Genomic DNA, 72,089 nt, shown 5'->3' on the forward strand with positions numbered 1-72,089 from the left:
CAAGTCTTTGACTAGTGTAGACAGAGTCCAATATGGAAAATAAAATCCCTATAGTCTTTCAGGATGGCCTTTTAAAATTGATACTAACTTTACTAAATCTTGTAACTAGAGAAGAAATTTTAAAACCATCAGTTAAAAACCATTTTGGTGAGCAGCCATTATATCTACAATGAAACAGATAGTATACACTAAATTTAAGAAGATCTGATATATGTATTACAAAAAGTCTCCTTTCTCCAGATATACTTAATTTTCTGCAGACATTTTAATCTTGTTCCAATAATGAAAATTAGGGTTTGACGTTACTTAACCAACTTATATTTAATTCCTTTCAAATAAAATATTTGGGGGCTAATAATGCAGAAAGTTTGCTCAAAATCCCATGTCCCTTAGCTATCTGTCTTGGTTTATTTTTAGATAATAATTCCTAAAAGCATGTGATGTAAGAGGTAAGAAAGACACAAAGAGAAATTGAGGAATTGTTCTTCCTGAAATGGGATGTAAGAAATTAATAACAGGTGCTCTGGCACATGAACAAATGGCCCCTGAAGGCCCAGTGTGAAGCAGCCTTTGAACAAAAGGATTCACTTGCCTGTTATTGAATTCCTCCTAGGGAGTTAACAAATTTTCACTCCATGGGTTTTCTCTCGTTCATGTTGCTGTTATTTTCTTATGTATTTTTAATTTATTTTCTTATGATAAAATGGAGAGGGCTGAGGGTCCCTTTGCTCATTAGTCGTTCTTGTGTTGAAGAGAAAAGCTTTCTGTAGTCCTAAATATCAAACACTCTCTTGCCATGATGCTGTTTATTAATAAATAAAATTTTGTACATTATCTTTCTAGCACAACATGGAGAGCCACTACTTATTCAGATTCTATGACCATATAAAGTATCATTTTTTAAACTAAAACGTGGAAGTGTATGTTAACATTCTCAAGGCTTTTTGTAAGCCATCAGCTTCATAACCCTATTTATATCTTGCAAGCATATTTACCAGAAGTTATTTATAAACTTATCTGTTATTAAACTTTTTGAGAAATTATAAAGTAGGAGAAATAACTGTTGAAATACATTATTATCATTCCTGTGAAATGTTTGGGGTACATACATTGAGGTTTTGTCAGTGGAGAAATTAATGATATTTATTTCAATGACTTAACTGCTGCTGCTAGTGATGGTGCCGGCATACTGGAGGAAAATGAATATAACATTTGGAAATTATTATTAAGGTGTTAATATTAGTAAATGTCAAAATGCACTTTATATGCTATTAATTGAAATGCCAATAATTACCATGAGTTCTGGATTTTCTTTACAAATAAACAGGAGCAACACCTGCTACAAAATTTCTTCTAAAAATCCAAAGTCATACCTCAAGCACAATGGCCAAATCCAAATAGATTCAATATCAAGATTTCGCCAAGATCTTAAGTGTTGACATACCAAATTGATTTCTGTGACTAAGCTAGTTAGTTATTAGCACTTTGATTTTAGGAACTCTGGCACATTCAAAAACATAATAATAGAGAAAGAGAGAGAGTTTGGTTTACTGATTCTGTATCATAGATGGGAATTTTTGTCTTATTTTAACCATTTCAGTGTTTGTTCATCTTGTTATGTTTTCTCTATGTAAATAAAATGTATAAAAATAAAAATGACTTTCAGCAATTGAAGACAATTAATTTGAAGAATTGTTTTCACAATATTATTTTGATAAAATATGAACAATTCTTCATTTTAAATTACATGTCCATTTGGCATAGAGGCTTCAAGGTGGAAAGATTTATTCTAATAGGAAATAGTAAAGCTGTCAAGACTACTTTCTACAGTGAACTTTACAATTTACTCCTTCATTTGATATTTTTGTCTGTGTGTTTTCTATGTTAGAAAATATATAAAATAATATGTCTTCTTGAATAGTGTTATTCAAACCGACCCCAAAGCAGATTTGTTCTACACATTTTTTTTTAATTTATAACAATATTTGTACAAAACTTAAAATTAAATACTTAGAAATGATCATAGAAATTTGACAGAATAATTATGTCTGTTGAATCTACAAAAATAAACTTGTGTTTTATATGTCTTATTATTTTTTAGCAATTTATTTTGTTGTATTTTACGAAAGTATTAGTCCATGTTGGATTGATGAGTCTTTTATCATAAATATTTTAAGAAACACTTTTCTGGGATATCCTCGACATTTGAGCCAATATAGAGATAAGATAAATCTCTATTTATTTCCCTCCGCTTGCTCTTTTATAAGGAAATACTTTAATATACAAGTTCTTAGAAAGGTAACATGAGGCACGTGTTCTTTACCTTCACACAGGTTATAATCAAAGCAAGATCAAGAAGCCCAGGTCCAAATGACCATGAGCAACTTCCAGATTCTGTGGTTCACTCAGGCAACAACACAGACTGAATTTCCTTATTGCTGATAGCTGTCTGTGGAGGGGTGGTCAAAGAGACTCTGCCTGGAAAACTCTTACAGAAAAACATAATTGAATACCCTCTTAGTTTCAGAGTTTCCAGTCTCATTTCTCCTTAAATCCATTCACCAAAACACCACCAGTTTCCCCTACCACAAACACACACATAAGTACACACCCACCTATTCTCACCTTCTCTTCCACTTCCACCTTTGTGTTGAACCTGATTAAACTCTGATACTTTCAACTCCAAAATATACTATACCCTTATTAACAACTGGATCTTTGTAGTTTGCAAACGTTTATTTCTCGTTTATACACAGTTCATTGTATATAGTAGGTGGATGTTCTGCTCCATACCAACTAAAGTCCAAGATCTAGACTTGAAAAACAGCTTTTCTCTAGAACATTGTGTGTTCCATGCAAGACAGGAAAAATGAAATTACACAGTGGCTTATATAATTTTTGCTTGTCACTTTCATCCACATTTCATTGCAAAAGCAAGTCAGATAGCCAAAATTATTGGGTTTAGGAGGGATCTCTGAAAATGGCCAGTAGGGGAGACAAGGGATATTTGTGAACAATATTGCAATCTATCATATACATCATTCTTCAGGGTTTAATACAATAACACTGCCTGCTTGGCTCTATCATATCCTATGACTCTGTAATGGAAACATCTGTGTCTGTTTTTTTTCCTATTAGTCAAAAGGTGATTATAAATTAGTAGTGTCTATTCCAATAACTGGCATATATTTAGCATTCAAAATATTTGTGCATAGAAAAAGAGAGGTAGGAAGGAAGGAGGGAGGGAGGGAGGGAAAGGAAAGGAGGCAAAAAGGAAAGAAGGGAGGGAGGGAACAGGAAGAGATGTAATGTACTTTTAATGTAGCATTGAATCCACTTAAGGAAAAAGTCAATCTTGTGCAGTCAATAGTTTACTTACCATTATTCAAGGGTAAGACATATAATTATCTGAAAATATGTATTTTGCTTAAACAGAAGAGAATTGTGTTTTATTATGTAGTTTACAAGAGGCTCTATTCTTTTTAAGGACTAATAGAGTCTTTTTTTTTTTCTTTCTCTTCCCCTCCTCCCCTTTTTTAATGGGTGGTATGACATACTATTTAAAAGTATTGACTTTGGAATCAAATGCCTCCGATTTTACAACAAATTATGTCTGTGAATGCCTTCATCAGCTTTTTGAATCTTTCCAACTTCCCCAGATTATCAGCATTCTTCTGCCTCTCCATATGACTTGGACCTGGTTGGTATCAGTTTTATAATTAATTGATCCTTTATCACATTATCAAAAACAGCCTTTCCAGTATTTCTCCACTACATGTAGCCCTCTATCTCTCTCTAACATTAATACAGTTGGCAGATAATTCTGCATCCTAAGTACTGTAGTGATTCCATTGGGTTTCCTCAGTTTTTTTTTTTTTTGTTTGTTTGTTTTGTTTTTGTTTTGTTTTTTGTTTTTGTTTTTTTAATCTTCTCTACACTGGAAACTGCCTATTGTGCCAAAGACACATTCTTTTGCTTTGAAAAGATAACTCCTTCACTTGATCAATAGAATCAACAATTTTTTCCTTCAGCTTCCCAGTTCAACTAAGTATTCTATTTCCTACCTTTCATTTTCTAGTGTCTGTTCTCTGATCTACAGACAGACAGAGACACACACACACACACACACACACACACACACACACACGCACACACACATTTCTCCACTTAAATAACAAGGAAACCATGCATTCTCAAACTTTGCATCTTTTACCACTAAACCTCTCTCTTACCCTCTATATTGTGAAAGCAAACTATGTTCACCTTCTCCATTTCTGAAATACCCACTTATGTACTCAGTTCTCTCACCAACTAGGTAAGTTTTTTTTTCTAGTTGTCAAAGATAGTAAACAAATAATGAAATTTAATAATAATTAAATTACTGTATGGCAATCTCTGACCTTTTTCAACTCTAGAGTAGGACATTAATTTTCTTATCTTCCATATGTAAAATCTCATATACCGTAAATAATTTTAAAATTATCTTTTAAAACCTTGGATAATCTTCTAAAAATTGTTAGTGTCTCATTTATGTTTCAGTAGAGCCTCTACATTAACAGCTCTTCTTGTCCAACAAGAATATATAATAGTAATACTATAACCTCAATACATGCCTATAGAGCAATTTATAATTTAAACATTTTTCATCATTTGGTATTCTATAGTAATTCATTAAACATGAGTTTTTCCTATCTTTATTTTTCAAGTATCAACAATGAGAAATATAAGCAAAAATGTCAATAAACAAACGAATAAAATGTAGTTATATTTAAGTATTTCCCACCTCAGATTTCATTATTTTATTAGAAATGGGCGATAACATAGTAATAACATAGAATTTGGTAATAACATAGTCCTTAATAGGTTGAATAATTTTAAGTCATTTGCTTTGCTTGTGATTTTCCAAATTTCTTGTTTTCTATCTTTACACTACTTACGTAGAAAGCATGCTGCATGTGTACAAAGACAAAGGGAGAGACAGATTGACAGAGATTATGGATAGAGGGAAAAATTGAATTTATAAATGAATGAATAAAAGGATATATATGTGTGTATATATGTGTATATGTTTATATATGTGTGTGTGTGTGTGTATACACAAACTTGTTGATGCATATCCATGTCCCAAAACATTGTGTTTACAACAGTACCTTGATTTTACTTTGGAGAAGCAAGCCACACACTGTCTCTTTCAGACAGCTATTTGGATTTTGACCCTCTCAAGCACCAAAGGAAGGCCTGATTGGGTTAAGCTAATCATTGTAATTCTGTTATTGCTGTTGCTCTTGGTGTTTGTCAAGGTGATTGTTCCAAAGTAGGCAATGATCTAAAAGTAAGCCAGATTAACAGATGATATTCTCCTATTCCCCAGTGATAGGTTCTGGGAAGCCATGGAAATCCAGTTTGAGAGAATCTCAACATTTCTCTTAGATAATTTCAGGCTTAATGCAATGCTCTTCTCTTAGAAGTTAAAAAAAAAAATGTAGATCAAGAAACTGCAGACAACCATTTATCCACCAAGAGAACTGACAGGCTAAGGCAGAAACAACACAACAAGGAAGATACTGTTTAAGAATCAGAAACAAATGCATATGTGCCTTGAAAGCATTGTGAATCTCTGGATCAAGCAAAGTACCCACTAGCTGTAGAATTTTCAGCTTGTGAGCCAATAAAGTCCTTTTATTATTTAATTGATTTTAATTTTAATCTTACATTACTTTTCTCTGAAGAAAGTCAAATTCTAAGTGATGTAGATGAATGCATAGGTAGATAGGTAGATAGATGATTTGTAGATACATAGAAAGGGAGATACACAGATTCATAAAAATAAGAATATAGCACAAACATACCAATAAAGAAAGAAGATGATTCATTTGTACTTATCATAAAAATTGGTAGCTTACTGAAATTAATATTTATCTCTGTGATATATAAAAATTTTATTGGTTTTACTAGTTGCTAGAACACTTTAGTTTTCTAAATGATGGAAACAACCAAGCTTTAATATATGATCATCTTCATCATCAAATCAGTTCATGTGGATGACCATTGATGATCAATCTTCCAATGTAATATCCAAAGAAATACAATGACCATATGTTAGTTGATCTAATAATTAATAACTAGATCACACAAATATGCATTCAAGTATCATACAAATGATTGCATTTACCAGAAATTTTAATATGTGTAAGGTAAAATGATTTTTAATAAACTATAACCTCTAAAGAACAGCAAAAAGAATCTTCAGTTCTTAGAGTATGAGCTAAAAGAAGTCTCTTAATTTAGTCTGAAGCTAGCAAACTTTCATTTGATTTCTTATAATCCCCAACAGTCCATGACTAAGTGAAGGTAAGGACCATAATGGCTTATTCACACTGCATTATCATCACCTCGAGTAATTTGCCTAGAACATCTACCAGAGATTCAACACTTGGTGAAACGATGAAACTTTATGATTTTAATAAATTTAGTTGTCTAAACCTTCCTGGAGAAAATGTTGTGTGTTAGCCAAATAATATCAAACAATTTTCTCTTCACATTGGTTGAATTAAAGCACACACTCAATGAATTCCTTATAGCACAGAAGAAATACTGTGACTGAGTCTTACCAAGGCCAACCCCTGTATATGACCTGGCTTCTAACACCTATTTGTTTGGTTTCCAAAACAAAGTTGTGTCTTACAGCAAACCTTAAGGGGAGGAAAGAACTGAGTTGGGCCTGATTCCTGAACTCCAAATCACAGCAAAGCAGAAATTTTTTTGAGGGGCACAAGTGAAAGAAATCTTTCCTGACAATTCCTCTGAGCTTGTAGTTCTGAACCATGGTGCTATTTTATTTAAGACTTCTCACTAGGCAGTCTGTTTTGTTATGAAATGTGAGAGAAAAATGGAATCTCAGAACCCCATATTCACTATGCCAGAGGGAAGTTAAGCCTGGGAACTGAGTCACACAAAAAATGGCCTTCCTTTTGTTCCCAAACAGATAGGGAACTCAGAAGTTATGTTATAAGTGAATAACATAACTTCACATGCTTACTTTATGTTACATAAAATGTAGAGTTAAAGAACATGAAACAAATGCATAACTGACCTTTTCCTCTATACCCTTCTTTTCACATGTAAAATGTAGAGCCTCACAAGAGTGTAACCATTTGCCTCATTGCCTACCCACCCTCCTATTGTTTTTTTCTTCCCCTCCTGCTTATAGTTTTCCCTTTAAATATTGAAGTTCCTGAAACCATCTTTGGAAAAAGCACAGGTCACAGATCCTACTGTGACCTGTGTTTATTTTTCCTGGGCCTGTCATAAATCTTGGTAAAATAGACCTCTGATTCAGGGGTGTCCAATCTGTTGGCTTCCCAGGGCCACACTGGAAGAAGAAGAATTGTCTTGAGCCACACATAAGATACATTACCACTAACACTAGCTGACGAGAAAAAAAAATCAGAAAAAAAACTCATAATATTTTAAGAAAGATTACGAATTTGTGTTGGGCCGCCTTCATAGCCATCTTGGGACACACGAGACCCCTGGGCCGTGGGTTGGGCAAGCTCTAATCAATTGAGACCTGCTTCAGTCACTTTTTGGTTTACAAAAAATATGTTACAGAAAGTCATTAAAACTTTATTGTTGTTTATTATAACTTTGTTAAAGTAAAATATTAATTCAAATTAAAAATACTTCAGATTGATATATAATTTTTAGAATATGTATTTGGAATATATCCAAGATCTGAGAAAGTTAATAGGGACATTTTATTAAAATAGTTACCACTTGTGACTATGTAAAGAAAAGTATTGACAATTCCATTCCAGTAGACTTTTTTAAGAATTCAAAAATGTATAAATAAATAAAAGCTCTGTACCAGTTTGTATAGCATTGCTCTAGAGCGGAGAATGATCTTGTCTTAGGTAGGAGGACATTATTATTACCAGGACTGAAATGTTTGTTGGAGTTTAAGGAGATCAATTAAACATCGCTGATTTTCTTCACCAAAGTTTGGAACAACTTAAGATACACAAGCTAATAGTGAAGCACTTAATTCACATCTGCTGCTGATAGGCAGTGCTGTCCAATGGCAGAGGATTCCTTTTTCCATATGTGAATGGCTCCTTTAAAGCTCGTACAGTTGAAGAAGAAAGTACACCTCCTTTACTGAACAGGAGTGATGTGAACACATGGAGAGGCACCACACTTTAGTTGAGTTGAGATTTCGCCACATGGAATAAAACATCGAGAAAAGGAGAAGAAGAAGGAAAAAAAAATACCCTTCCCATATGCAAAGAACATAAAATATTTTGGGGAGAAAAATTAAACTACTTAAAACTGGAAAGCTAATTTAAATGTGTGGAGAGTTTTTTTCTAGTTGCTATAAATTTGTTTTAGAATTGTTTTTTAATTATTGAAAAATTTGCTCATTGAAGTGTGTTAAACGAGACTCCATCTCAACAACAACAAAAAGGTGGATACATGTCAAAAGGGCACAGGAGCCACTTGAAGGATTTATACTTGCTAAATCTGTGTCAATTATCAAAATAAACTGGTAGCAACATTAAAAAAAAAAAAAAGAACAAAAGAAAAACTTAAGCCAAATTAAATTTCAAAGAGTTTAACTGAGCAAAGAACTATTGCAAATTGAGCGAACTCCTGAGCTAGAAGCTCAGAGACTCCAGTGCAATGGCATTGTGGAAGAGCATTTATGGACAGAAAAAGGAAAGTGATGTATAAAAAAATGAAAGTCAGGTACAGAACGAGCTCAATTGTTTATAGCTTGGCATTTGTCTTATTTGAACACAGCTTCAACAATTGGCCACATTTGATTGGCCAAAACCCAGTGATTGGCACAAGAGTAGACTGCCATCTGTTTACAATTCGATTTAGGGTATAGTTCACGATGTATAGAGAAACACTTAGGCTGAACTAGGGGGAGTGTATTTAGTTCAACCATTGTAGGGGACAGTGTGGAGATTCCTCAAGGATCTAGAACCAGAAATACCATTTGACCCAGCGATCACATTTCTAGATATATACTCAAAAGGTTTTAAATCATTATACTATAAAGATACATGCACATGTATATTTATTGCAGCACTATTTACAATAGCAAAGACTTGGAACCAACCCAAATGCCCACCAATGATAAACTGGATAAAGAAAATGTGGCACATATACACCATGAATACTAGGAAGACACAAGAAAGAATGAGTTCATGTCCTTTGGACATGGATGAAGCTGGAAACCATCATTCTCAGCAAATTAACACAGGAACAGAAAACCAAACACTGAATGTTCTTACTCATAAGTGAGAGTTAAACAATGAGAATACATGGACACGGGGAGGGGAACATCACACTCTGGGGCCTGTTAGGGGGTGGGGGCAAGGGGAAGGAGACCATTAGGGCAAATACCTAACACGTGCAGAGCTTAAAACCTAGATGATGGGTTGATAGGTGCAGCAAACTACCATGGCACATGGATACCTATGTAGCAACCTTGCATATGCACATGTATTCCAGAACTTAAAGCAGCATACAAAAAAAAAAAAAAAAAAAAGAAAGAAATATGGAAGGAGGTAGCTTTAGGCTAAACTTGATTTAACAAGTATAACTACCTTGACTTTAAAAAATAAGTATTTACTCCTTGTCTATATAAAATTGCATCACTTCTATAAGTGATGCTTCAGGAGACTGATTCATTTTTAACACAGAAATGAAAAAACCTGAATGGCATAACAGTGGAATATACCATCAAATAGTTAAAAATTTTCCTTTTTATCAAGAGACCAGGATGAGGATCAATGTACCAAGGTAATATGAATGCAGATTCCAGGTCCAGATAAATATAAATATACCGTACTGTGGTCTCTGGGAGTCTGTGACACTAAATTCAATGTTCTAGAGTCAAAGCCATCCCATATGAGGGCTGTGGAAGCCCAAGTATTAATACACCAACATGTGTCTGTCATTGATTGAGTGCTCTTGGGGTAATAAATTCTCTGGCTCTAGTGCCCTGCCTTGAGCAAAATCATAGCTCTTTCCTCCAGAGAAATCCCTCAGACAGTTTGAAGTCAGGCACGTGTGTGAACAGTGACAAAAGGGAAGGGAAATGTGTACGGCACTGTGAGGTTACCTGTAAACATAAGAATGGGATCCCAAGCCAGGCGTGGTGATGCACATCTGTAGTTCCACCTACTCAGTGGGCTGAGGCAGGAGGTTCACTTGAGCCCAAGAGTTTGAAGCTATAGGGAGCTATGATTACACCACTGCATTCTAGCCTGGATGATCAAGTGAGACCCTGGCTCTAAGAAAAATAAAAGTGAAAGAATGAGACCCCAAGAAATGCAAGAAAATAAATAAACATTTTACAGCAGAGATTGTGAAGTCTGACGAATATAAAAATTAGAAATATTTTATCCAAGGTTACATAAAATTTAGTAGGCTTGAATAAGTGAGAAAAAAATTATGCCCAAAATTGATTTTTGTTTTAGTCGTACTCCAAACCTTGTGAATTAATTCTGAATGATGGCACACCAATCGTTTTGCATACCAGGATATTGAAGAAGTATCTTCTTTTCCCATTTGCCTTCATAAAGTAGATGCCATAGATAGAAGACAGACAGACAGACAGATAGATGATTGATAGATAGATAGATAGATAGATAGATATAGTAAACAGACTATATATAATATATATATATATATAATACACATCTTTTAAAACTGAAACACATCTTTGAAGACTTAAAAAGGAATAAATGAAAAGATTTCATTTTCAAATATATTGATTAGGTATTGAAATGATATATCTATACATATGTATGTACAGATATATATCATCTGTTTACAATTCCATTTAGGCTATAATTCACAATGTGTGTGTATATATATATAGAGAGAGAGAGTATATAACACACAAAAATACAATGCTCCTCCCATCCTATTATTTCTTCTTCTCTTCTCCAGGTGGTGGAGCCTATACAGTATAGTGTCTTATAGTAACATATCTCATGAAAAGGAAGGCGAGGGTTTTTAGTTTTTCTTTTTTTTAAATCTGCTTTGCTACAGGCTATGGAAGACTAACTCTGCTCAATATAACACTTAGCTCAGTGAAATTATCATTATACTCTGACAACAGAAGGTAACTCTGTGGCTAGCCTTGCTAAAAGAGTCTTAAAACACATATATCCTTCAAATGGTATGCATTTAGAGTAACTGCGATGGTATTGCTTCAGGCAAGTTACTTACAGACTTAAGACCAGACTAATTGGTCTTAGAATGGGCTGAACAAATTAACTTATATTTTAAATTAAAGTAACTTTAATTTCAATTGATCGTAAGGCATGAAACATGAAGTTAAAAAAAGCTGAAGGGTATATGGCAGAAAAAATTTTTTACTGTTTCAGATTTGCTAGTAATTAAGACAGCTGTGTAGATAATGAAACATGCAGAAGTCAATTTTGCCTGCCACCAGATATATTTAGGAAATTTTGGCCTGAATTTATAAAAAGTCATAATTTCACAAGACGAAATTTGAATGCTTTTTTAATTTAAAGAAAATATCAAAATTTCCTGATTATACAATATTTTTTCATTGTCCAGAAGTTGAATGATATAGTAAGTTTTAAGAAAATAAAGTTGCTTAATATCTACCAAACCCAACAATTCCTATCTTGAATTTGGGATTTTATTCTGTACAAATATATTCAAAATTATATCTTTTTTTATACAAATGCATTCAAATTAAAAGGGAATCAATGATATATGTACTATTTTATAACTGTTTAAACTGCAAACACTGCCTGAGTATTTCTGTATTTTAAAGAAGTCTCAGAGCATGAATTTAAAGTTTGTATAATATTCCATATTATAGTCCAATTTAAATTGTTATTAATGTTTTATTATTTAAACCGATGTTCTATGTTTAGAACATCTTTATTCATAAATATATGATTATTATTTTTAATGCATGATTATACATATATACACCTAAAGTCATATATATAATGTGTATCATTCTATGTGTACATAATATATACGGTAAGTATTCACTTAACATTGTCTACAGGTTCTTGGAAATTGTGATTTTAAGTGAATAACATAATAAAAACCGATTTTCTCTTTCTCATCAACATTATAACGAAAAGACTTTGAAGGAAACAACACTATTTGAAAACCTGCTATTTGGCATTTTGCTTAAAGTTACTGTTTCTGGCTGCATAGTATTCCATGGTGTATATGTGCCACATTTTCTTAATCCAGTCTGTCACAGATGGACATTTGGGTTGATTCCAAGTCTTTGCTATTGTGAATAGTGCCGCAATAAACATACGTGTACATGTGTCTTTGTAGTAGACTAATTTATAATCCTTTGGGTATATACCCAGTAGTGGGATGGCTGGGTCATATGGTACATCTAGTTCTAGATCCTTGAGGAATTGCCATACTGTTTTCCATAATGGTTGAACTAGTTTACAATCCCACCAACAGTGTAAAAGTGTTCCTATTTCTCCACATCCTCTCCAACACCTGTTGTTTCCTGACTTCTTAATGATTGCCATTCTAACTGGTGTGAGATGGTATCTCATTGTGGTTTTGATTTGCATTTCTCTGATGGCCAGTGATGATGAGCATTTTTTCATGTGTCTGTTGGCTGTATGAATATCTTCTTTTGAGAAATGTCTGTTCATATCCTTTCCCCACTTTTTGATGGGGTTGTTTGTTTTTTTCTCGTATATTTGTTTGAGTTCTTTGTAGATTCTGGATATTAGCCCTTTGTCAGATGAGTAGGTTGCAAAAATTTTCTCCCATTCTGTAGGTTGCCTGTTCACTCTGATGGTAGTTTCTTTTGCTGTGCAAAAGCTCTTTAGTTTAATTAGATCCCATTTGTCAATTATGGCTTTTGCTGCCGTTGCTTTTGGTGTTTTAGACATGAAGTCCTTGCCCATGCCTATGTCCTGAATGGTACTACCTAGATTTTCTTCTAGGGTTTTTATGGTATTAGGTCTAACATTTAAGTCTCTAATCCATCTTGAATTAATCTTCGTATAAGGGGTAAGGAAAGGATCCAGTTTCAGCTTTCTACTTATGGCTAGCCAATATGCAGCCATAAAAAAGGATGAGTTTGCGTCCTTTGTAGGGACATGGATGCAGCTGGAAACCATCATTCTTAGCAAACTATCACAAGAAGAGAAAACCAAACACCGCATGTTCTCACTCATAGGTGGGAACTGAACAATGAGATCACTTGGACTCGGGAAGGGGAACATCACGCACTGGGGTCTATCATGGGGAGGGGGGAGGGGGGAGGAGGGAGGGATTGCATTGGGGAGTTATACATGATATAAATGATGAATTGATGGGTGCTGACGAGTTGATGGGTGCAGCACACCAACATGGCATAAGTATACATATGTAACAAACCTGCACGTTATGCACATGTACCCTAGAACTTAAAGTATAATAAAAAAAAAAAAAAAAAAAAAAAAAGAACATATACAAATGAGCAAAAAAAAAAAAAAAAAAAAAAAAAAAAGTTACTGTTTCTAAGAACCTATTGATGACAGTGAGGGCTTACTATATATAGTTTTATATATATATGTGTGTTTGTGTATGTGTGTGTATATATGTGTACATATGTATATACACACACACATATATATCAAAGAATATATAGATAAATTTCAAAGAATATATATGTATATATAAAGTTTATATGTATGTGTATATATATTCAAAAACAATGACAGTCAACACAGTTAAACAGACAGGGATGACATTATTCAAGACTATTGTAATAGGGTTCAAGACTGTTGCAATAGGAGAAAGAAGCTGAACTCAACTCTGCTTATGCAAATGGTGGAAGGATTTTTAAGGGCTATGGTGAGCTAACAGAAAAGTACTGCAGTACATTATGGAGAAAACTGGTCAATGTGATTTGACCATCTGCTTGTTAATTAGCACTTATCTAAGTTAGATTATTTCCCCTCCGCAAAGGCTTGAATATGGGGTCGCTATCTCCTTTCATGATTACACTTCTAAGACATGGCTTTCAAATCCTTAAGAAAGACATTCCTCGTTGTAAAACTGGCAAGAGTCTGGGAAAAGATTTACGTCTCGAAAAAGCAAAGGTTTAAGGTAAAATGGCAAGTGTTCTAAAGTAAATCCTGCAAGAAAAGAGAGGTCAGGGTGTTATAATCTGGAAGAAACATGTCTAAAGTTTAATTGAGCCAAGGATAATATTAAGGCCATCTTAATTATGTACACACATAGCTATTGACAGATATGTCTGTATTTTATGTATATATCCTAATTGTCCTTGTATATTTATATATGTGCATGTATATATATATATATATATATATATATATATATATATATATATATATATTTGCTTTGCTTTGTTTCTTTTGTTTAGTTTTGTTTTGAGACAGGGTCTTGTTCTGTCAACCAGGCTGCAATGCAGTGATGTGGTCATAGCTCACTATACCCTCAACCTCCTTGGCTCAAGTGATCCTCCCACCTCAGTCTCCTTAGTACCTAGAAACACAGGTGCATGCCACTATATCTGTCTAATTTTTTATTATTGTAGAGATAGGGTATTGCTATTTTGCCAGGACTGGTCTTAAATTTCTGGCCTTAATTGATCCACCCATATTTTCCTCCCAAACTGCTGAGATTACATGCATAAGTGACCTTGCCCAGCTCTTATATATTTAATATTAAATATTTTCATGTATAGTGCCACCATCATCACTAGCCTACATTATTTTCTTCTATCCCCGACCCTAACTTTGAGATTTGCAGTATTATAATTTGGAATTTAATGTTAATATTATATATTTATTCTCTTATGCAAGAATTATTTATAAGATACACAATCTGCACTAATGTCACATTTACAATATATAACTGCAGTATTTTGTATTGAAATACACAATTTAAATATTAAAAAATCTGTATCTAATGAGTAACTAATGGGTAGATTTTATGAACTCTTCTGTTTCATTTTTTGTAAGATATCAAAGTCAACTATTTTCATGTAAACAAAATGCAAGTCTCATATGGGGAGCTAAACACACACATGTTTTCATTAGATTACATAACAAATAACAGCCCTTAGTTTTTACAACTCTACTATAATACAAAGATACAGATCAATTTTCATGGGAGAAATATTGACAATGAATACAAAATTAATAGAAAAGCATTACATGACACTTATATAACTGAGTTGTTTAAATGAATTTACAGGGTTGGCATCCAGGAATTGCTGTTCTTTATATTACAGTTACATTTCTCATCAAAGAAAATGAAATTCCCAAGTATTTTGTATGAATTATTATAAATTCATGCTTCTGGGTTTATATCTCTGCCAGTGTTTTTGCCACTGTCCTGTCATGTGACCTCAGACAAGCTAATTAATCTTTCCTGTTTGTCTTAGCCCTTTCATCCATTAAATGTGCCCACAGGGTAAATTGTCAGGCGAGCACATACTGTAGTTCCAAAAAAAGATCCAATTTCAAGCCAGAAGAAGAATATGAGACAATAGTGCCCAATAATTTTGCTTTCAGGAGCACTTTTGTTCCTAACTTCTGTACTTCACATCAAACTGCAATGTGCAGTTGCCTCTGAGAACATCTGGGGAATGTAAATGTTAATTCCGATTCTTCAACATTTGGGTATCACAACGTGAATAAAATAAAATTTAACTATAGTTGTGATGTGACTATAGTCATGGTGAAACAGGTTGTCATGGGGAACATGGAGTAATAGAGGAAATATCACAGAAAGGAATACACGAACAAATTTAGGATGCAATTCCCATGATAAATGGTTATTATTTTCTACTCTAAAATGGAAGGAAAGGGAGCAACACATGGTGTGTACAGAGAAATGAAACAGTGGCATGCATAGACTTACACTGTTATTTTTCTCTATATCCTTATTTAAGTCTACGAGGTGTGGCCACCAGATTTCAAATCATCTTACTGAGACAACTACATAGACAAATACGTGTTGCAGATTTGTGATGATGGATACGTAGCCACTAGCCCTCTATGTCTATGAAACACTTGAAATGTGGTTAATCTGAATTGGGATGTGGTGCAATATGAACACATCTTTGAAGACTTAAAAAGGAATCAATGTGAAAGATTTCATTTTTAAAATGTATTGATTAGGTATCGAAGTGATGTTTAGGATATATTGAATTGAAACGTGTTATTAAACTTAAATGTACCTGCTTCTCTTGCTTTTTAATGTGGTTATTTGAAAATTTAAGGTGGTGTATGTAACTCTCCTTTGGGTTCAGGGAGGGCGTAGGAAGTTGCTGAAAATAAGAACATGATAAAGTGGAAATGTTGAGAGCCGCTTAGCACATCAACATGCATACAGTAGAATCAGCAATGTGTAGGTGAGGCTGTCCCTTTTTCCCTTCAACTGTCATTGGTGAAGGTCATCCATAGACTGAAACACAGTGGCCAAGAAAATGTTAGCTGTGATTTTCCTCCTCCTAGTTTAAGTTTCTGGTAATTAAGTTTCTGTTACAATGATTTTAAGGGAAACATGTTAGAGAAATCATTAAGAGGTATGTCTGTCCAATATTTCACCTCTAGGCAGAATGCTGAAATCATTCAGGGCCTGGCACAGTGGCTCATGCCTGTAATCCCGACACTTTGGGAGGCCAAGATGGGTGGATCATTAGAGGTCAGGAATTTGAGACCAGCCTGGCAAACATGGTGAAACCCTGCCTCTACTAAAAATATAAAAATTAGCCAGGCATGGTGGCATGCGCCTGCAGTCCCAGCTCCTCAGGAGGCTGAGGTGGGAGAATTGCTTGAACCCAGGAGGTGGAGGTTGCAGTGAGCCAAGATCATGCCACTGCACTCCACCCTGGGTGACAGAGTGGGACTCTGTCTCAAAAAGAAAAAAAAAAAAAAATGTTGCACTTAACAGGAGAAGTGAAGCCATGTAACACTTGGCTTTGTAACAATAAGATTCTGTCACTATCCCTAGGACATAATAGCCTCTGCATAAATGTATTTCTTTTTTTTTTTTTATTCTTTTTTTTTTTTTATTATTATACTTTAAGTTCTAGGGTACATGTGCATAACGTGCAGGTTTGTTACATATGTATACTTATGCCATGTTGGTGTGCTGCACCCATCAACTCGTCAGCACCCATCAATTCATCATTTATATCATGTATAACTCCCCAATGCAATCCCTCCCTCCTCCCCCCTCCCCCCTCCCCATGATAGGCCCCAGTGCGTGATGTTCCCCTTCCCGAGTCCAAGTGATCTCATTGTTCAGTTCCCACCTATGAGTGAGAACATGTGGTGTTTGGTTTTCTCTTCTTGTGATAGTTTGCTAAGAATGATGGTTTCCAGCTGCATCCATGTCCCTACAAAGGACGCAACCTCATCCTTTTTTATGGCTGCATAGTATTCCATGGTGTATATGTGCCACATTTTCTTAATCCAGTCTGTCACAGATGGACATTTGGGTTGATTCCAAGTCTTTGCTATTGTGAATAGTGCCGCAATAAACATACGTGTACATGTGTCTTTGTAGTAGAATAATTTATAATCCTTTGGGTATATACCCAGTAGTGGGATGGCTGGGTCATATGGTACATCTAGTTCTAGATCCTTGAGGAATTGCCATACTGTTTTCCATAATGGTTGAACTAGTTTACAATCCCACCAACAGTGTAAAAGTGTTCCTATTTCTCCACATCCTCTCCAACACCTGTTGTTTCCTGACTTCTTAACGATTGCCATTCTAACTGGTGTGAGATGGTATCTCATTGTGGTTTTGATTTGCATTTCTCTGATGGCGAGTGATGATGAGCATTTTTTCATGTGTCTGTTGGCTGTATGAATATCTTCTTTTGAGAAATGTCTGTTCATATCCTTTCCCCACTTTTTGATGGGGTTGTTTGTTTTTTTCTCGTATATTTGTTTGAGTTCTTTGTAGATTCTGGATATTAGCCCTTTGTCAGATGAGTAGGTTGCAAAAATTTTCTCCCATTCTGTAGGTTGCCTGTTCACTCTGATGGTAGTTTCTTTTGCTGTGCAAAAGCTCTTTAGTTTAATTAGATCCCATTTGTCAATTTTTGCTTTTGCTGCCGTTGCTTTTGGTGTTTTAGACATGAAGTCCTTGCCCATGCCTATGTCCTGAATGGTACTACCTAGATTTTCTTCTAGGGTTTCTATGGTATTAGGTCTAACATTTAAGTCTCTAATCCATCTTGAATTAATCTTCGTATAAGGGGTAAGGAAAGGATCCAGTTTCACCTTTCTACTTATGGCTAGCCAATTTTCCCAGCACCATTTATTAAATAGGGAATCCTTTCCCCATTTCTTGTTTCTCTCAGGTTTGTCAAAGATCAGATGGCTGTAGATGTGCGGTATTATTTCTGAGGACTCTGTTCTGTTCCATTGGTCTATATCTCTGTTTTTGTACCAGTACCATGCTGTTTTGGTTACTGTAGCCTTGTAGTATAGTTTGAAGTCAGGTAGCGTGACGCCTCCAGCTTTGTCCTTTTGACTTAGGATTGTCTTGGCAATGCGGGCTCTTTTTTGGTTCCATATGAACTTTAAAGCAGTTTTTTCCAATTCTGTGAAGAAACTCATTGGTAGCTTGATGGGGATGGCATTGAATCTATAAATAACTTTGGGGAGTATGGCCATTTTCACGATATTGATTCTTCCTATCCATGAGCATGGTATGTTCTTCCATTTGTTTGTGTCCTCTTTTATTTCACTGAGCAGTGGTTTGTAGTTCTCCTTGAAGAGGTCCTTTACAGCCCTTGTAAGTTGGATTCCTAGGTATTTTATTCTCTTTGAAGCAATTGTGAATGGAAGTTCATTCCTGATTTGGCTCTCTGCTTGTCTGTTACTGGTGTATAAGAATGCTTGTGATTTTTGCACATTAATTTTGTATCCTGAGACTTTGCTGAAGTTGCTTATCAGCTTAAGGAGATTTTGGGCTGAGACGATGGGGTTTTCTAAATATACAATCATGTCATCTGCAAACAGGGACAATTTGACTTCTTCTTTTCCTAACTGGATACCCTTGATTTCTTTCTCTTGCCTGATTGCCCTAGCCAGAACTTCCAACACTATGTTGAATAGGGGTGGTGAGAGAGGGCATCCCTGTCTTGTGCCAGTTTTCAAAGGGAATTTTTCCAGTTTTTGCCCATTCAGTATGATATTAGCTGTGGGTTTGTCATAAATAGCTCTTATTATTTTGAGGTACGTTCCATCAATACCGAATTTATTGAGCGTTTTTAGCATGAAGGGCTGTTGAATTTTGTCAAAAGCCTTTTCTGCATCTATTGAGACAATCATGTGGTTCTTGTCTTTGGTTCTGTTTATATGCTGGATTACGTTTATTGATTTGCGAATGTTGAACCAGCCTTGCATCCCAGGGATGAAGCCCACTTGATCATGGTGGATAAGCTTTTTGATATGCTGCTGAATCCGGTTTGCCAGTATTTTATTGAGAATTTTTGCATCCATGTTCATCAGGGATATTGGTCTAAAATTCTCTTTTTTTGTTGTGTCTCTGCCAGGCTTTGGTATCAGGATGATGTTGGCCTCATAAAATGAGTTAGGGAGGATTCCCTCTTTTTCTATTGATTGGAATAGTTTCAGAAGGAATGGTACCAGCTCCTCCTTGTACCTCTGGTAGAATTCAGCTGTGAATCCATCTGGTCCTGGACTTTTTTTGGTGGGTAGGCTATTAATTGTTGCCTCAATTTCAGAGCCTGCTATTGGTCTATTCAGGGATTCAACTTCTTCCTGGTTTAGCCTTGGGAGAGTGTAAGTGTCCAGGAAATTATCCATTTCTTCTAGATTTTCTAGTTGATTTGCGTAGAGGCATTTATAGTATTCTCTGATGGTAGTTTGTATTTCTGTGGGGTCAGTGGTGATATCCCCTTTATCATTTTTTATTGCATCTATTTGATTCCTCTCTCTTTTCTTCTTTATTAGTCTTGCTAGCGGTCTGTCAATTTTGTTGATCTTTTCAAAAAACCAACTCCTGGATTCATTGATTTTTTGGAGGGTTTTTTGTGTCTCTATCTCCTTCAGTTCGGCTCTGATCTTAGTTATTTCTTGCCTTCTGCTAGCTTTTGAATGTGTTTGCTCTTGCCTCTCTAGTTCTTTTAATTGTGATGTTAGAGTGTCAATTTTAGATCTTTCCTGCTTTCTCTTGTGGGCATTTAGTGCTATAAATTTCCCTCTACACACTGCTTTAAATGTGTCCCAGAGATTCTGGTATGTTGTATCTTTGTTCTCATTGGTTTCAAAGAACATCTTTATTTCCGCTTTCATTTCGTTATGTACCCAGTAGTCATTCAGGAGCAGGTTGTTCAGTTTCCATGTAGTTGAGCGGTTTTGATTGAGTTTCTTAGTCCTGAGTTCTAGTTTGATTGCACTGTGGTCTGAGAGACAGTTTGTTATAATTTCTGTTCTTGTACATTTGCTGAGGAGTGCTTTACTTCCAATTATGTGGTCAATTTTGGAATAAGTGCGATGTGGTGCTGAGAAAAATGTATATTCTGTTGATTTGGGGTGGAGAGTTCTATAGATGTCTATTAGGTCTGCTTGGTGCAGAGATGAGTTCAATTCCTGGATATCCTTGTTAACTTTCTGTCTCGTTGATCTGTCTAATGTTGACAGCGGAGTGTTGAAGTCTCCCATTATTATTGTATGGGAGTCTAAGTCTCTTTGTAAGTCTCTAAGGACTTGCTTTATGAATCTGGGTGCTCCTGTATTGGGTGCATATATATTTAGGAGAGTTAGCTCTTCCTGTTGAATTGATCCCTTTACCATTATGTAATGGCCTTCTTTGTCTCTTTTGATCTTTGATGGTTTAAAGTCTGTTTTATCAGAGACAAGGATTGCAACCCCTGCTTTTTTTTGTTCTCCATTTGCTTGGTAGATCTTCCTCCATCCCTTTATTTTGAGCCTATGTATGTCTCTGCATGTGAGATGGGTCTCCTGAATACAGCAGACTGATGGGTCTTGACTCTTTATCCAGTTTGCCAGTCTGTGTCTTTTAATTGGAGCATTTAGTCCATTAACATTTAAGGTTAATATTATTATGTGTGAACTTGATCCTGCCATTATGATATTAACTGGTTATTTTGCTCGTTAGTTGATGCAGTTTCTTCCTAGCCTCGATGGTCTTTACATTTTGGCATGTTTTTGCGATGGCTGGTACCAGTTGTTCCTTTCCATGTTTAGGGCTTCCTTCAGGGTCTCTTGTAAGGCAGGCCTGGTGGTGACAAAATCTCTAAGCATTTGCTTATCTGTAAAGGATTTTATTTCTCCTTCACTTATGAAACTTAGTTTGGCTGGATATGAAATCCTGGGTTTAAAATTCTTTTCTTTAAGAACGTTGAATATTGGCGCCCACTCTCTTCTGGCTTGTAGAGTTTCTGCCGAGAGATCTGCTGTTAGTCTGATGGGCTTCCCTTTGTGGGTAACCCGACCTTTCTCTCTGGCTGCCCTTAAGATTTTTTCCTTCATTTCAACTTTGGTGAATCTGGCAATTATGTGTCTTGGAGTTGCTCTTCTGGAGGAGTATCTTTGTGGCGTTCTCTGTATTTCCTGAATTTGAATGTTGGCCTGCCCTACTAGGTTGGGGAATTTCTCCTGGATGATATCCTGAAGAGTGTTTTCCAACTTGGTTCCATTTTCCCCCTCACTTTCAGGCACCCCAATCAGACGTAGATTTGGTCTTTTTACGTAATCCCATACTTCTTGCAGGCTTTGCTCATTTCTTTTTCTTCTTTTTTCTTTTGGTTTCTCTTCTTGCTTCATTTCATTCATTTGATCTTCAATCGCTGATACTCTTTCTTCCAGTTGATCGAGTCGGTTACTGAAGCTTGTGCATTTGTCACGTATTTCTCGTGTCATGGTTTTCATCTCTGTCATTTCGTTTATGATCTTCTCTGCATTAATTAGTCTAGCTGTCAATTCTTCCACTCTTTTTTCAAGATTTTTAGTTTCTTTGTGCTGGGTACGTAATTCCTCCTTTAGCTCTGATAAGTTTGATGGACTGAAGCCTTCTTCTCTCCTCTCGTCCAAGTCATTCTCTGACCAGCTTTGATCCGTTGCTGGCGATGGGCTGCGCTCCTTTGCAGGGGGAGATGCGCTCTTATTTTTTGAATTTCCAGCTTTTCTGCCCTGCTTCTTCCCCATCTTTGTGGTTTTATCTGTCTCTGGTCTTTGATGGTGGTGACGTACTGATGGGGTTTTGGTATAGGTGTCCTTCCTGTTTGATAGTTTTCCTTCTGACAGTCAGAAGGACTGTCTGTTGGTCTGTTGGAGATTGCTTGAGGTCCACTCCAGACCCTGTTTGCCTGGGTATCAGCAGCAGAGGTTGCCGAAGATAGAATATTGCTGAACAGCGAGTGTACCTGTCTGATTCTTCCTTTGGAAGTTTCCTCTCAGGGGTGTACTCCACCCTGTGAGGTGTGGGGTGTCAGACTGCCCCTAGTGGGGGATTTCTCCCAGCTAGGCTACTCAGGGGTCAGGGACACACCTGAGCAGGCAGTCTGTCCATTCTCAGATCTCAACCTCCGAGTTGGGAGATCCACGGCTCTCCCCAAAGCTGTCAGACAGAGTCATTCGCGTCTGCACCGGCCCCCGCTGTTTCCCCTGTTGGTCTTCAGCTGTGCGCTGTCCCCAGAGGTGGAGTCTACAGAGACAGGCAGGCTTCCTTGAGCTGCTGTGAGCTCCACCCAATTCAAGCTTCCCAGCGGCTTTGTTTACCTACTTAAGCCTCAGCAATGGCGGGCGCCCCTCCCCCAGCCTCGCTGCTGCCTTGCCTATAGATGGCCGCAGACTGCTGTGTTAGCAGTGAGGGAGGCTCCGTGGGCGTGGGACCCTCCCGGCCAGGCATGGGATATATTCTCCTGGTGTGCCTCTTTGCTTAAAGCGCCGTATTGGGGTGGGAGTTACCCGATTTTCCAGGTGTTGTGTGTCTCAGTTCCCCTGGCTAGGAAAACGGATTCCCTTCCCCCTTGCACTTCCAGGTGAGGCGATGCCTCGCCCTGCTTCAGCTCTCGCTGGTCAGGCTGCAGCAGCTGACCCGCACCGATTGTCCGGCACTCCCTAGTGAGATGACCCCAGTACCTCAGTTGACAATGCAGAAATCACCGGTCTTCTGTGTCGCTCGCGCTGGGAGTTGGAGACTGGAGCTGTTCCTATTCGGCCATCTTGCTCCGCCCAGTCTATAAATGTATTTCAAATCGAAGAGTAGATGCAGTTCAATAAAAACACCTATATCCAATGAAATATACTCACTGAACTCATGAAGGAGTCACTGACTGGTTTATTAGGCATAGTCTATCTCTTCTTGCATTGTGATTGCAAAGTGAAAAACATTAGTGTCAAATTAGCCTAAACAAAATTGTAAAATCAAATGATACAATACTAAAGCTACTAATAATGGCCGAACTTACTGAAAATTGATCAAGTGTGAAGGTCTCTCTCTCTCTCTGTCTTAATATTATTATTTCAGTCTTTACAACTTCTGAATCAAGTAGTTACTATTAAGATTCCCGTTTCACACCTAAAGAAACTAATAGAGGTTATACAATGTGCCCAAGGTCATATAAGTGGAAAGTAGCAGAGCTGGGATTTAAATTCAATCAATATGGCTTCAGGAATAATGCAAGGATGAAATCCACACAGCACTTAATACATATAATCCTTCAATAAATATTATCTATTGTTACCATTAATATAAATTAGACTGCAGTAAAAGGGATTAGCTACAGGTTTGTTAGGTTTTCATGTAATAAAATCAACCTGAAGTTAACCACTTTAGTTTTCCTGGAAATAAAAAAAAAAAATTATTTGTGTTTTGCAAAAACATCTGTGTCAATGCTGTGTGATTTTTTTCACCTTCTTCTTAATCCATCTCCTTCTAGCTTTTATTTGAAAGATGATGAAACAGAAGACCAGAAGGGTTGTTAATTTGGTTAAACCATAAAGCTTGTAGGTAGTTGGGCCACAATATAAATTTCAATCTGATTTCAAAATTCATTCACATAACCAACCTTCTAGAGCCATATAAAAAATCTGCTTTAAAACTTTTTTTTTTTTTTTTGACATAGTCTCAATATAAGTGGAAAGTGACAGAGCTGGGATTTAAATTTGTCACCCAGGCTGGAATGCAGTGGTGTGATCTGGACTCACTGCAGCCTCCACTTCTGGGGCTCAAGTGATCCTCCCACTTGGGCCTCTTGAGTAGCTGGGACCACAGGTGCTTACCACCATACCCAATTAATTTTTGTATTTTTTGTAGAGACATAGTTTTGCTATGTAGCCCAGGCTGGTCTCAAACGATCCTCCTGCCTCAGTCTCCCAAGGTGCTGGGATTACAGGCATGAAACACCACACCCAGCTTAAAAAAGAATATTTAAAAAATATATAAATAAAATAATTTGAAAACTTAATGTACAATCAAGGTGAAGAGATAGTAGGCATTATACAAAATTGAAAAAATTATAATCACCATTAATTAATTAAAACGCTAATAACTATTGGAAGGTTAGTAGTATCCACAGCATTATGAAGTGTGGATCATCCCAAGTGCCTAAATTGTGTCATTAAATGTCAGAATTTCATGTAGTGTAATAAAGTCAAAAAATAAAAATAAGACATATTTACAAGCTTCAAACTTAAATTTCCAAAATTAACTAATATTCTTTTTCTCTTTTACAATCTTTGTGTTGTAAATTATGCAGTATGTCTTAGAAAAAATACATCTAGAATAAATCAGTTTCAAAAAGTGTCTTCACGTGTTTCTTTAAACTGCTCACTTAAAGTTAGTTCAAACAGCAAGCATACTTTTGTTTAGCCTTTCATTTTATAAGTTTAAGATGCCATTTCCTTCTGTCCTCTTTCGAAGAATCATTACCTTGAAAAATGAGTTTGGCACTTTTAATCATTCCACAATATTACTTATATTCAATTTTGAATGGCATTTTCCTTATGCAAAACTATTCTATAGCAAATACTTTCTCAAAAAGTTTCTTCTAATTCTGCTTGCTGGAGGAAAGATTTTTGATCAGTGCCTTTGTTTCTGATATGGAAACACATCAGAATCACCATTGGGAAAGCAGGTAACTGGAGGAACTAGGCACACCATTAAGCGATTGCCCATGCCACGGACACACACACACACAAATGGAAAGGACTCAAGTATGAGAGTCTACCACATGGCACTCTAGCGTAAAAATTCAAAGCCACAGGTCAAGGGCAGGATCTTGGGGGTTCCTGGAAAGCATTTTCCAGGAACTGATTTTACTCTTGAGACAACCTTTGATATCATTGCTTATGTCATTTGCTACTAAATCTAATTACACAACGTTGTCAAAAGTTGAAAAATATTTTTTTAACAGATACAGCAAGAAATGTCCCTTTAATATAAAGAAATTGGTATGGATAAATAATTTCACTATAAAATTTTCCCAATATGTGGCCAAAATTAAATATTTATAAAATCTTTAAGGTTAAATATTTATAATTTATTTTTGGCATTATTGGTTTTTAAAAAGTAATTTCATGACAGTGTTCATAAGTGAAATGTTTTTGAGTTGTAACACGTTGGTTTTTAAAAATTAAGAATGTGGATTTTTATTTTGAAACAATAATAGACTTTAGATTTAACTTACCAGCAAAATTGCAACTGTCAGTTTTACTATGATTTCTGCCTTTTACAAAAGTGTCTGTGGGTATTTTAGTGCCCTCGAAATGTGGAGCAATTTTATAATTGATTTCTTCTGACAGGGTGAATTAAAGCCTTTAACAGCTATTCCTTAATCTAGAAAACAAGACAAAATAGATGCTACAGAAGAGAGAAGAGAGACACCAAAATACTACATTGGATATGGTTTTCTAACATATCTTTGCTTTTTTTTGAAGAAAGGGAATATTGGGTGGCGATAGCTGAGAAGGATCAGAATCTTGCAGTCATGGCAGAGTAGTGAAAGAATGTTGAGTTTAACCCCATATTCTTGGTTTGGTCATAGATATGTGACTTTCAGAACTATCAGTTAGCATCTCAATAATTTCCCTTATGGTAACATATTAAAATGCTTATCTGAATTTCTAGGGTCTACACCCCTTTTGCACATTTTCCTACTTTCTTCAGCATCCTATACATTTCTCCATGTATTCATATATATTTCAAGAAATTAGGTGATTCTGGGTTTTATTAGCTTAAAGAGAATAAACAGCTTCTTATAACCACATAAATCAATCATGTCTACTACCTCTGGTCATAATTAGAAGTCCATTACTTTTTTATAAAATGGAGAAAGAAAGCAAATAAAATAGTAATTAAATGTGTCACTCATGCCCATGACAATCAAAAACAGTTTTTTACATCTTTCTGTGAAAGTTGCCAACGAATGATATGTAAATGCTTCATAAAACATAGATAACCTAGGAATAATCATGCTTGCATCTGATTTAGATGAATGACGAGTTTCCATATCAAAAAGAAGTAGAGATCTGCTTTATGCCTTTAAAATGGATATTATTTCAAGTCAAATTTTCCTTTTAAATTGTATGTACAATTTCCTTGTTATGCAATGAACAACTGTATATGTTATGCTAGAACATTATGGAATAAAAGCAATTGCAAACTTGTGTATTCAGACTTGTACTTGGGCAAAAGCAATCATTTCGGAAACATACTCTCCACCGTGATACAATGATTATCAGGAAAGCATACCAAATCTCTCCCACTCTCCTTTGACTCTCTTCCTCAGACACATGCAGGGTTATCCCCGCAGTGATGTTTTAATTCGGTGAGGAAAGATCCACTAGAGACACTGGTAGATAATATTTCCATCCAGGCCTCTATCCTGCTCCCTTGCAAATAGGGAGTACCTGCTCCTTGTTTATTAGAAGTATCCACTGGGTCTGAAGCAGCCCTGTAGTTAGGAGTCTTAAACAACTCAGTATTTTGAGAACACCAGTATGCATGGCCTCTTACATATGACTATATACCTTCAAAAGATGACTTTACCTGCTTTCTACCATCCACATACGCAGGAGTCCTTATCCCCTATTACTTTATTACTTTAGAGAGTTAATACCTTCTTTGCATGTATTTACCTATAATTTGTCTCTCTAGAATAAGTGTTTGTTTAACAAGCCTTCTAGTTCTCCTGCTTCCCTATATATTCTAGTGACAGAATATTGAAAGGTCAAATCTGTGACTTAAAGCCATTGTTTTTGTTATTTGAACAATAATAGTAATGCATGCAGTTGATTTAAACTCTGATCTCAATTTCAAATGCATATTCATCTTCTAAAAAGCAGGTACAATTTTCCTGGAAACCTCCTTTTGCTTGAAAGAGATTCTTTCCATCACATTCAAAGTAAACGGTGTCTTGGGTTAAATCTCGATATTATACTTCATTCTTCAAGTCCTGACTCAGCCTTTGTATAATTCTGAGTGAATGAGGAATCAGAGGAGCACAGAAAGATTGTTGAGAATGAGACAAATAAATCACTGTCAGCATTTTGTTAAAAACATAAACTTATGTACCAGCATTTTCAAAGGCACCTTGCCAATTTACTGGTAAATTCACACGACGAAACTAGGCTCCAGTTTTTTAAAGTTCTCAAAATTAACAAAAGATTTCTATTTTAATCTCAGTTTTGATGCCAACACATTATATGACCTTAGGTGAGTTGCTTAATATTCCTGAGAATCAATTCTTTATCTATAAAATGAGGGTTTAATTTTTCAGATTCTTCTGAGTTTTAAGTTTCCATGATGCTGTAGTCTCTGGAATATGCAAAAAATAAAGTCTTATGAACAAACAAGAAGCTTCTTGCCAATCATTTCAACTGTGTAGGCAAAAGAAGAAATTACCTTACCCTGCTTTAATATACAGGTGAGGTTGTAGGGTTTGCTGTAATATATATTTTAATGTGATGTTTCTAGTAGTCTAAATATTATTTAAAATAAAGTTCATGCCATAATGTTGTCTAAGGATGTTGTTACTATGGGGCTTTTATCAAACATCTTGTGTAACACTTAATGTAGGAAGAAATTTAAATGACTTTTCATAGTGATCAGTACAATCTAAAAATATGTATATGCAATGGCAAATCCTAGCACTCAGTAAGATGATTTATATTACACAGTTCTAACAGTCCTTACGAACTGTATTTTTTGTTTCAACAAAACTTTGTTTACTACTTTAGGGAGTCATTTCTGGTCCCTAGATTTCCAGCAGAGTTTTGGTTTCCTCTCATTGACACTTGGTATATTTCTAATCTGTATAGCATGTACATACCTATACAATTATGAAATAGTATCTGCTGTAGTATCACAGCCAGTGCTACATACATGAATCTATGACTATTTAGTATACATTTAACATTGCTATAAAATATCCTGTAAATCTGTTATCCTTTCTAGAAAACCATATTTTAAATTTTGCCCATTTTTTAGACACAACAGTACCTAAAGTAAGCAATTCTGTTAATATAAGCATTGTTTAAACAAGCTATATTTTAGAATTTGAGTTTGGTGGTTTGGCTTTTTTGTTATTGCTCCATTTATTTGCTACTGTGTTTATTTTTAACGGAAAGTAACATACACGGTTTTAACAAGGGGCTTCTCCCCATGCAGCCCTGTACTCTGCTGTGTTGGTTGTGGATGGTCAGCTGCAGCAATCCTAGACCACACTCCTTCCTTGTTGCATATTTTTGCATCTTGCCCATGATAGTCCCCTCTATCTTAAATGCCTTCTACTATCAAGCCTAAATGGAAAACTATTACTCAGCCTTGAAAACTAATCTCTTTTTGGTTTGTTTTTGCAGAGACAGTGTCTTGCTCTGTTGCCCAGGCTCAAGTCCATTGATAGCTCACTGCAGCCTCGAACACCTGGGATTAAACTATCCTCTTGCTTCAGCCTTCCAAGTAGCCAGAACTATAGGAGCACACACTGCTATGCCTAGCTAATTTTCTTATTTTTTGTAGAGACAGGGTTTCACTTTGTTGCCCAGGCTGGTCTCAAGCTCCTCCAGCCTTGACATCTCAAGGCACTGAGATTGCAGGTGTGAGCCACCATACGCAGCTTAAAACTAATCTTAAATCTAGCTTTCTTAGTCAAATACTGAAAACAATCTAGTTTCTGAATATTACAATAATGTACTGTGTGGTTGTAAAGAATTAAAAACAGCTACATCTGTACATAATCATACAGGAAGATCTGCAGATTATTCTGTAAAGAGCATATTATGATAAACTTTTTGCAAAAAATGTATGTGTCAACATTTTTGCACATAGAATATTGAAGAAAGTACTATTAATACTTGGATCTGGGGCAGGATGAAGACATTTATTTTCATATATATTTTCATATATTTTGATATTTTACTCTATTAATATATTATTTTCAATTAATAATGGTTTATTAAAAAATCCTCCAGAGAGTCATTTTTTGCCCACTCAAGTAAAATCAATTATTACTTTCTTGTGTTCTAAGATGTTAACATTCAGGTACTTTATGTCCGCTTCTCCAATAAGAATTTCAAAAATCATTATACCACCTGACATATTTTTAGGGGAACATTTAAATTTTCTCATTGGAAATTCAAAAGCATATAAAGAATGTAATTTTTAGCACATGTAAAATATTTCAAAAACTCTTTTAAATATGTTCAGTGAGTATATATAAATATGTTCAATAAAATCTAAATATTATGACAATGCTCCACTTGTGTCTTGTGAAATCTGAGTAAGATTATCTTTAACAGTTCCAACTTATACATTGTTTTAACATTTTCAATTTCATGCAGAATGCATATGACATAATAAATGTTCTTCATCGGTTGTGCTATCATACTTCTTTGCAGTGAAAATTGACATTTAATTCATTTTAAATTTTCTGTTACAATGAATATTTAATTGTCAGAAATTTTCTTTTGGACTCAGTTGTCATTATGGTTGTTAATGGTTCCAATTTTAGTATATGTACTGTGGAAGTGAGCGCTATAGTTATTAATGGAATTGATCACAACAATATTTAGTATTATTACAACTTGATAAATAGTAATTGAACACAAAACAATATTTTTTCCTAAATGATTCATGTATCTATGGACTATTTATTACTACAAGGAGACAAGATTCATTATTAATTGTATTATAGTTTTTCATTTAATAGATGAAAAGGTTGAAGAAATTTGTTCACAAAAATACAAAGTAAAAGGCTGGATGCTGTGGCTCACACCTGTAATCCCAGCACTTTGGGAGGCCAAGGCAGAAGGATGGTTTGAGTCTAGGAGTTCGAGACCAGCCTGGGCAGCATAATAAGACCTCATCTCTCCAAAATTTCAAAAATTAATTAGCCAGGCATGGAGGGCATGTACCTAGCCCCTTGAGAGGCTGAGGTTGGAGAAGCGCCTGAGCCCAGGAGCTCGAGGCCACAGTGAGCTGTGATCTTGCCGATGTATACTCCAGACTGGGTGACAGAGTGAGACACCCATCTTAAAATAAGTAGATCAATCAATCAATCAATATCAAGGAATATAAAGAGTTCTGATGTGGCATCATCACTGAAGTGTGAACTCTTTCCAAGGGTGACAAAGAGAAATGGTTAGTTGATTGGACCTTCCTTCAATTTTTCTTGAAAGAAAAGAATTGAAGCCCATCAGCTTTTTTTTCTTTTCTTTTCTCTTTTTTTTTTTCTTTTATTTTCTTTTTTGAAGTGTGGATATGGTATCTTTATTTTCTGAAAGGTGAAAGGTAAGAGTGGACCGTGTATTGTATTTGCTGGTCTCCCTAAAGAAAACAAGCCAGAAATACAAGAAGTTGATGAAAGTGGACATCTAAGGCGCCAGAGGAGGGTGAGAGTTCCAAGCCTCTCTGTATGTTTGGATTATTCAGTCATGTGGATGTGCACTGATCCCAAAACCAAAACATAGATTCCTAGGCCCCATCAATCAGAAAGTCTGACACAGCTGCTCTGCAGTGAGGAGTTGAAGATTGTGTTCCCAAAAGGTGGAACCTATCTTCTTTTACATGATTTTGTTGCCCAGTCATTACAGCCATGTGCTCAGTTTCCTCAAAAGAAACCGAACACTGAATGTTAAAACTTAGCAATAATGATCAATTGTATCAAAAACTCTTTTACTTAAAGGCAATTTGTTTAGATATTTAAGAGAAGTTTGTAAAACTGATATTATTATAAATTAAAACATTTAATATACAATATTTTTCAGGTACAATGATGTGTTTCAGGTGTAATGTTGTAAAAGTATTGTAGCTTTGAATTTAACTCAATGTAGGAAAAAATATTGACCATATAAATAATTGAAAAGGTCTGTGATGGTTAAGTTAGGTGTCAACTTAGTTAGGTGTCAGAGGAATGCTCTGAGAACTGCTAAAGCATTACTTCTTGGAGTATCTGTAAGGGTGTTTCAAGAGGAGACTGGCACGTGAGTCCATTGACTGTATGAGGAAGATCGGCCCTCAATGTGGGCAGGCACCATCCAATTAGCTAGGGGTGGAATAGAACAAAAAAGCAGAGAAAGATGAATTCTCTTTCTCTCTCCTGGAGCTGAGGCACTTTTTTCTCTTGTCCTTGGACATCAGAACTCCAAGTTCTCTGGCCTTTGGATCCAGGACTTACATCAGATGCTCCCTGGGTTCTCAGACCGTAGATCTTGGACAGAGAATTACAATATTGGCTTCCCTGGTTTTGAGGCTTTTGGATGTGGGCCAAAGCATGCTACCAGCATCCCAGGGTCTCCAGTTTGCAGGCACCCCATTGTGGGACTTCTTAGGTTCTGTAATCGCAGGAGCTAATTCCCCTAATAAGCCCTCTCTTTGTCTATCTACCTATCTTTCTATTTATCTATCTATCCACCCATCCATCCTATTCATTTTGTCTTCTGGAGAAAGATAACTAATATAAGGCTCATGCTCACTAAAAAACTAATGCAATGAATTAGACATATTCTGTCAGGATAAAAAAAATGTAAGGCAGAAAAGTCTTCTTCAAATATGTGAAATAATATGGATTCCTATAACAATCATAGCGTTACTGAACAATGCAATAGTAAGGCTTAGTTAATTCCATTTCTTCATGTAGCATGCCAAAAAGATTCTATGTTAATTCTCTAAATATGATAATATTTCTCCTTTTATGGTGCTTTGCAATGTTCTATGTAAAACAGGACTCAACTCATTGGCAACCATGGATTATTTATGAATAAAACAGGATTTTCTATTCAGTAGTTTCACAGCATAAATCTGAGTAAGAAAGCCAGTCTATGTATAATCATTTCAACAGTCACATTAGTTGAGATAATTGTGAGTCATTTCCAATGTAAGCACAAATTAGATTATAAAGTATCCAGAGATGCAACTTCTAAAATGGCATAATAAGGACTTTCAAAAATCTACCCCTTGAGAAAAGCGATGAGAACGCAGGCACATGCTGTCAAATCCAACTTTCTCTGAACTCTGAAAATTAACTAAAGGCCTGCAGAAACCTACAGTTACTTATTCAAGAAGATAGCAAAATCTCTGTAAGAAGAGTAAGTCTCGTATTATCTTGTGCTGATCACAACTCCCTACCCCAGTTCCATGGTAGCCTTAAAGGCCAAAAGTTTCACCACTACATAGCCAGGAAACTAGAAGCCTTGTAGCCATTGGAAAAGACTGGCATGATGGATTTGGAGTTCTCCAAACGTCTCATCCCCAGAGAACTTTCACTATTTGACCTAGTAGCTTGCTAAAAGTTTCAGTGGCAGAGTCTGTCTCTGTTTAATCCAAGTCAGAGCTTACTCTACTGAAAACAGCCTTAGCCACAGGGGATTTGTCAGAAATAATCAATGACAGTTGCTTAAGATCACAACTGAGGTGCCATTATCAATTGGGCTTAACAAAACACTAAACAAAAACCTTAAGAGAAAAATTGAGGAATGTGGGCGGGCGCGGTGGCTCACGCCTGTAATCCCAGCACTTCAGGAGCTTGCAGTGAGCCAAGACCACGGAGCTAGACTCTTGTCTCAAAAAAACAAACAAACAAACAAACAAAATGAGGAATGTGATGTTCACAGGGGTCTTTGAAAAGCTCAGCAATAAATCTTGAAACCTAGAACCACACACTTTTATGCAAGAAAGACCTGAGAAGGTCCAAAGCTCTGACCTCTCAGATCTTTAGGTTCTGTGCAAGTAGGAAATGAAGCCTAGGCTGAGTAAGCAGAGAATTCCATGGCCATATGTGGCAGGCAATTTAGGCTTCACAGGATTAGTCCAGGAAAGTCACTACACAACAAACAGGATTAGCAGCAGCAACAACAACACACAGCAGCATCAACAAACCTTGGTGTGTGTGAAGAACTCTGGTTTCTATAGTTGCTAATATATATTATTTAAAATATATTTTTCATCAAAACACTAAGAGACATGTAAGAAACAGGAAAGTATGGGCTCTACACAGGAAATAAAGCCAGCAATAGAGACTGTAGCTGAGAAAGCCTTGATATTTGTATTACTATAAAAATACCTTAGCTAATAAAAATGTGTTCAAAGACTAAAGGAAAATATGTCTAAATGATCAGAGAAAACTATGATAGCAATTATTTTACCAAACAGCAAATATCGGTAAAAATGTAAATTATCATTTGTTTTAAAAGACCTAAAGAGAAATCCTGAAGTTAAAATTTACAATAATTGAAATGAAAATGTATTAGAGGGGTTCAACAACACATTACAAATGGCAGAAGAAATAAACAACAAACTCGAACACAGGACACTTAAAACTTTCTAGTCTGAGAATCCAAAAGGGAAAAAAGATATAAACAAAGCCTTATAAATACCACCAAGCATAGCAACATATGCATATTTTCCAAGAAAAAAGAAGAGAAAGAGAGAAAGGGCAGGAGGAATATTTAAATAAATAAAAATCAAAACCTACCATGTCATATTAAAAACATTAACCTGCACAGCCATGAAGCTTAAAAATTCGAAGAAGAAAAGCTAAGAGATTCAGCCCTAGAGACATTTATTTTCAGCATTCCTTGGACAGTGGCTGATCATGCCCAGACACATTATTTTTAAACTGTCTAAAGACAAAAGAAAAATATTGCAATAAAAATAGAGAAGCAATTTAATGTAATATCTGCCAAATTTATCTATGGTGTCACAAATGACAGGATTTTCTCCTTTTAAAAGGTTGAATAGTATTTTATGTGTATATACGTTAAATTATCTTTATTCCTTCATCTATTGATGGACACTTACATTGATTTCATTTCTTGGCTATTGTGAATAATGTTGCAATAAACATGGGAGTACGGATATCTCTTTGACATACTGATTTCAATTCCTTTGAATATATACCTAGTAGTAGCATTGCTGGATTATATGTTTGTTCTATTTTCAATTTTTAGAGGAATTTCCATGCTGTTCTCCATAATGGCTGTACTGATTTACACTCCCATCAAAAGTATCCGGGCAGCAGTTTCCAAGGGTTCACTTTTGTACTGTCTACTCCAATGCTTATCATCTTTTGTCTTTTTCACAATAGCCATCCTGACAGGTGTCAGATACCACGTGGTCTCACTCTTCTCAATTCTAAAGAATTCATTTCACCAAACTAAGAATAGAATGGTGGTTACCTAGGGTTGATGCAATTGGGGAGTGGGTTTCAGTTATGTTAGCCAAAAAATACAAATATTTCAGTTAGACAGAGGGAATAAATTCAAGAAATCTATTGTATAATATGGTGACTATAGCTAATAACAATTCTTTGTATTTTTGAAAAATATTAAAAGAACAGATGTTAAGTGTTTTCATCACAAAAGTGATAGCTATGTGGGGTAATGCATATGTTAATTAGCTACATTTAGTCATTCCATATTGTATGTATAATTCAAAATATCATGTTGTAGATAATAAATATATGCAATTTTATCTGCCAATACTAAATAATAAAATTAGAGAGGCAAGGCATCCTCAATATCTTTAACAACTAACTTAATCAGGAACAATGTGGGTTAAAAGGCAGTGGGATGTTGTATTCAAAGTGATGAAAGAAAAAGAATGTACCCCAGAATTGTGTCTTTGGACAAACTGTCCTTCAAAAACAAAGGAACAATTGAGACTCTGAGATAAATTGAAACAGAGATAATTTATTGCTATCAGATATAACATAGAAGAAATAATAGAGTAAGGCTTTCAGGTTTAAAAGAAGAGACACTTACAGTGTAATCTGAATAAACTTAAATAATAAAAATTATAAAAATTATTATTGAATCATTAGATTATTATCACTAAAAACTATTTTTTATTTGTAACTCATCTCCTGATTTTAAAAAACTGCATAAAGTGATATTTACAAAACTGAATTAATGTACTTATTACCTATAATTATGTAATTTGACAACACTAGTACAAGGAGGAAAGAGATGCAAAGCTGTATTTAAGCAAGGTTTTTGTATATTATTTAAATTAACTTGGCATTAATCCAAGGTCTATTGTTTTAAATTAAATGTAATTATAATCCCCAAGACACCTTTAAAGAAAGTATTTCAAATTATATAGCAAAATATGTAACAAGCAAATTAAAGTGTTGTGCTGTAAAATACTTAATACAAATAATCAGTAATGAAATAATACAGGATCAGAAAAGCCATAAGATACATAAAAATGGCAAAATGGCAGGCATACATTCTATATGATCAGTCCATACATAAATGTAAAAGTATCAAGAGACAAATAAAAAAAGAGATTAGTAGTATAGAAAGTAAAAACATAAACAATTTTGAGTCAAAGTAACAAATAAGTTTAAAGCAAAAAGGTTGGAAAATATATACCATGCAAACGGCACCCAGAAGACAGCTGGAATGGCGATATTAATTTCAGGCAAAATAGACTTTAACAAAAGTTGTTACTAGAGACAAAGAATAGTGGATTATAATAATAAAAGTGTCAATAAATCAATTATAATCATATATGGATTCAAGTTACCTTATTTAAGGCCAAGTTATCTTGTTTCTAACACTATTATCTGCCCATATCAGTAATGTTTAAAAGCTTTATCATGAATTTTGGTGCAAAAGACGTTCTAATTATGCATTTCTTTGACTTTTCTACTCTTAAAAATTATTTTCCAACTGAGGCATGTGCCATAATAAGATTCGAGATTAGTATGAGGAAGGTTTTTTTATTTTTGGAAAGATGGAGAGGGGTGATTTTTAATAAAGAAGTTTGGAAAGAAGAACTGCATGACATGCCAACCATAGATAAGATCTCAGTAATCAATTTTGTTAGATTGAATCGTATATAATTGCCATTTTTGGATACAAGATATTTAAATATGTACAGTTTCATATGGTTCAATATTAATAAGAAAGTGTTTGCATAGAGAGAAATAATATTCCTGGAGAAAATTTGTATATCCCTAGGAATATATAGCCACATCAGTTTGACAATGATTTCTATATCATGTCACACTTAACCTCATTGCATTTTAAGTACTTGTTCATGTCTTTTATCTAACTAGGCTCATGATCCTTTAAGTAATGAGCCATACCTCACGTATTTTTTAATCTCAAATACAAAGCATAATAACAACATTACAGATGTTACATGAATAATTAAATAAATACACGAAAATTTCGCATTCCCTTTATTTTTGTCATTCTACATCTATAAAATCTTTCCAGCAAGCTTTCCAACATCATCTTACATAATCTTTACTTAAGCTACACTGGCTTTCTTTCCTGTCCTCAAATGCACTAACATATTGCTCACCTCAACATTTCCACAAATGTTCTTTTATTCATTCCTTGATTATTTTTGCCTTGACTAACTTTTATTAATAATTCAAATCATAATTCATATTTGAATTCTTCGTCCAAAACACTTCCTCCAAAACACTTATCCTGATGCACTCCTCCAACATTAATAAGGTTGTCTTTCTCATGTGTTCTACATAGCATATATACGTGTTATGTATCATATATATGTGTGTTATGTATCATATATATATTTAAATAGTCCAAGAGAAGGCAATTTATTTTCACTTTATCAATCAAATCATGCAATCATATGTTTCACTGAAGGAAAAACAAACTCCTTAATATATTATTATGTTTTCTTAATGTAGCTCTCATTCATGGATGTGCTGATATATATATGTGTGTGTATATATATATATCTTACAGTGATTTAGAAATAAAGTAGGAACACTGATAAAGTTATAATTTGCAAAGAACTTATTTAAATATATACATACTTATACATAGAAACAAGTGATAGTTTAGAAGTTTAATATTAACTTCATACTAATACGAAGTAATAGCCATGCATTATTGATTCTTCTTTAGCATTTAATGTGCATTAACATTTTATAAATAGTAATGTCTCACTACATCTTCTAGTAGATGTCATTTGTCCATTAATTTGAACCACTGAGAAAAAAGAATTTATATGTCAAGGTTATAAGATGCTAAAATATGGCATTTAATTATCTTGTAGTTGAATAGAGAAGTTACGAAAGAGCGTGATATGGAACTAATGGACCAGCAAGAATGCAAAGTACCTTTCAGCACTGAAGTAATTGGGCAGAACAGTGGAAGAGACCACAATAAATGATTACTTCATTAATTTTAAAATTAAAGGGCAAGATAAGGCGGCCACTATCATGGTGTTATTAAGGTAAAACAAGCTAATCAGCACATTTCAAGAGTAAAGTTGTCAGCTAATCATGCAATAAGTACCAATTTCTGAATAGCACAAGAGAAAGCAATTTATTCTCACTTTATCAATCAAACCAGGCAATCATATGTTTCACTGAAGAAAAAAAAAAACTCCTTAATTTATTTTTATCTTTTCTTAATATGATTTATCTATCATGCATTGGTAGGCAAACTATCAGAAGATAGTAATTTTTATTTCATTCTCAGAAGCATTAGAAAAATGACTTATTTTTCCAAAATAACATTAAAAGTGAAAACCTTTCACATCATACTGACATACTGATTGCTGTCATGAACCATCGACTCATTTATATCCTTAACCCCCTTTTACCAAAAAGTTTTACTGGTAGAAATATTTAAAAAGTAATTTTATACAACACTGTATTAACATAGTCTATATGTAGAGTGCTAAATCTGGAAATGAGAGAAAAATAATCAGGATAAAGGAATTATTTTTTCCCCAAAAACAGGGCTCAAAAATTTAACCCCTAAAACAGACCTAGAAAATTTCTTGACAACAAATATCTTAAATTAAGTGTCAAATAAGGAAAACAGCTCAGAAAAGGTAAAGGCCCTAGGATTACATTGGAGGCCTATATTTGTGTTCAGTGTACCTAACTAGTGAGGGAAAATAACAACATTTAATTAATGCTAATGACTATGTATGTGAAATGCTTGTGTGTAAAAGCAAAATTGATAGGTAGACTGATAAATAGGTTAATAGGTAGATATAATTTCTGATACTGAGGATGATAAGATATCAAGGGCTAGATGTTCCCTCTCACCATAAAAAAAACTGAAAACCTGGGCAGAGATATAAAATATTTTTCAAACATTGAATAAAATATATCACAGAATTGTGATCCCTGAGAAAAGAGAAATGAATAAGGTGAGCCATACAATTGCTCTAGCTTTCTCCCTGAATTCAATTTCTCAAATGTGTAAGAAGAGAGGGATAACCAAACAAGGCATAGTGTTTGTGATGAATCAACTAGGCTAAGGCAGATAGAAATTATATGACTGTGTTAGAAGGGAGGCAGTATGCAATAAAAGAACTCTAGAAGACCCCTTAAAGCTTTGTTGATTACTAAGAAGTATATCCACAGGGTGAAACTCTACGAGTCTGAGCAGGTGGAATCAGAGAAGTGGGAGTTGAATTTACCCCAGTGCAACAGTAGGGCTGGGAACTATTTGAATTTCTGTCATTTAAGGTAGACAGTCCTCAATGATTACTTGGGATATTCAACAGAGACCTCAGAAAGGCCACACTTAATATTTGGGATCAACTATACTTATATTAAAGGACACCTTAACAGAGCTTAAAAGTAAGTCTCCAAGGATAAAATTGAACCAAAGTAAATTAACTGCTTGCCAAAACAAGCTTCAGTTCTCTTTAAAAGAAGATAACAAAACTTAGACACAATAATATAAAGTTTAAAATATCCAAGATCCAGAAAGCAATAAAACGTAATACATATACAGAAGAAAAATCAGTCAACAGAGACTCAGAAGTAACAGCCAGAGGTATTAAAACAGCTCTTATAACATGTGCCATTACTTTTTTAAATGAATGTAATTTGCAGAGAAATGGAAATATAAAATAGAGCCTGAAAGAACTTCTACAGATGAGAAATACGATATCTAAATGGCAAAATTAGCTGAACAGAAATATATTTTATATATTACTTATATAAAATAACAGATCAGTAAACTGAACACAGCAGAAGAAATTAACTGAGGGAAGGCACAAAGAGGAAAGCCCTGGGGAAAATAGCGTATTAGTGACTGTATTAGTCCATTTTCATGCTGCTGATAAAGGCATACCTGAGACTGGGTAATTTATACAGGAAAAATGATTTAATGGATTTACAGTTCCACATGGCTGGGGAGGCCTCACAATCATGGCAGAAGGCAAGGAGGAGAAAGTCACGTCTTACATGGATGGCAGCAGGAGAAGAGAGAGCTTGTGCAGGAAAACACCCCCTAATAGAACCATCAGATCTTGTAAGACTGATTCACTATCATGAAAACAGCATGGGAAAGGCCTGCCCCATGATTTAGTTACCTCTTACCAGGTCCCTCCTACAACATGTGGGAATTCAAGATGAGAATTGGGTGGAACACAGCCAAACCATATCATTGACTTATAAACACTTAGTATCTAGTGATCTAATATACATGTATTGGAACTCCAGAAAACAGTGGAGGGTAGTGGTGGAGAGTAAACCAAAAACATATTTGAAAGAAATGTTTGTTGAAAATTTCTAAATTTAAAGAAACTATGAGCCCACAGATTCAATGTTATAAATTCTAATAAGAGCAATAAATAACAAAACCATACCAATGCACATTGTAGTTAAAAATCCTAAAAAACAGAAATAAAGAGAAAATGTTTAAAATAGCTGGAGATAAATGACACATAAAATAAAAAAGAGCACAGTCATTCAGACTTCTCATCAGAAACCATAAAACATAGAAAACAATCAAATGACATTTTTAATATACTGGAAAAAAATAACTGCTGACCTACAGCTCTATACCAAAACCAATACCTTTCATAAATAATGGCAAATAAAAGTTGTTTTTTAAATAGATTTAGGGAATGTAAGTGCAGACTTTTAACCTGTATACATTGTGTAATAGTAAATCTTGGGCTTTTAGTGTACCTATCACCTTAAAAATATTTTCTTATTAAAATCTCAAAGAATTTTTTGCAAGCATATCACTTTAAACAAGCAATGTTTAAAGGAAGTTGTTAAGAAGACAAAATGCCAGATGGAAACATAGATATAGTGTTCTGGAAGTAAATATCTTTTCAAAAATGTGTAATTATTTAAAGTCAACGTATTAACAATGTGTTATAGAATTCAAAGCACCCGTATATGTATACCATATTGAAATAATAGCACAAAAAAGGAAGGGTCCAGGTGTAAAGTTCTCTTATACTGTATTTGAAGTGGTATGAAAGTGTTAAATGTAGAATGCAATAAGTAAAAGATAAAATGTGTCTTTCTTAGGTTAATCACTATCAATCAATCATAACGTATACTGAAAACAGTGAAGATAATTTGAAATTTTATAAAATAAATAATGTATTCAAAATAAGTCAGGAGAGCAGAAAAGAGAAAAATGAACAGACGGAGCCTATAAAAATCATATAAATTGACAGGTTTAAACCCAGACATACTGATAACAATATTATATTTAACAGTCTAAACACTGCAATTAAGCTACAGAGTTTTCTCATAGTTTTCTCTGTAAGAAATCAATTTAAAATATAAATATGCAGATAGGTTAAAAGTAAAGGAATAAGGAAAAAAGAGACCAGGAAACACTAATGATGAAGTTGAAGTGGCTATATTATTATCAGTGTAAATTATTTTTAAAAATTGCTAATGATAGCGAAAAGTATATTGTACAAAGATTAAGTACTCAATTCAACAAGGCAAATAGTATAACAATCCTAAGTGTGTTTATACCCAGTAAAGGACTTCAAAATACATGACAGAAAAACTGACAAAACCAAGAAAAAATAGACAAATCTGTCATTACTATTGGAAATTGCAACACTCTTGACTCATAATTTATAAACCTTAGTAGAATACATATCTTATTAAACTACACTTGGGATATTCACCAGGGCAGGTTATGTGCCAACCCTTGAACAAATCTGAACAAACCCAAAAATAGATTTAAATTACACAATGTATTTTCTGAGCACAATGTTGTGCAGGAAAACACCCTGTTATAGAACCATCAGATCTTGTAAGACTGATTCACTATCATGAGAACAGCACAGGAAAGACCTGCCCCATGATTTAGTTACCTCCTACCAGGTGCCTCCCACAACATGTGGGAATTCAAGATGAGAGTTGGGTGGGATATATATATATATCTGGGAAGAGACACAAATACGTTTAAATTAAATATCCAATAAATGGTGCTGTGTTAACTGTCTATCCAAATGCAGAAGAATAAAAATAACCCCTACATATTGCCACATACACAAATTAACTCAAGAGGGACTAAAGACTTAAATGTAAGGCCGCAACCTATAAAAAATCCTAGGAAACACTCTTCTCTATATCAGCCTTGACAAAGAATTTATGACTAAGTCATCAAAAGGAATCGCAACAGCAAAAATTGGTAGGTGGAACCTAATTAAACTAAAGAGCTTCTGTACAACAAGAGATACTATCAGTTAAGTAAATAGGCAACCTACAGAATGAAATAAAATATTGGCAGACTATGCATTTGACAAAGGTCTATAACCCAGAATCTACAAGAAACTTAAATTTATAAGCAAAAAAAATAGACTCCTTTAAATAATGGGCAAAAAACATGAACAGACACTTCTCATAAGACATGCGAGCAGAAAACAAACACGTGAAAAAATGCTCAACGTCACTAATCATCAGAGAAATACAAATCAAAACTACAATAAGATACCATGTCACACCAGTCAGTGACTTTAGTTAAAAAGTCAAAAATTAACAGATGCTGGTGAGGCTGTGGAGAAAAGCAGATGCTTAAACACTGTTAGTGGGAATGTAAATTAGTCTAGTCACTGTGGAAAGCAGTTTGGAAACCTCTCAAAGAACTTAAAACAGAACTACCATTCAACCCAACCACCCCATTACTGGGTATATACCCAAAGAAACACAAATCTTTCTTCCAAAAGAACACATGCACCTGTATGTTCATCGTAGAAGTATTTAAATAGCGAAAACACGGAATCAATTCAGATGCCCTTCAACAGTGGATTGAATTTTTAAAATGTGATACTTATACACTATGGAATACTATGAAGCTATAAAAAGAATTAAATCCTGTCTTTCACAGCAACATGGATGCCACTGGAGACCATTATCTTAAGCAACCTAATGCAGTAATAGAAAATTGAATACAACATGTTCTCACTTACAAGTGGAAGCTAAACATTGGGTAAACATGAACAAAACATGGCAACAATAGACCCTAGAGGCTACTAGAGGGGAGAAGGAAGGATGGGGCCAAAGGCTGAAAGGCTAACTATTGGATAGTATGTTCACTACCTGGGTGACAGGTTCAGTCACACCCCAAACTTCAGCATCACACAATATACCTTTGTAGCAAACCTGCACGTGTATCACTTAATTCTAAAATAAAAATTAAAAAAGAAAAAAACATCAAGTAACAAGGAGAATTTGGGTGGGAGAAGAAAAAATAGTAGAACTCTGGAAGTGTTTGAAAAGAGAGAAGTATTAATAGAATTTGGTGGATCAATGACAAGATGAGGGCAGGGGACAATTAGCCTCTCTTTATCATTTACTTTATTACTTAATGAGAGAATAAAAGTAAGACACTCTATCAATAGGTGTACCTTGTTTTTGTGCACTTTGCTTTATGACACTTTGCAACCCTGCCTCATGCAAGTCTGTCAGTACCCTTTCTCCAACAGCTTCTTCTCACTTCATGTCATATTTTGGCAATTCTTGCAATATTTTAAACTTTTAATTATTATTATTAATATATTCCTTATGGTGATCTGTGATCAGTGATCTGTGATGTTACTATTGTAATTATTTGAGGGCACCTCAAACTGTGCTCATAAAAGATAGGCAACTTAATCCACGAATGTTGTCTGTATTTGGACATCTCCACAGATCAAATGTGCACTTGTCTCTCTCCTTTTCCTTGGCCTCCCTATTCCCTGAGACAAAACAATATTAAAATTAGTCCATTTAATAACCATGCAATGACCTCTAAGTCTTCAAGTGAAAAGTGGAGTCACTTGTCTCTCACTTAAAAATCAAAAGCCAGAAATGATTAAGCTTAGTAAGGAAGATGTATCAATTGCCAAGACAGGTTTAAAGTTAGGCTTCTTGTGCCAAACAGCCATTTGTGAATGACAAGGAAAAGACCTTGAAAAAAATTACAAGTGTTATTTCAGTAAGTACACAGATTATAATAAAGTGAAACAGCCTTATAGCTGATGTGGGGAAAGTTGCAGTGATCTGGATAGAAGATCAAACCAGCCTTAAGCCAAAGCCTACTTCAGAGAAAAGCCCTAACTATGATGACTGAGAGAGCTAAGAAATCTGCAGAAGAAAAGTTTGAAGCTAGCCAAGGGTGGTTCATGAGATTTAAGGAAATCTTGTCTTCATAACAAAAGTGCAAGGTGAAGCAGCAAGCGTTGATGGAGAAGTTGCAGCAAGTTATCAAGAATTTCTAGCTAAAATTATTGATGATGGTGGCTACGCTAAACAACATATTTTCTCTCTCTATATATATAAAATAGCCTTATATTGGAAGAAGATGCCTTCCAAGACTTTCATATAGCTAAAGAAAAGAGATAAATGTCTGGCTTCAAAGCTTCAAAGGACAAGCTGACTTTCATGTTAGGAGCTGATGCAGCTGGTGACCTTAAGTTGAAGCCAACGTTCATTTATCATTCTGAAAATTCCAGGACCCTTAAGAATTAAGGTAAATCTGTCTTAGCTCTATAAAAGGAATAACGAAGCCTGGATGACAGGAAATCTGATTATAGCATGATGTATTCAATATTCGAAGCCCACTGTTGAGACTTACTGCTCAAAAAACAACAACAAAAAGATTCTTTTAAAAAGGTTGATAATGCACCTGGTCATCCAAGAGCTCTGATAGAGGTACAAGGAGATTAAAGATTTGTATGTCTTCTAACACAACATCTGTTCTTCAGTCCCTGGATCAAGAATTAATTTCAACTTTTAAATCTTGGTGTTTGAAAAATACATTTTGTAAGGCTAAAGCTGTCACAGATAGTGATTCCTCTGATTAATCTGGGCAAAATAGGTTGAAAACCTTTTGGAAAGTATTCATAATTCTAGATTCCATTAAGAACATTCTGTGATTCATGGGAGAATGTCAAAATATCAGCATTAAAAGACATTTGGAAGATGTTGATTCCAACCCTCATGAATTCAACACTTCAGTGCGCGAGGGAACTGTAAATGTGGTAGGAAGAGCAAGAGAATTAGATTTAGAAGTGGAGCCTCAAGATATGATTGAATTATTGCAGTTTCATGATAAAACTTTAATGGGTGAAGAGTTGCTTTGTACTGATGAACAAAGAAAGTGGATTCTTGAGATGGAATTTACTTCCTGGGGAAGATGCTGTGAACATTGTTGAAATAACAACACAAAACTAGACTTTTACATTGTCTTAGTTCACAAAAAACAGCAGCAAGATTTTAGTAGATTGACTCCAATTTTGAAAGAAGTTCGTCTGGGAAAATACTAGCACAGTATCACATGCTATGGAAATCTTTCATAAAAGGAAATGTTCAGATGCAGCAAACTGTATTATTGTTTTGTTTTAAGAAATTGCCATAGCCACCGCAGCATTCAGCATGACTACAGTGGTAAGTCAGCAGCTATCAACACTGAGACAAGAACCTTCACCAGCAAAAGGATGAAGACTTGCTAGAGGATCAGATAATAGCATTTTTCATAAATAAAATATTTTTAAATTTAGGTATGTACATGTTTCAGACATAATGCTACTGCAACACTTAATAAGCTATGGTATAATGTAAACATAACTTTTACAGGTACTGGGCAACAAAATTGTGTGACTCACTTTATATAATATTCACTTTATTGCAGTCTGAAAGAAAACTTGAAATATCTCTGAGGTATGCCTGTATTTATTTATTTGGAAGGAGGTACAATACGGGGGGGGGGAGCTCTTATTAATTGAGCAGGCTAAGCGTGGCAAATAAATAAATCGAATGAACTAATAGATGAATTATGTAAGCATTTATGTGCAAGACATTATCTGGGCACTGTAGGGAATTTGAAAAAAAGTGTCAAAAATAATCCTACCTTAAAGTATGTTTTATTAATAGATGAAATCTAAATAATTAATAGATGAAATCTGCATAAATTAATAGATGAAATCTGCATAAATAATGGTTTAGTTCTTTATAGAATATAGTTTTAAAGCAAATCTGAATAAACAAATAGGAAGGAACTAATTTTCCCTGAACAGAACTGTGAAGAGTTTATACAGCAGGTAGTACTTGAACTGGTCTGGGAACAATAGCATAATATGACAGGGAGCATGCTTGCTGTCCTGAGTAATAATGCGCCACATCCTAATATAGCATCTTCAGAGTTCAGAAGAAAAAAATATTTTGTAGTTCTCTCATTGTCCTAATCACATTAAAATATGAAATAAATACTTATAACTGACTATGCATATGGTAAAATAGGATACAATTACAATCTTCTGTAAATATTTAAATATCTCTTTTTAGCTTTAATGTTTTTCATTTAGATTGCAACTAGTATAGAATATCAAAATTAAATTCTGAGAAGATTCAAATTGACTGTTAAGAAATTTACTTAGAACACACTAGACATTTGCTGTGCAATTTGTATTTGTGTATATCCTGGGTGTGGAAAATAAAATTTTGAAATTTTGATACAAGCAATCTCACCCCTTAAAGATTATACTTAAATTCTGAAGAGCAAGTGAAAGACAGGAGAATGAAGATTTAGGTGATCAAATGAGAAGAAACAACAAGAGGGGGAGTACTGAGAAAGAAAACTTTAGAATGAATTCATAATTTTCTGTAGTTGGTCTTAGATATTTACTGGGGGAAAGAGAGAAGATGGGAAACAGGGTTGTGCGGTGTGTTGTCATCTGCTTCATAAGAAATTTGGATGGCAGATTTGGCAGTCTTTCCATAATAAGAAGCTATTAGAGTTTGTGTTTGTTTTGCTTTATTTTAGAACTAGGACAAGCCATGATCAGGAAAATTATCTGATTCAGAGAAACTAACCAGTTTAAGTAAGTTGCATTCATGTCAAGAGAGAGAAGCAGAAAGTTTATTGTCACTTTCTTTTTATTCCTTTCATTTCCTTATCTTCTACAATCCTAAAGAGAACAAATTTCATTGTTTTCTCCTTTGTTCTTCACGTATGGGATACTTTTAGGGTGAAATCCTGGATATGTGATTCTGAAGGTAAAACATAAATGCAAATAAGTACTTCTGTTAGATATTGACAAATTCCCTTCCGTGTTGGAATGAATGTTTTTTATTCCCACCAGCAATACCCAGGGATCACTTCGTCTCCACATTCTCCCCTTCAAAATGGATTTGTTGAGTGTAGAATTTTTGTTAATTTCAGTGATAAAAACGTAACTACTTTTCTTTTGTAATTAAGAGCATAGCTTAATATATTTTCATATGGAGAAGTTATTTTGCACCTTCATTTATGGGTCATCTTCTGTTCATTTTTCCAGAGGTCTTCATGTTTATCATTTCAATTAAATAACCATTTATGTATAAATAATAAACAAAAGGAGGTTAGCCCTTTGCATGTAATATATGTTGCAAATATTTCTGAATTTGCATACTTTCAGATCTTGTTCAGTATTTTCCTGGGTATTACTGTTTGTATATTTTGCCATATTAACTCTAGTATCGTATTTTCTAGCTCCAGAAAAACCTGAGAGTTAAACGAGGGAATATTAAATTTTCAAATTAACACAAGGAAACTAACATCTTGATGTAGTGGCAGTCTAATAATAAGGACATATTTTACTTTTTGTCCAAGTATATTTGTACATATTTTATAAGTGTCTTATAATTTTTCTCAGTTTTAAATATTTCTTAAGTTTAATCCAACATGTTTTCTTTTTTAGTATTATGAATGAGATTTGATCTACTATTAATTCTTCTAATAATCTATATTTATATATATATATAAAGGTTCCTGAATTTTGCATGTAGATTTGTATCCCAGTAAGTTGTTGAATTCTTTTAATACTTGAAATTTTTTTCAACGATTATTGTTTTATTTTCAATTCTTGCCATAAAAAATTACCACAAGCATTGTAGCTTTAAAAAAATGCATATGTCTTTGTTCACAGTTCTGTAATGTCAGATGTCAGATATTTAGGCATGGCATGGCTAGCCTCTCTGTTCAGGGTCTCAGCGGCTGAAATCAAGATGCTAGAAGAGCTCCTCTGATCTGAGGTTCAATTTCTTCATCCTTGATTTTTCAGGTTGTTGGCAGAACCAAGTCCCTTGTGGTTGTACAGCTAAGATCCCCTTCTACTGGCTAGCTTTTAACTAGGTGCTTCTTTCAGCATTTACAGGATACTCATGTGCATTCTCACGTGGTTGTCTCCAGGTGAGAAATTCTCACGTGGTTGTCTCCAGGTGAGAAATTCTCACGTGGTTGTCTCCAGGTGAGAAATTCTCACGTGGTTGTCTCCAGGTGAGAAATTCTCACGTGGTTGTCTCCAGGTGAGAAATTCTCACGTGGTTGTCTCCAGGTGAGAAATTCTCACATGTCAAATCTCCCTCATGCTTCAAATCTCGGACTTTCTTTGCTTCTAATCTCCAGACATAGATTTAGAGGCCTCATATGATTAGACCAAGCCCATTAAGATCATCTTCTTAGTTTAAGGTCAGCTGATTTGGTACCTTAATTAAATCAGCATAATCCTTTCCAGCAGTGCTTGGTGTTTAATTGAATAACTGGGAGAAGTTGTGTGTACAGCAGGGGTCAGGAATCTTGGTGGCTGTAGTGGATTGAATAACGGCACCAAAAATATATGTTCTGCAATCTCAGAATGGGACCTTATTTGGAATAAATATCTTCATCCACCAGAAGCCAGGAATGAGTCATGGACCCAATGCTTATTCAGGGCCTGATGCTGTTACACACAAACACCTTAAGCTTGTGCTTCCAGCCTCCAGAAATATGAGGGAATATATTTCTTTGGTTTTAGACCACAGGTTTATGGTCATTTGTAACAGCAGTCTTAGGAAATGAATACAGGGGGCATTTTAGGATTCCGTGTATCACAGTTATCTAGAATTTTCTGGGCTGGGAGACAATTCTCCATGGGTCTGTTGCATTTTTGCACATCCTGCAAAGCAAGGCATTGTCTTTTTTTTTTTCCCCCTGAGCTATATCTGCAGCATAAAACAGATGTAGTTATTGCTTCTCAAGAAACATTTGGTTCTCCAAGCTCAAGGATCCTCTCGTGATACAACTTCCTGTGTATGCAGACTTTCATCTGCACTCAGTTGCATCGCTGATGTGGGTTTTGTAGACAAGAAAGATTGGTGCAAGTAATCTGACACTCGTGGTGCTTGCTGTGTCATGTGTTCATAAAGGTCTTTGTCTCTAACCCAGGAGTCTCATGTTTCCTATCAGTTTCCATAAAACAGTGGCAAGCTTTCTTGTTAGTTTGCAAGTAGTGGTAAAATCTGAGACCCTTTGTGATTTCTAAAAGTATATGCTATCATATCATCTGCAAATAGAGATAGTTTTATTATTTGTGTTCAGCCTGTGTTACTATTGTATCTAATTGTTACTAACACCTAAAATGCAATGTTAAATATCAGTGAAGACTGTGAGCATCTTTGCTTTATTCATAATCGGAGTGTAAATGCTTTCAATGTATTCCTATTAAGTATGATACTGACTTTAGGAAATACACACACACACACACACACACACACACACACACACACATACACACAGAGAATCATCCTAAGGAAGTATCCATTTATTCCTATTTAATCACGAATTGTATTTATCTTGGTCCAAGTTTTCTTCTGGGTCTATTGAGATAATCATGTGATATTTCTCTTTGCTCCTATTGAAATGGTGATTTACATTAATTGATTTCCTACTCTTGAGTCATTCTTGCATTATTGGTATGAACCCATTTAGTCTTCGTATATTAATTTTTTAACTAGCATTTCAGTCTGTTTATTAATGCTTTATTCAAAATGGATACATTAATATTAATAAGCCATATTAGTTTGTAATACCTTTTTGTGCACTCATAAAACATATCAAATTAGTTACAAAACAATCATTCCATTCCTTGGAACTAGCCTAAAACAATCTATGTCACATGGGGATTAATGGGGATAACGTGCTCTCTAAGATTTAGCAAACTCCCTGTGAAACTCTTTGGACTTGGTTCTTTTTGGGGAGAATTTAAATAATTTTCTGTACATCTTCCATGAAAATTGGATGTATTTAAACTTTCTATTTCTATTGAGCTTAGTTTTAATAAATTCCATTTTTAAGGAACTTTATTCCATCTACTTTTCTAATTTATTTGCATAGAAAACATCAAACTAGCATGATTTTAAAATTTTTTTGTCACTGGTTATTACCCTTTTTCTTATCTTATATTTGTATACTTGTGTTTTCTCGTTTTTTTCTGATTCCAATAACTAAAGTTTGTCCACTTTCTTAAACTTTTTAAGAACCATGGTATTGATCTACTGATTTTTTTCTATCGATTTCCTGTCTGGTCTTTTTCTTACTATCTTTTGCTTTATTATCTTCTTACTTGCTCTTTAGTTTGTTGATAATTTTCTATATTTTTGAGTTGAAAATTTATATTACTATGACTTATTTATTAACTTTTTTTTTTTTTTTTTTTTTTTTTTTGAGACAAAGTCTCTCTCTGTGGCCCAGGCTGGAGTGCAGTGGCAGGATCTTAGCTTGCTGCAACCTCCGCTTCCTGGGTTCAAGCAAATCTCCTGCCTCAGCCTCCTGAATAGCTGGGATTACAGGCGCATGCCAACATGCCTGGCTAATTTTTGTATTTTTAGTAGAGATGGGGTTTCGCCACGTAGGCCAGGATGATCTTGAACTCCTGATCTCAGGTGATCCACCTGTCTTAGCCTCCCAAAGTGCTGGGATTACAAGCATGAGCCACCGTGCCCGGTTTGTTGTTCTTAATTTACATAGGGGTTTAAAGTAATGGGATTTTCTCCATCCACATTGTTAAATGTAGCTCATAGATTCTTATATGCGGTGTTTATATTATCATAATTTTAAAAACTCTTCAATTTCTGTGTGTTCTTCTATGAAGCAAAGTAACATATAATACAATTTTTGTTTTTTCTCTTCATTTCCAGACGGAAATTATGTTTAAAAAATTTTGGGCCGGGCACGGTGACTCACGCCTGTAATCCCAACACTCTGGGAGGCCCAGGCGGGTGGATCACGAGGTTAGGAAATTGAGACCATCCTGGCTAACACAGTGAAACCCCGTCTCTACTAAAAAATACAAAAAATTAGCCAGGCACGGTGGCGGGCACCTGTAGTCCCAGCTACTCAGGAGGCTGAGGCAGGAGAATGGCGTGAACCCGGGAGGCGGAGCTTGCAGTGAGTGGAGATCGTGCCACTGCACTCTAGGCTGGGTGACAGAGCGATACTCTGTCTCAAAAAAAAATTTTGATGTGTAATTTTTTTGTTTTGCAGTCATGATTTTTTGCTGTAAACTGTCTACCTTACAGAACTTAATAATATTTTCTTTGTATCCTCATATATAGTCACTTTTAATGAATGTTCCATTAGTCCTTGATAAAAGTTATATTTTATATTATTGGGATGTAGTGTTCAATTAAAAACTGTAAGAATTACATGATTCTTTACGCTGCTTAGATCTTACATAGGGTTTTGTATTTTTGTACACATCATTCGTTTTTTACTGGTAGACTGAGCATTTGTACTGTATTGTACTGACTTGTCAGTATCTACTATTTTTAAATGTGTTTACTTCTTGCATCTTCTGTTGCTTTGTATATGTGACAGATCTGTTATTTGCAACATAGATATTAAAAACTATTCTATTTTATTATAAATTATTAAGCATTATATAATTTTATTTGTATTAGTTGATGTCTTTTGGCCCAAATTCTATTTTATCTATTATCAGTATCAAAATCATGTTTTCTTATTCCCTATTTGCCTGGTATAACTTTGTCAAACTATTTATTTTGTAGCTACTTAAATTCCTGCCTTAGTTGCTTCTTGTGTGTAACATAGCTGGGTATTAATCAGTCCATTTGTAATTGTAAAAAGTGTAATAGTTAATTCTATTCATGTCTACTGATACCATGAATAGGCTTCTTCTCAATGTCTTAATCCTCTTTATAATTACTATGTGTATGTTATGTTGTGTTTACTAGGTTTCTTTCTCTATTTGGTATGTTTTGCTTATTGTTAATTTCTTTAGGAATTTAGAAAGATTTGTATTTTTTGTTCTAACATTACCTTTTCATTCATGCTTTTTACGGAGCTCATTTAAATATTTGCTCTCTGGTTTGTCAGTTTTCAGTGCTAAACTGTGACTCTGTTACCAGTTACTTCTACTACAGACAATTGACTGATTTTACTTTCCCCATATCTTCTTTGTTTTCTTCCACTTTTTGTTTCGTTTATTGTACTTTGTCAGAACGTGTAACATGTCCAATTATTTTTCCATCAGGTATTAATTCTTATTTTTACTTTATGTATACAATTAACCATAATAAACATTTATCATAAGTCTTTTGGCCAAAATTTCTAAGGTTATGGCTATTTGTATAAAGCTCAACCTCTAGTAGATTCCTTGGGCAGGGAGCTCATGTTAGATTTTTCTAAAATTTTATATATTAAAAACTGTTTTCCTATAGGTACGATACTTGAAGGACAGCTTGGTCGGATGTACAGTTTTTTCCCCTGCATTTTTTCACTTGACTTTCCTGAACATGCTGTTCTACTTTTGTCTTCCTTTGTATGTTGCTCTTGAAAAAAAACCTAAGGCTAACCTAATTTTCTCACTTTTATATGTAATTTTATGCTTTTTTCTGAAGCCATGTTAAATTTTTCTTTGTCTTATACTTTAACGGCTTTATTGTGACATGTCTTGAAGTTCATCTTTTAGACCAGTATTCCAGGGAAATATATATACACACACACACACACATATATATAATATATATACACATTTATATACACATATATATTTTGTATATATGTATACATATATGCATGCATTTATGTATGCATATATGTATGTATGCATACATGCATGTACACTTGCACGTATGTACATATACATATGCATGCATATGTATGTGTACAATATACGTATGTACATGCATGCATGTATGTATACACATATATGTATATGTGTATACATACATATTATGTATGTATACACATATACATATTTCCCTGGAATGCATATTTATATATATAATCATCTTTATGCATATATATACACATGTATATATGTATACACGAAAATATTTGAGATTATTCATATAATCTCTTATTTCTGGCCTACTATTCTGGCCTAACATTTATTTGTTAGTTATGCCCATTGTTATTTAATTTTTTTCTTCAGTTATTATAGTAAACTTCTTTTTCTGTCTGGCTTTCCCACCACATTGCCTTTTTTTACTTTTATCTTTATTTCAGTTTTATTTTGTATGTTATTTTCTTTTTTTTTTTTTTTTTTTTTTTTGAGACGGAGTCTCGCTCTGTCGCCCGGGCTGGAGTGCAGTGGCCGGATCTCAGCTCACTGCAAGCTCCGCCTCCCGGGTTTACGCCATTCTCCTGCCTCAGCCTCCCGAGTAGCTGGGACTACAGGCGCCCGCCACCTCACCCGGCTAGTTTTTTGTATTTTTTAGTAGAGACGGGGTTTCACCATGTTAGCCAGGATGGTCTCGATCTTCTGACCTCGTGATCCGCCCGTCTCGGCCTCCCAAAGCGCTGGGATTACAGGCTTGAGCCACCGCGCCCAGCCTGTATGTTATTTTCTTACAATTCTTTAATGCTTGCTACTAGATGTTCATTTAAGTCTGTTATTCTATTCTGCCTTGGGAAGTTTATAATTTATTCTTTATTTCTTATATGGTTTGGTATTTTAAGTTTCTTTTCTCTGGTTGTGATTTTTCCTGATTTTTTTTGTCTTTTTCCCCTATGTGTTTGAATTTATTATCTTATTTTTATACCTCCAAATGTTTCTCTGAGTATATTTCATTCAGTTTTGAGTGTTTAGTGACACTCAGTTTTCTTTTGATTCTTGGTTGTTATTTTTTTTTTGTGGGGAAGCTTCATCAGCTAAAACATTTTTATTTGAATTTCATGGACTTTCTTGTTCAATAAATTTGAATGATTTTAATTTTTGTTCTATTTCTAGAAGTTTGTCGACACTGGTTGTAGTTCAAGTGCACCCTCTTCTGACAGTATAGTGAAGTACATAATGAAATATAATCATTTGATTTGTGAGTGATGGGGGATATCTTGTTTCTTTCATCTCTGTAAGCATTTTAATTTTCCCTGTTACCTTGTTCTTCCTCTTCATTGCCATGTATGAACGGGGTATTACCACCTCCCTCTTTAAATGGCTTTCCCTAGCGGCAATATCTCCTTGAGACTCACCATTTTCCTACATATTCTCAAACCGGCATCTTGTGGTGAGTATTGTGAAGTATCAATTCCTAGAACTATGTCTGTGACAGTTGAACTCTAAGTGTTGACTTGGTCTTAGTAGTAGCAGTTTTGTTTATATTCTATCTATATCATCCACCTCCCTCTCCTCTTAAGCTCCCTTTCTCTTGATAGGTGTGAATCTTGCTTGGTAAGAGCTCTGTTGTAGTTTGGTGTTTGGAATATTCTCTGCCTGTAGCCATGTTAAAAAGGAGGTTATGTGTGTTTGTCTCCCAGTCACTGTCTTGCTCTTCTCTTTCCTCTCTCTCTCTGTCTCTGTCTCTCTCCTGCTTCATGTATCTCTATTTATTTCTCTTTCTTTCAGAAGAGGTATGGACAGAGTTTCTGGTTATCCTCCAGACTCACAAGTGTAAAAATATATTTCAGATTATGATTTTATTTCTAAAACCATTATTTATTAATAACTTAAAATAACTAAATGTACTTTACCTAAATATACTTATTTGTAACATATATACTTAAATATATTTGAAATATGTTCATAATTTGTGAACAAATGTTCACAAATGTTTATAATTTTATATAGATTTACATTTTTCAGAATGTTTTCTCACAAATTAAATTGTCTCAAAATTACGTTTTATTAATAAGAAAACTAAAATTAGTCAGTGGCTTGACCAACTGCCAAAAATAGCAGAGAGAGACTTTAATCAAGCCTTTTAATGTTAGGCTAAGGTTCTATGAGTGTGGACACCTAACTGCACAAATAATTTTGTGAGTGAATACTAACATTTAAGATGCAAATTATAGCCTCATTAATAATGGCATCTACCCTAGTTTACCTTGGTAATGATGCTGTTTTTGACTTTCCAGTTGGCTCAGTATTCCTTTTAAATTCGTTATGTATGTAAACATATATAACAGAAATTTTTTCTTATTAAGGTTTGTTGGACAAATGCAAGTGACCTCAAATTCCTCTAGAAATAACATTTTATTACATTTTCGTCAGTAACTAACACTGAGAAACATAAAATACCTACCATAACTTTGTAAACCATGAGTTACAATGATTTGCTTAGTTGAAAGAAGGAATTTAATTTGTCTCAAGTTCAAACAAACATGCTTGCCTGCCTGTATTTTTTTATGTATTCATTCCAAATATAACATTGAAAAGTGCCATCTCTTGTCACTTACTAGCCTTTGGGTCTATGTTTTTATGTTTAATTTATCGATGTGTGGCTTCTTTTCCTTTTGCAGATTAAAAGTGAATTAAAATAAAATAACGACCTGCTTTTACTGCCAGACAAGATGCTAGATGTCCTGTCTGGCAAATTTACAGTTTATAAGTAGCAGTATGCCTCTAATAAAAAGTTTCACAAAAACACAAAAGATGAAAATGTCAAAATACTTACTGTTTTTCATAAGATCATTAGTTTTTCCCATGCCTAATCAAACAGCACTTCACTTATGTTTCCATAATGGCAAACAAATGTTTTGACAAGCAGTAAAGCCATGTAGGAAGTAATATCTTTCAAAAATCAAGCATTCAGTGATACAGAGGGGACAGTTTCTTGTCAAAACATGGTTCATCATGTAGTTGTCAAAGGGAGTCCAACATTAGTGCCCACTGTTTTGTCTGTGTTGAATGTGATTTTTAAAACTGTTAACTTGATAATTTTGCCTACTAAAATGATCTTCACTTACATATGAAATCTGTGGCTATGCATGACCTCGATAGAAAAGAAAGGGAAAATTACCCTTTTGTTATTTATTGGGCACGGGATGAATTCTAAAACGAATGTGGTTCAACTATTATTTTTATCTTGACAACTATTTGGACCATTGGTACACTGGTTATGTAAAATAGAACATTATTTCAAACAATTTAATGATTAAGCACTGCGTGCTAACTATCTGAATTGATGAACACAAAACTAAGGGTTTCTGAACTAAAATGAAAAATCCATGTTTATTGTTTTGTCTCTCTGTTATTTATCAGTGTTATATAAATAGAATGTCTACGAATTACTCTTTTTAGAGATGGGTATGTTAAAAAGTGAATTTGATCTTCAAACCATACCTCAAACCCAGGCAGGGCCGTGGCGGCAAAGCATCACTGAGCTGCAGTGATGGAGCCTCATGGGTGTTTTTCCTTCTGAGATCCTTTCTCATTCCTCTGAATTACAACACCTGAAGGTAACACATGACTGTGTACTGGAGATTTAGAATCATTGCTGGTCCTTTGACTGTGAAACCCAAGGAGCCTTCCTCCTCTATGGCCTCAAAGATCTTCCACATTTGAGTGAGGTACAGAGCCATGTTCTACACCAGAGCCAGATTGGGCCTTTTCTTTGTGCCTCTTTGAGGTCACCATGTAGCAGTTGGACTGACAGGCCAAAAACTACAAATGTGATCAAAATTGTAGGTCAGGAAATATTGTTGAAAAGAAAAGAAGAAAGAAAAAGGTTTAAAATGCAGAAGGAAGAGAAGGCAGCCAGGAAGAAACAATAAAAAGCCACATGGCTAAGATGAAGATTCTTCCCAGTGAGATAGATGCTCTTGACAGAAAGTGGCAAATGTGCCAAGCTTGATAACGTGGAAGACAAAGAACTGAGCAAAGGACAAGGCAAACAGCTGAAGAAGCACAAGAAAATTTCACAATGAGTATGTGCAGATGGTGCAAATCAGAAGCTTCAGGGAAAGAGACAAGGGATTGACTTTTTAAAGTAAGCCACTGGTGGGCTGATGTGTCTCTCTCTGCCTCAATAGTGACGACACGCTGACACTCTGACCATGTTTACAGCTGTCTTTGGGTCCAAAATCAAGAACTGTATTCATGTAGGTTCATATCATCATCACCTCTGAGACTAGTTAATAAGTATATCAATAGCTGGATGTGCTGGTGTTCACCTACTGTCCCAGCTACAAGGGAGACTGAGGCAGGAGAATCCCTTTAGCCCAGGAGTTTGAGTCCAGCCTGGGGAATATAGAGGGATTATGCTTCAAAAAATAAAGAATAATAGTAATAAACTCTTCTAAATAGTAGAAAAAGTGAATTTACTTATATTTGTAAATCTAATCACTTACAAGATTAAACATTTTTTTTAATAAGAACGTGTTTTATTCCTACATATCTAATTCCTAGAAAAGCTAATGGAAAGGTAACTTACCTTTGATTAGTGATACTTACCAGCAAAATTAAAACTATAGATGTATTTATCATCTACCTCTGGAAATTGGAATATTGCCTTAGGAAAACATGGCCTTTGCTCTGCTACTACTGTAGCCTCAGTCCCAAGGACAGTGCCTGGCACATGATGAAAACTCAAGAAATATTTGTTGCATTGAAAAGAATATCTGAAATTCAATACATTTTAGTGAGATAATTAATATAAATTTATGTCATTAATTTAGAACTCTAGCATTGCCTTGTGTGACCAAAATAGCTTCTTCAAAGATAGGTATTTGTCAAAAAAAAAAGAAATACTTGGATGTAGACTTGACAAATGGCCACTGCAAGGAACATATTTTAAAACTGTTGAAATAAATCAAATTAATACCAATATACATACTAGTGTATAGACACACTGAAGCCGTAAAGGCGTGGCTTTGTGAGACTACTGAAGTCCAGTAAATCAAGAAAATCTTTCAGGAGTTAGTAATTCAAAAATAATTCTGAAAAGAAAAGGATGCACAGTAAACTTGAAGGGAGAAAAGCATTTCTGACTTTTGAATTACCAATCAAAATACCATACGGTATTGAATAGGCAAAACAGAGGTGATCTGATTATCATGTGACCAAGTAATAAAAATACATAAAAAATTTAAAAAAAAACTGTAGTTGTTGTATCAAATGCAGAACAGCCCATGAGAACTGCATGGCATTTGCAAAATAAATTAATTAATGAAATGAATAAATAAATAAATAAATAAATAAACACAAGAAGCAATAGGACTGTATAAAATCAGAATTTACATTAAAGTAGAATTTATTTATTTATGTGTTTGTGTATTTATTTATTGAGATGGAGTCTTGCTCTGTCGTCTCAGCTGGAGTGCAGTGGCATGATCTTGGCTCACTGCAACCTGCCCTTCCTGGGTTCAAGTGATTTTCCTGCCTCAGCCTCCTGAGTAGCTGGGACTATAGGTGGGCACCACCATGCCCTGCTAATTTTTCTATTTTTAGTAGAGATGGGGTTTTGCAATGTTGGAAGGCTGGTCTCGAACTCTTGACCTCAGGTGATCCGCCCACCTCAGTCTCCCAAAGTGCTGGGATTACAGGTGTCAGCCCCACGCCCAGCTTAAAGTAGAATTTAAGAAACTAAAAGTACTTCAAAAATAGTCATTATACTTCTTCTAACAATTAAAACAAGTTCTTAAATACTTCTTAAGATTTTTAAATTTTCATAGCTTTCTGTAATTTGTCAAATACTTTCTCATTCCATATCTCACATAAATGACATAGAAGCTATAGTGACTGTCTATGAAAATTCAGCCATTGTGGTAAGATCCTGGAATCCAGAAATAAGTGGCATTTTTTGCCTTTCAAGAAGTACACCTACAGGTAAATTAAGAAGTAAAATAGATTTTCATTTATTGTACAACTGTACATTCTTACTCTAAATTCAGTGCATTTTTGAAAAAGTACTTTCCTTTAGACATTAGACAGATAGGTAGATATTACTGTACAAGTTACTAAGAAAATGATAATGGATGAGCATTATTTGCCACAGCAGGGTGCATAATAGCAAATGAAAATCTAAAGCAATCTGAATAATCAAAACTTGCGAATTTGTTCACAAAATATGGTGTATTATCACAAGGGAGTAGTATCTTGTGCAGTAAGAAAGTATTATGTCTAACTATTAGAAGTAGGAGGTCTGAAGTCAGAAAAACCTGGTGTTATAAGCAGCCTTCAAGACGGCCCACAATGGCCCTTACATCCTGATGTTCATGAGATTGTGTAATATCCTCCATGGTGGCTGGAAACAGTCTTGCTTTTCATTAAGAGAATATGACAGAAGTGATGGGATGTCACTTTCAAGCTTGGTTATTTAAAGACAGTCCCTACTCTCTTGGGTGTGCTCTCTCACTTCCTCTTGGATTGCTCATTCCAAGGAAGACCAGCTGCTCCATCCCTGAGCCTGGGAACAGATCTTCTGTAGCCTGACAACATCGTGTGGATGAACTTGGAAGCAGATCCTCATGCAGGTGAGTCTTGAGATTATGGTAGTCCTGACTGACAACTTGATTACACTCTTTTGAGATATCCTGAGCTAGAGCCACCCACCAAAGCCACTGCTAGATTCTTTAGCCACAGAAACCGAGAGATAATAAATGTTTGTTCTTTCCAGTCAGCGTTTTATAGGATTTGTTAAACAACAACAAAAAACAGGTGCACTTGACTTTAAATTATCATTCTTTCTCTTCCTGGCTGGATGACCTTAGGTGTATTACTTAACAGTTATTTTATTTTTGATTTCTTGATCTGTAAATATGGTTAAGTATAGTAATGCATAAAATATGTATAAGTATGCATAAAACAAAATTATTGTAAAGTTTCATGACATGAGACATGTAAAGCACTTAAATTAGGGTGTTATTAACTTGTAAACATGCAATTAAATATTTCATCCATTAAGTTATGCAATAATATTTACCGATATTTACATTGTCCAGAACATAGTAAATGATAAGAGAATTAAAATAATATGTACTTAACAAGATGGCACAAGATGTTAACAATAGTTAAATCTAAGTACAGGGAAGGTGTGTGTTCTCTGTACTGTTTTTCTTTTCAACACCTTGGTATAAACTTGAAAGGATTTCAAAATAAGTGGTTTTAAAGTATGTACAGTATAATCATTCCTTTAAAACAACACATTTTGTAGAAATAAACTGAAAAGCTATATACAAAAATATTTGTAATGTTTATCTCTGAGTGTAGTGATTATAAGATACAGGTAATTTAAATTTTTGTTTTTAAAATTGTGTACATTCATTACATACTGAGTAGAGATATTAAAATATCACTTTATTCTTAAGATAGTTTGTAACCTATATTAGTTAATAAGGGAGCAAAAATCAAGAAGGAAAACTAGAAAATCACATAAATATGTAATAACTGAGTAGACAGTGCAATACGGAATTTCAATTAGAATGTTGAATTTGGAAAGAATTCATTCATACAGCAAAGAAAGCTCTCTTTCAGGCATTCTTTTTAAAATGCTTTTTAAAGCATTTTAAATTTCATAACTTTTAGTTAGGCTTCATTGTTATCATTTCATTTGTAAAAGGAAGTTATAGTCAGCCAAAAAGTAGAATAGAAAACTAACTTAATCTCAACATTGCTTCCATATGCAGATAATATGCATAGAATGACAGACTAGAGTCTTTTATTCTATGAGTATAATGCACTTTTTTCTTTGCAAAGACATGAGAACCCAAAACGCTCTTTGGATGTTGAAATCAAAGATTAGTTTTGTTGCCTCATTCAGTTTGAACTGAAAACTTCTGTCAAAGCTATGTATATTTATTTCCCCAGTGCATCTTCTTGGTCATTTATCAACCTCGATCTGTACCTACAGCTCTCATTTATTCTCTATGTTCAGGTCAGAAAAAGCAGTCTTATTTTAGATAAAAGCACCTGTTTTTCCTCTTCACTTTTATTCTAATTCAAAAATGTCCTTGTCTATTAACTCATATGACCACCAAAACTCAATAGTGAATGTTAAATAGACAAATGAAAAGACATTTTAACTTACAAATATTACCTAATTTTAGAACATTATTTCGAAAACTATTTAAGCATGGTACATTTCTGAAGTATGCTAAAAACTACTATAGTAAAAAAAAAAAATCTAGATTTTTTTCTTTGTTGGATTACTTGTGAGGTAATCACAGCTTTTATTTATATGTGTCTGTTTACCTCAATGAACTGATTTTCTTATAATTTCATTGGAAGAGTATTTTACCATATAATTTAGCAATTCTAGAAAATATTTCCAAGAGGACAAACCCAGAATACATATGTGGTATAACTAGATCAACATATTTTTGCTCCTTGTCTTCATCACCAGTTCTCAAGAAGCCTAAGTTTTAATTGTCACCTTGGGATTCCAGTTTCAATGCTCAGTGAATTCATGATCCTTTGTATGTCTTCCTCGTCTCATTTTTCTGTCTTGAAGGCATAACCCTAGAACAACAGCATAGCATAATAATCAATAGTGAAGAACTTCAAAGTTGATATCTGAGATTCAAATCTCAAAAAGGTTTCTTAACTTCTTTGTGTCTCACTTTCTTGCCAAGACCAGCTCAGTCATGGAGACCCTAAACCAGTGGCGCTAGAGGAATTAAAGACACACACACAGAAATACAGCATGTGGAGTGGGAAATCAGGGGTCTCACAGCCTTCAGAACTGACAGCCTCGGACAGAGATTTTCCCACATATTTATTGACAGCAAGCCAGCGATAAGCATTGTTTCTATAGGTCATAGATTAACTAAAAGTATTCCTTACAGGAAATAAAGGGATGGGCCGAAATAAAGGGATGGGCTCTGGCTAGTTAACATGTCCTTAAGGCACAGATCGCTCATGCTATTGTTTGTGATTTCAGAACATCTTTAAACGATTTTCTGCCCTGGGTGGGCCAGGTGTTCCTTGCCCTCATTCCAGTAAACCCACAGTCTTCGGCGTGGGCATCATGGCCATCACGAACATGTCACAGTGCTGCAGAGATTTTGTTTATGGCCAGTTTTGGGGCCAGTTTATGGTTAGATTTGGGGGCCTGTTCCCAACAGTTTCTTACTTGTTAATTGGAAGGATAACAGTAAAATTTCATAGAATTGTGAGATGCAAATGACTTAACATATGTAACCTGTTTAGAACATTGACTGATGTATATTAGTCCTGAAAGTATAAGCTATAATTTTATTGTTATTAATTATGGAACTGGACTTCTTCTATGTGATTTTGACCTTTTATTTCTAAGAGATTTTAATTAATTTCATTATCTATTGTTGCATAACAAGCTATTAATAGCAGACTAGCCATTGTGTTCTCATGTCATCTAGTTCCCATTTTTATGACTTGCTACCTGTACACACTCATATTTCCCCGTCTGTTTAAAAAAAGAATAAACACCTCCACAATCCCTTCATTCATCACTCAATTTCTTCTCTCTCTCTCTCTCTCTCTCTTCCCATCACAACTAAACTTTTTGCAGAATGGTTGAAGAATGTCTAGCAATAATATTCCAGAATACTTAATGCTACAGATAGTCATTATACCCCTAAACGGGGAGGAGGGGCAGGGCCTGGGGCACATTGTTGCACTCTGAGCTGAATACTTGTGATATTTTTATTACTTGGATCTTTTTCCTCTGATTGTTTCATTAAAGTTGCTTTATCTCACCACTAAATCTTAGGTACTTCCCTCTTCTTATTTATCTACAAGATGAAATCTCAGGAAGATCTTATTCATTGCCTTAGCTTCAGTGGATTGATATGTCATGTCTTCCAAATTAAGACCTCCATTTCGGTTCTCTCTTATGGGCATCAAATCTCCACATGCTATTTAGCACCTCCTGTGTAAAATAGATGCTGCAACATAATACATCTACAAATTATTTCAACTCTTCAAGCACCCCATCACCAAATCTGATTACTTATCTGAACAATCTATCTTAATGCTTGGCAACATCATAAATCTTGCTTTATAATTATCATGAAATATTAAATATACCAGAGAAGAAACAATAACATAAAATGTATCTTATACCCAGACTCAGTTTAAATAATAAATATTATAAATTGTGCATTCTGAATACTCCTTCCTGTATCGTATTACCCTTCCTAAAGTCAGAAATAACCATTATCCAAAAATTAATATTTATGCTTCTTATGAATGTCTTGGTATGTCACTAAATGGATATATATTCCTAAACTATATGTAATATTTTATGTGCATTAAAAATCATTTAAAGTGTTTGCATCATATCTGTTCTATTAATCGCTACTTTGATTCAATACTAATATTTTAAGATTTATACCTGGTAGTAATTTTAACTAGTTTGCAGTTTTTGAGAGCAGTAAATTAAATATCTCTTATTTGAGAGATGCAAATCCATCCTTCTGTTGCTATTTAGGTGAATTTCAGCTTTTTTTTTTCTTATAAATGCAGCTGCTATGAAAATTTCATACATTTTTACTTCTGTACACTGTGGAAGTTTACCTAGGGCATAAATCTAAGACTAAAATTGTTAGTCCATAAAATATTCCACTGTCATTAAGGTCTTGCCAAGTTCATCTTAGAATTATGTATATCAACCTTTGCTTTTATCAAGAGTGGAAGAGTTTGTGCAGAGTATTCTCTATCCTTGCCATCATTTGGTATTGCTTGATCTATCTAGTCAAACGTGCAAAGTATTATCTCCTTAAAGTTTTATTTTGTACATTTCTCATTGATAGTTATCTCAAACATCTTTCATATAAATGACCCTTTGTGTTCCTTTTTTTGTCAGTTATCTATTTGTATTTTACCTCTGTTTTTCTAGTGGGTTTCTGCCTTTTTCTTGTACTATAAAAGTTTGTTTGCTTTATTTTGTTGATAATTCATGGGCTCCCTTATGTTCCAAATATTATAGAAGTTCTATTTGATTCTTTTTAAAATCTGCCTTAACTTTTTAAAAAAGTTATATATGTGTCTTATGTTTATAATTTTATATTTTTCTTAAAGCATTTTAAACACAATTTCTAGTATATAATAGAGGTTGGAAAACTGTAGCCTGTGAAGCAAACTTGTCCTAGCTCCCATTTTTATAAACAAAGTTTTATTTGAAAACAGCTATGCTCATTTGCCTGTGTAGTATGTGTGGCTGGCTTTGCATTACAATGACAGAATTGAGTTGTTATGATGGAGACTTTGGGGGCTACAAAGCAAAAATATTTCTGTTCCATGATCTATAAGGCAATTTATTTATTTATTTATTTATTTATTATTTATTTATTTATTTATTTATTTTTGAGACAGAGTCTCACTCTGTTGCCTAGGCTGGAGTGCAGTGGCACAATCACTGCTCACTGCATCCTCGGCTTCCCAGACTCAAGCAATCCTCTCACCTCAACCTCCTGAGTAACTAGGACTATAGGTGAGCGTCTAATTTTTGTATATATTTTTTTCTTTTGTAGAGACAGGGTTTCATCGTATTGCTCAGGCTGGTCTCAAACACCTTAGCTCAAGCAAACTGCTGGCCTCAGCCTCCCAGAGTGCTTGGATTTTAGGTGTGAGAGGCCAGGCCCAGCCTATATTGCAATATATCTTATTATCTGAATTTATTCAGGGCCTAACGTTGGTATTGGTTGTTTTTGCTGGCTTTTATTTATGGTGGCTTATTTTGTTGCATGTTTAGTAATGTCACATTTCAAATTTCTTATCCTATGATTAGTGAGGATTTTTGAGGAGAAATTGAGAAAGTCTGGAAGAAGGGCTTTTTCCTTGAATAATCATTTGATTTTTTTTGTCTTCTAAACAACCTGAAGGGCCTGGCACGGTGGTTCATGCCTGTAATTCCTGCACTTTGGGAGGACGACACAGGTGGATCACTTGAAGTCAGGAGTTTGAGACTAGCCTGGGTAACATGGTGAAACCTTGTGTCTACTAAAAATACAAAAATTAGCAAGGCATGGTGGAAGACACCTGTAGTCCCAGCTACTCTGGAGGCTGAGGCCAGAGAATCACTTGAACCTGGCAGGTGGAGGTTGCAGTGAGCTCAAATCATGCCACTGCACTCCAGCCTGGGTGACAGAGGGAGTCCCTGTTTCAAAAAACAACCAACATGAAGAACTATTAAAAAGAAGCTTCTGTGAATTTGTTGGCATGGTAAAGTATATGGTTTATAGCCTACCATTCTGTAATTGGTAATTCTCAGATTGTCGCATTTGTAGTCAGGGCTTCTCAATTCAAAAACACAGCATGTTGGGGGTTTTTGTTTGTTTTTCATCCAGTGATTGATGGTTAAATCCTCTACCTTCTTGATTAACACTTAGATATCTGAAATACTCCCAGACTGTCATAGTGTTGCTGTCAACTTGCAGTGCTGATTTTCACCTCCTCTCCTTGTTGCTGCCCTGTGGAAAGTCAACTTAATTTCTTGCACACTTAACTATGTATTGTTAAAAATGCTTAAAATTTTTTATTGAGAATGTATAGGTCTTTTATATCAGAAAACTTTTCAGGGTTATTTTGTTTACCATACTGCCAGAAATTAAAGTCATGGCTTAACTTTTGAAGCCAGGTATATGGGAATCATCTCAGATGCCCTCTCTCTAATCCCTAGGTAATTAGTCAATCAGCAATTGTTACAATATATTCTTCTAAATGTCATCCAAATCTTTTTATTTTCTGCTCCACTTTTACTGTTAAGCTGTTGTGGATTTAGATGATCACCAACCCTTGTTTGAATTACTGCTTTCTAAGTGATCTCTATTCAATGGTATCTCTCTCTCTCTCTCTCTCTCTCTCTCTCTCTCTCTCTCTCTCTCTCTCTCATTCTCTCTCTCTTATCCATTATATTATTATAGTCAGAGTGTACTTTTAAGACAGCAAACCCATTAAGGTTCACCTTTGTTCTTAATGGACTTCCCACTCTTTATCTCAATACAGGTATCATTTTCAGGCTTTCCATCTCAATACAGTCTCTGGTCAGGTTTAGCTCTATTTTTCAGCACAAACCCTTCTCCCTTTTATCTCAAGCTTTTGCATAACTTATTTTCTCTGCCTAGAGAATTTTGAAACACATGTCATCTAAGCAACCCCTAGGCACTGTTCATATTTGAACCCAAGTATCATTTTTCTCTGGAAAACTGACCCTGATATGTACTTGCGATCCTCATAGTTGTCTATATGTCCCTCCTACATCCTTTGTACCCCAAGCTTCTCCAACCTAAAAACTCACAACAATATGTTTTAGTATGTATCATTTAGTTACAGATTACTGTATATATTCACAAATAAGTGGGAGAAGGTATTGAGCAAAGAATATCGTTGTTTAAGAACTTTCCTTGATTCAATGGTACCCCTGTAAGTATGTCAAGCCATCCCAGAGGTGGTAAAACATAGAAACTCACAGTCAAACTCAAATGCTTGAATCACAGGATTATTAAGATTGATTAAAACATACATACCAAGAAATGAAAGGAAAAATTGTGGACAATTAACACGTGTACAATAGAAATACAGAACCATGATACCCGAATCCTGAGGTTTCCAATGTTCACATTCATTCTCAATCTCTCTCTCTTTCTCTCTCTCTGTCTCCTGCATTAGTATTTTCATTAATGGTGAAGCTCTGAGTATGAGAAGTGAGGTTGCAGCAAGGGGATCTCAGATGAAATGAGCCTTCAGCTAGTGACATATTCCCGGTCTATGAGAGGTACAGGAACATGCCTGATAAACAGCCATGGATTTCTTTTGTGTTTGGGAAATAGAGAAGAAATAGAGCAGAACGGAGGTTACCAAACTGTGCTTAGATAAGATCTCATGGATACTAAGTGTTTTTCTGTATTTAGTGTATTATGAATATTTAGTGCCGATTGTGCTTATAATTTCATATATAGTTGGCTTATTATTGATATCTAGTACTCGTGTGCCTCATGAATTTTAAGTATACTTTGTTTTTTCCATCTTTTTCTATTTATATTTAACATGCACATGTCTTATTTACTATATAACACACCCCATGATTTGTCTATATCTAATAGTCTTTTTGCTTGGCAGCTACTTATCTATACTTAAACATCTTAAAATATGTTATCTGCATTTTACAAACTACAAAATCATTGACCTATAAATATTGAATATTTTTTAAAGCCATTGTAAATTGCTCAGTTTCAAGAGGACACTTCAACCCCTTTCCAGGGGCTCATAGAAAAAGTAAACTCCCCTATCTATCATGAATATATCAGTCTTTCATAAGATTTATATCCTCTCCCAAGACTTCTCCATCCAAATCCTTTATTTTTATTTATCTAAGTCTATGTCTTTTGCACTAAAAAAAAAGAGGCAACTTCTTTTGCTATAAACGTGGTTATAAAGTGAAAGCAGATCTATAACCGTGTTTGTCTTGGGTTCTATATTTAATTATTATGTCAGTAATCCCTAGACTCATATGCATATGGTCTTACTTGAAATATAACTAATGACATATACATCTCCATTTGGCTGCTTTTATTACCTCATTTCACCTGTCTTCTTCTTGCCTTCAAGATTTAGTTCAAGTTAACTTACCCTAAAAACACTTTGAGTTAAAAAACTCTTCTTGGTGTTCTATATCAAGATACACTTACCTCTTCTATATAATTTATTACAATGTATAATAGTATTACATTTATTATTTTTCCCAAGTATATACTAAAATCATTGAGGGAAGGATCTATGTATTTCATATATCTTCACTGGAACATGTAGTCAATATATAAAACCAATTCAGCACTCAAACAAATTTTGTCAAATTTTTGCCAAATAAATTATGAGAGCTTAAAGAATATTTCTTACTTGATAGGCATTCTGAATTAATAGGGCTGATAAATTTAGTGATTCCTGATGAATAATTAATATGAATGAAGTTATTTAAAGATGAAGTTATTTTAGTGGGTTTATAATACTGTTCAACATACACCTAATACACTAGACTGTATTTTATAGAGACTATTCATCTTTAGGACCGAGAGGAAAAAATAACTGGAGAATAACATAATCCTCATAAGGATTATAGCCATGTTTTAAAATGGTAACAATGATGTGTCAGAATTGAGCAACAGCCTGTTACAACACAGAAGAGAAGCAATGTCTAAAGGAATGAGGTCCTGGGTTGCTCTTGTTAGCACAAGTTCTTTTTTATAGGTCTACATTGTATTCTCTATGTCCTTGGTCAGATTTCTCACTCATAAAAGCTGCAAAATATGGACAGTAATACTTTATGCAAACTGGGCAAAACACACTGCAAAACTGGAATAATAATACTGACCACCCACCAACTTCACAAGAATAACCTGAGGAATAATGAGATCATGTTTGCCAGGTTTTATGATATCCCCAGATGAAAGCAGCTATAAAAGTTCAAAGCCCTGGAAGAAATTCTGCTGTGTTCTCAGTGACAGGTAGTGTCCATGCAAGAAGAATAAAAAGTTTTGTGTGCTAACTGAACTAGAGGACATTGTGAGAGTCAGATGTTTAAAGAAGAAAGAGTACAAAGGAACTGAAGGCAGCTGAAAGGGAGGAGGGCCTATCCAGAACTCTGTAACAGATACTATTTGAATATCCTTTGTATTTGTACTCTCAATTAAATTCTTATTTAAGAACTAAGATGCATTATAATTGCTTTAGATGAGTATATATTAATGAGAAAGGATAGTGTCCTCTTTCTCTGAATCATCCTTTAAAAGGATTCTGACCAAATTACTACTTCTTCAGAAGAAAAGCTATTTTTTCACACTATGAAATAGGATCATAAATAAAATTTCAAAATCTGCATTGTTCATTCCAGTTTCCTTATTCATTAAGCACATTCTTTCAAGTATAGAAACAGGAAAACATATCGTAAAGTAGGTCAGAATTTCTCAAACTTTGTCCCATGAAACATTATTAGTTTGAGGTATTCTGTGAAAAATAGTAACATTCTAAGATGTAAATAAATAAATTTAATATAATCGTCCCCATTATTTCCCAAACAAACTTTCTTACAAATACTTGTTGATACTGAAGATATTCACTTCTAAGAACTAGTTCTTCTAGAACATACATTTGAAAATAATGAAAATTTACTAAAAGTATGATAGTGATGCTAGGCATTCAAGGGGCAAAGCTTCAAATAGCTTGAAAATTTAGGGGCCCAGCCACTATAGCTCAAGAAAGAGAAAACCTAAGGTGGTAAAATTAGATAGAGAACAAAGTTATATGTAGGAAAAAATTATAAATGTTTATATTCTGTTTGTTGGAGAAGGGTAGAAATGTCCCTATTTCTAAATAATTAGTTTAATCTGTATTCTAGTAGGTGTGAAAGATTTTAGATAATCTTATTCTTGGCTTTGCATTTGAATCCAGGAAGAATGACCAAGTGTTTGGCTTAGTATCATGTGTAAATAATCATTTCATCCTAAGTACATGAACTTAAAACTTAACATAAAAATTATAAATTTTATCCTATGTGCACACACAGACACACACCATACAGATACACAGATAAAACATAATATATAACATACACATATATATGATAACACATATACAAGCATGATATATAGAAATTTATTTTGTTTTCTAAATATAGTTTATTTTTTAAAATATATATGTCAATGATTCAGAAGAAAACTTTCAATAATATAAATATATTAGAGTGCTTTGACTATGAAGTATTATTTTTCTGTCAAAAATATGACTGATTTTCAAATATCAGGACTCAAAATTCACCAAAGGAAAAATTAGGAGGTATTTTATAAAACACTTCTCAAATTCTAAAAACCAAATAAAATTTAATATTATTAAGAAACAGATAATTGGGGATTGGGGGATATATTTATTTTCAAATCAGAAGCATAATGACTCTTAACTACCACCTAAAATGTTGAGGCTCAGATAATATTAGAAGGTAGGTATCTGGGATAAAAAGTTATTTAATACCTTAACTATCTAATACACAGCATGGTATAAATTTGACTGTTAGAAGGCTGAGCAAAAGACAGGTCTGGAGCAATAGTGAAAGTGCTGTGTTCTAGCCCTCAGCTCACTCAATTCACACCCCATCTTCTGAGATTTTTCATCATATACTGGTACTGTCTTTTCTGTCTCATAAAGGTATTAAGAAATTTAAAGAATCAAAAGTCCTGATATTAGGGTTCAAATATACAGATTTTAGTTATAACTCTTAAAACTCAAAGCTTTATTTTATTTTTTCTGTAATGCAGAGTTGAAACACCTCTTTCAAACAGTTATGAGAACTAAAAAGGAAACAAGGGGATTGAATACTCTTAACTGTAAAGATCAAATCCAAAAGTGTATTACAGTTCTATCACTAGCCAAATTTTAAACAAAATCTTACTTGAAATCTCAAGATTAAAAACAGAACAAAGCAGAGCTACCTGTAGCAGACCTATATTCCTGTGACATCTCTCCAGTCTCTGGATGTCTTCACCAGGATATTTCATAAAACACTGAGATTTCCAAGAAAAACTATGAACACAAACTCTCTACAGCTACTTTTAAAAGCAACCTATTATGTGACATCAAGTAACACAATAAAGTCCACATAAAACTTGCTAATATATATTACTGTTCAATTTTATAGTATAGGAAACGGACTCAAAAAGATTAAAAATTTCCCGAAGATTGTATAGCCAATGTATGGTAGAGTTAAGAACCAAATGCAGGTCTAGGCATTTATTACCATATTATTCTGCCTTGCAGCTATAATCAGTTATACTTGAGTGTGTATAACTGATCTAGTATCTACTAGAGTAATAAGTCATTAAGGACTGGATTTCATAAAAACTAAAATCATTTGATTTATATTGATTTGAATAAGCATAGGAAACTTAATAAATATATTTTCATTCTGTTCTTTTAAATATAGCTTTTGTTTCTACCATTTAAGAATTAATAATTTAATAACATTCCTATACATTACCATTTTATCCCATCTTATTTCCATTCATCAACCATCTCAGTGACTCAGAGGCAGATATGTGACTTCTGAAGTTGGAAGCAATTCTTTAATTCTGCAGAACAAACCCATTATTCTACATGGAAACAATGGAGTCATAATTGAGCTAGTCTGATTATTTTAATCTCTTATCCTCAACTTAGGGCAAGTACCTGAGGAGGCATGTTTGAAACTGCAGATTTCATAACACTAAACACACACAGTTTTTTCAAACCAACACTCCAATTTTCATCCTTCAGACTGATGATGTACATGTTTCCTTCATTAATTAGATTTGTACATTTCACATTCTTTTGTTTTTATATTTTATCTCTGCTGGCAAATTGTCAGCTCTTACATCATATATTCCTATATAATCAAATACAATCTTCAGTATTAGTCATTCAAGATTTTGGAATACAGAGTTGACATTGGGTTTCTGAATATTTATGTTGCTTACCATAAAGAAAGAAATGTTTCTCTTCTACCCTAATTTGTATTCCTGATCATTGCTTCTGTTTATTTTATAATGTCTTGTTCCATTTAGATCTTCTTCCTGGAGCTATGGCTTTGATATGCTGATAGCTCTCAGAAAGCATTTGCCTCAAATACTGTCTGATATCCTTTGCTTATCCTTTGGGACAGCACAATCTTGGAGCTAGGGTCTAAATTGCTGGTGAAATTTCTCCCCTTTTTGGTATCACACTTCCAGTACCAAATTATTTATTCACTATTATTATCTTTCACTGCATGTATTAGACAGCCAAATTACATTGCCTTAACCATATGCAGCTTTACTTTTCTCACATAAACAAAGTCCAGGATGATGCAACTACTAAAGGATATGACCAAGATATCCCTCCATCTTTCAGTTTTATTTTCATTAGGTATGTTTTTTATCCAGTTTATGGTGGGAAGGCTTTTCTTTTGGTCTGGTTATCCTCATGGAGAGAATTTGGTCAGCAATCTTATTTCCTGTTGAGATTTTTGTTTGAGATGAATATATTAGGTTGGATTATTGTATCACCAACTTGTTTTTCTGGAACCCCCTTGTTTATATGATTCCACATTACAATCATATTGTTTTGGGTTGTATATTATTTGGAAGGTGAAAGCAAAATGTTCGTCATAAAGTTCTGAAGGTGACCATTGGTTAGAAGTGTTTGGGGGCAGACAAAGTGATGCCATTTAGTTCTTGTTCTTCCAACTCAGTGCCTATATTTTCTTTCCAAATGCTAATCCAGTCAACCAACAGCAAACCTAGCACTACGCTGAACATTAAAAGAGGTAAGACCTAAAAAGCCAACAATGTTTCATAGACTTTGCAGCTGCACATCTGTAGCTTCCAAATTACCATGTAAGATCAGGCTCATTCATCCATACCAGG

This window comes from Rhinopithecus roxellana, chromosome 9 (genome assembly GCF_007565055.1).
Source record: "Rhinopithecus roxellana isolate Shanxi Qingling chromosome 9, ASM756505v1, whole genome shotgun sequence".
In the NCBI taxonomy this organism is placed as follows: domain Eukaryota; kingdom Metazoa; phylum Chordata; class Mammalia; order Primates; family Cercopithecidae; genus Rhinopithecus; species Rhinopithecus roxellana.